We start from the raw sequence: 71,447 nt of genomic DNA, 5'->3' as shown, positions 1-71,447 counted from the left end.
TGGCTTTCACTGGGGTTTGGGTTCTTCACTCATGGAAAATTCCGTGCTACAAGGGTAATGTTTGCACCATCTGGGCCATCAGATTGCAAGCACCACAAGGGAGAGACCTGTCTTCCGAGGAGTTTGGGTCCTATATACAACAACGAATAACGATGCTGATCATAAGAATGTGCAGGACTCATTGGTTACAGATTAAACGTTCCAAGAAGTTGAGACTGCCTATTCCTGCCCGTGAAATAACTCCAGTGTGATCAGCACACTTACCAAAGCCACGAAAGTAGCAGCTGGAGAGTGTTCATCCTTGACTCCTGAGGAAGCAGAGCCTGAACAGCCTGGGCAGCAGCATTCCCTCTCTCTGTCAGGCACGCAGTGCAGCAATGTTTATAGTGCAGTGGGTAAAAGCTCTGGAGAACAGATAATCAATTGGGAATCACCGTTGATCACATTGTTACACGTTTTAGCTCGACCAGCACAAATGGAAAAGACTTAAAAGGTGAATGATTTGAAGTATTTCTGCACCGACTGGTGCAGTGTCCGGATTTAGTGGTAACCCAATTCACAAGATGTTTCGCAACATTCAGCAATCGCCCATCTCAGAGCTGGGGTAAATGGTGTAACTGCATGAGTCAGGGGACTGGCTCTGACTTGCTTTCGGTCAGGATTTGACCCTGATATTTTTTTCTCAAAGAGACTTTAGTTCTTGTGAAAGGTGCCAGCTTGACAGACCTGGAGATGCCTGTGCTTTAAGGAGCCAAAATTCCACACGTACTATTGTGGATGGACAGCACCAAGGGTGTACTGTTCGGCACGTGGGCGAGTGAACTTGTAGTCTTTCCATTACCTGGATTTGAAACAATTTATTTTATTGTGCAACTTAAACAAAGCAGCCAGATCTCCCCACAGTTCCAGGGAATCTCCCACAGCCCCCAGGTATATTCTGCAGCCACAACATACATCCTCCGAGGAACAGCCAAAGCCAACACCACGTTCATCCATTCTCCTCCCTACTCCATCTAGCCCCATTCCAACCATGAACTCATTATGCAGCCCCTTCTCCAACCCAGTCATCCTCGCTCCCCGATCCTCGATCCCCTCCTCACCCTGTCACCCATTTCCCCACTCCAGGATAACAGTGCAAGTCCCCCACTCTCCTCTCACACACCATCAGCTCCTCCATATTCGCTGCCCTGAGAGGACAAGGGGGCTTCCATTTGCCCTGCCCCTCACAGGCCACCGCTCCTCCATTTCACTCTTTTGGGCAGTTGTTCAGGGAGAAATTCTGCCTTCCCTCAGCTCATCTCCCTTGGAGCTCCTGGTTGCTCTCCTTCCTGGTCTGCCACAAAATCAGCTGCTCCCCTGTCTTTCTGCCTTTCTCAAGCACTTTCCTCAGACTTGATTTCTCTGACCCATTGTCCTGATCATTTACTTGCTGAATGTTTGGCTGCTTTGAACTCAATTGGAAATGTAGCTACAAGATCAGTGGCTTTGGGAAGTAATCCTGCTGCTTTGGATATGTCTGTGTCTTTGGATTGTAGCAGTTTTGAAAAAGCATTTACCATTTCCAGAATCTTTCCAGTTCTTTGGAGCACAATGAGAAAAACAAAACTAAAAATTTCCATTCAATTCTTTAATGCTGAAGGCTTGGAAACTTCAATGGCACTTTTGCTCAGGAGAATTATTTCCCCATGGGTGCCTTCATTGTCTCTAAACACTGAAGGTGAGAGGAAGGAGTGATTCACACTGGTTGTTGATCAATTGTGTAGTCAATTGTTTGACCAAGCTTTCATTTGCAATCATTTGTATGATAGGATACCAGTTTTTTGGAAGCAGTGATGTTGCATGCACCTTAAGCAGAACGTCTGCTCCGCAAAGTTACACATTTCAGCTTTTATCACGTATTTGAAGATTTCACAAGTTACACATCTCTTGAAATGTCACTGAAATCCCACCCATCAGTTTGTCCCAGTCCCGTAATTAAGTGGGGAGCTCTAGCTTGCTACAATGTGTTTTTTTTCATTAATTTGATTGAGTCTGTTATTTGGGAGGGGTTGTTTATGCTGAATTCCAGTACATGTTATTCATAATTGTTGTTCATAATAGTTGGCTGGAACGCAATGAACCTACAGGCCTCTATCCTGCATGATTATCTAGAGCAAGTTAGTATAAGGGTTTGTAACCTTTGGCATAGATAAATGGCCTACCAGTTACCCCGCTTGACTTTGGGGAACTCAATAGGGAACTGAACAACGAATTGAATATGTTTACCATTGGTCTGGAACAGACCGGTAACTGCAGGGTACACTGCAGGACATGGAAGTCATAAGTTAGGCCAAGGGTAACGGTTTCAGGGAATAGATAATCGATATTACTATGTATGAATATATGTCATAATGTGTTAATCTATAGAGTAAGTGTACCCAAAGATGTCTCTGGGTAAGGAAATAGGAAATTGGGCATGATAGGCTGTGTCCTGATTGTGTGTTAAGGAAAAGTTAGCACATGTGACTCCATTTTGGTTTGGGGCCCTCCATTGTTTAAATTCCAGCACATCATACACCAGGAGGAGTGATCCTTAGATACTGAATCCCTGTGAAAATCCTCCTCCTTGTCTCCAGCCTGCCTTGACTCCCAGTATCAGGTATAATTTGCAGCATTTGTGTGCGTGTCCTATCAGGTGTAATTTGTAACATTGTGGCAGGGCCAGCATCCTATAAGAGGGCAAACAACCATGCAGGAGGGGGGCTCTCTCCCCACTCTGTGGTACTCTCTTCACACCAGACACTTCCCTGACCCACTGATCACTACATTAAGTTCAAACCAAATATAGGTTATTCAACAGCAACTGTAAGAAAAAATTGGTTCAAGGAAACAAGGAACATCGCTCAGTGGGCACAGGGACATCACAGACAGCTGTCTCTGGGACATAAGGAAAGATCGCAGGCTGTTCCTCACATGTCCCAGGCCTCCTGCCCAGGCACTGGCTGCTCTGTTTTGATACTGCATGAAAGGCACCTTCTCTGAAAGTGGCCACACACGCTCAGGATCTAGGTGGCAGGACCCTTCTCCCCAGCATCGGCCCTTTCATCAGCTGGCAAGAGCAAGGTGGGTAAGAGAATGGCTCATTACAGATAGTTGACAAGAAGACATGAGTAACAGTAGGGAGAAATTTGTATTGGGGAAATTAAATTTAGGTTTTGTAATGACCCAACCACTCCCAGCCTCTGTTCAGGCCTACAGAAAAAGGCAAATCACCGAAATTCCACTCTGCAGAGAGACGATATCTCCCTACTGCACCAGGAAGGCAGAGTCCTGAGAATCAGTGTATGAATCTCACGTCTGACACTCGCCGTGCTGAACAGCCACCTTTATGATTCCTCTGAACAGTCCCTGAGGACTTTCAGGTTGGCCAGGACTCCCAGACAATTCCCACAGCTCCGTGAGCAGCAGGAGGAGCAGAAAATAGACACTGGAGAACTTCAGCTGGAGAGCCACACACACCCCCCCCCAGGAGTGAAGAAATGATTCTCTGATCCCAGGGGCTCAGATTGTCAGGACAAACTGAGTCTTCCAAATTGTTCAACCTGCTGACAGAAGTTTGGCTGTTTGCCTTCGTTCCTTCTGCCTGCTGTACTGACTCTGGCCAGATAGCCCACGCAGCAGGCTCCAGTTGAACTGCCCAATAAATTCTCAGAGTCGGTTCTCAGTGAAGCAACTTGGTCAGTTTTATTTCGAACGAGGCACTATGCTAATGCCCCAGATCAGTGGTTACAGGTACACGAATACATGTATGCCAAAACAATGGACTGGCTACATGAATGTCGGGACTTTCTATTCCCTCCTCATTCAGAAAAAGACGTTGCCTCTGAGATACATCTTTATACACAGATGCAAACAAGTTAAGTATTACTCCTGATGTATCATGGTGCCACCCTCTCATGTATTGAGGTACCACCAATTGACGTTTCCAGGTGCCATCCATTACCTTGTACACATTGGTTTCCTCAAATATCTCTACCCATTATGCCATTATCCTGACCTTATCCTTCAGATGGGTCAGCGTCTTCCTGTTATCTTTGGGGAATGGGTTTGGCATCCAGGTGTTCTGGTATCAGCTTCTGGAAACTGTTTGCATCTTTATTCTTGTGCCGAGCACTACTTAGGAAAGTGTGTTTCTGCAATATCAGTCCTGTTTCTGCCAGATTCTGTAAGCTGGGCCTGTCCCTTACTCAAAACTTAACTTTGCTTTATAGCTGCAAAGTTTTGACTCCTTTAACCCAGGTCTCAGGCCTCACACCAGGCCTCGACTACAAGGGATTATGTTTCAGGCCCTCTTCCTCCTAAACAGCCTAGCAACTGATGATGGCCTTCTTTTGTATGTAATATACTGCCATCTGCACGACGTGTGGGAAATGATTCCATAAGCTATGGGACCAAGAAGCATTTTCAATGGATCGTAGCAGCATAGCGCTGCATACCACCCATGCAGTAGCAATATTTAGTCGATTAGCTGTGAGAAGTAACTGCCACCCTGCGGAGGCCAAATGACGTGATCTGAAATTAATACAGGCCAAAGGGCACGGAAAAGGATTTCTTCTCCCAGGATACTGCCATCCACAGTATTTGTCAGTGTCTCGTTGTGAGGTCTAAAGTGGATATGTATCTGGCAACTCCCAATTTGTTCTCGTAATTCATCTTCTCTTTTGATTGGCTAAGCATCAAATTTCAATAGTGTGTAGGAAGAGGTTGTGCTATCCTGTGTCAGAACTAGTCCCATGGGGACTTCTCCACTCACTGTGTGATTCCTTCACCACTCCCAGTGGCCAAAATCACCACAATCATGGTATCCCACATTGTATAAGGGAACAGCCATGGAATTTCCCCAACCTTTACCCTGCAGCCATTTCAGTATGGTGGTATTTTAGGTAGGTGTGCCATGCCAGGGTGAGAACACAGGGGAAAGGAATCCAACATCTTTTACATCTGGATCTTTTGTTCAGGCTGCCCTGGTGAGCCATAGCAGCGATTAGCCATAGGCAGTTTGAAGTGTTTTCAGGAAGGCTCACCAGATGGGGGATAAGGCCAGTTCATTACCCTGAATAGGTCCTTCACAATCCATTGTCAAGACTGGAAGCATTTTGCCTCGTGGGCATCACCCAGGTGTAACTACATTTGAAATACAGATATAGTCAATATTCATAACTTCACATACAAAAATGATACATGCACACAAAGAGGATAATCCTTTTCAGCAAATCATAACTTCTCCAATGACACCTGACAAGATATATCTTGTACAAAATGTATGATAATTATGTCAGAATTATATCAGAATCATTCAACTATGAAGAATATGGGGCACGGTGTCACAACGAGGTCATGAGGAGAATTCCTTCCATGGCTTTTAAGAGATTCAAATGATAGCAGTAAAGCACATCAGAAAACAGAATCTCAACTACACATAGAAAATGATGGGGTCTAAATTAGCTGTTACCAATCAAGAAAGAGATCTTGCGGACATGGTAGAGAGTTGTCTGAAAACATCTGCTCCATGTGCCACAATAGTCCAAAAAGTTAACAGAATGTTGTGAATCACTAGGAAAGTGATTGATAAGAAGACAGAAAACATAATAATGCCACTCTATAATATAATATTATAATATATAATGCCACTCTATAATATAGTATAAAATGCCACACAACAGACAGTCAAACTGCGGAACGCCTTGCCAGACGATGTTGTGAAGGCCAAGACCATAACAGAGTTCAAAAAAGAACTAGATAAATTCATGGAGGATAGGTCCATCAATGGCTATTAGCCAGGATGGGCAGGGAAGGTGTCCCTAGCCTCTGTTTGCCAGAAGCTGGGAATGAGTGACAGGGGATGGATCACTGGATGATTTCCTGTTCTGTTCATCCACTTTAGGGCACCTGGCACTGGCCACTGTCGGAAGACAGGACACTGGGCTCGATGGACGTTTGGTCTGACCCAGTAGGGCCATTCTTATGTACTTATGTTCCTAACAAAAGAACATAACACACGAAACTAATATGCAGCAGGTTTAAAACAAACAAAAGGATTTATGTCGTCATACAACACACTGTGAGCCTGTGATACCCTTTGCCAGAGGATCTTGTGAAGGCCAAGACTTTAACAGGGTTTTAAAAAGAACTTGATATGTTCCTGGAGGTTGGGTCCGTCAAGGGCTATTAGCCAGGATGGGCAGGGATGATGTCCCTAGCCTCTGTTTGCCAGAAACTGGGAATGGGTGACAGGGGATGGATCACTTGATGCTTTCTTGTTCTGTTGTTTCCCTCTGGAGCACCTGATATTGTCCACTGTCGGAAGACAGGGAATTCAGCTAAAGGGCCTTTGGTTTGACTCAGTATGGCCGTTCTTATGTTCTTATAATCCTCTGAAAAAACTCAATGGGTTTAGATCCTAAGATAGGGTGTCTTGTTTCGAGAGGCTGGTGTAGCGTGCAGGGCCGCATCTTGTTCTTTGCCAGTACTTTGCCACATACAACTCATGGAGGTCTCGGTGCATGGCTGGACCCGCTCCATGTTAAGCCTAGTTTGAAATAAGCTTCATCATATTTTCAGATTCTGTGTTTTGCTGGAACCTCCACTGCTGCCCTCACTTTGGCTTGTGTTGTACACTTTTCTCCCATGGTCACAAAATGATCCATTTCTTAGGTAGGTGTTTCTCCCTGTAAGCGCGCTGCTGATACTGGTTTTAAGTTTGTTTTTAAGTACTTGGGGGAACCACACAACGGACATCTGAGGTGTCACAGTTGCTAAGAGAGCCCTTCACGGGACTAGTGTAGATTCCTACAGCACCTGGTGTGTCATCCCAGGCTTCTGCTGCCACCCTCTATTGGACGAGGCTCCGGCTGTCCCTTTATGCCCTCTTCTGGGTGTACACAGCCCTTCTGCCTGAGTTACAGCTGCCTGGGTCTGAGAGCCGGAGCTCTTACAAAAAGAACCACATAGCTTGTGCTTCCCTTTACACATTCCCGTGCCTCCCATAGTTTGAGAACTGGTGCTCTAAAGGGATCGGACTGAAAGCAACTGTCCAGGAAAAGCCCAAGAAATGTCTGTTGGAACCATTGAACTCCCATGACAGCGGCGTCATCATAACACTGGGTTATGACTGGCAAGTTTGCAGTCGTCGATGTTTGTAAGAACTGCTGAACGTTCTGATAGATGACGCCAGCATCCCCTTGCTCAGAGCAATCAATGAGTCCTACAAATCGTCCCTTTATTCCCAGATTTTCTGTGTCTCTCACGCAGACTGCATTTCTTCTGGTTTAAAACTGTGTGCTTTATCCACAAGAACTGTGCAAAACCCATTCTCCTGGACTTTCTGAATGATTGCGCTTTTCACAATGTCAGCAGCAGCAACTTGGAAGAGCTCTTTCTGAGTTGAGTGGCTTCGGAGAAGGAAAGGACCCTTCGTTTTCTTTGTGAGTGTTTCATCATACTGTGAAAACAAATTGCATAGTTTCAGAAAGTTTCCACAGTTTGCTGATTCTTCTCTCTCCTCCTGCCCCCGCAGTGGAATTCCTTGGTTAGACAGGGAAAGAAATATATCGGTGGTTTTCGCAGCATACTCTCTGGTTTCATGTAACACCATCTTGTGAGAATGTGACAACTGTGCCACTCGAGAGCCCACATCTTTTGACTGTTTGAAAAAATGCCACCTTTCCAATCACTGCTTGTGTATTGCAGATTGTCTTTTTTTCCAGCCTCTTATTCCACTTTCAGTGAACGCAGGGGTCTCTCAACTGGAAAACTGTCTGCAAGGAAAGGAGAAAACTGCATCTTCCTTCTCACTGTACTCTAAAAATGTTTTGTCATATTCCAATGTAAATGAGAAAGACTGAGACACAACTTTGCTTAACCTAGTGTCCGAAGTTCACTTTCTCTCCTTCTTTGGACTTTCCGCCACTTGATAGTCTCTGGCATTTGCATGCCTCTGCTCTTTATTTGATGTCTTGCTCCTATTACCTGGCCCAGCTGTGGGACTCTTGCTGGTGTTTTTCACTGGCCAGTGGTGGGGGCCTCGGTGGAGCAGGTGTTGGGGGTAGACGAGAGGAGAGGAGGCACTCGGGGAGCAGCAGGTGGGGGAGCCATGGAGGAGGGGTCATGGAGGACAGGAGAGAGTCAGCGAGTGGTGATTGGTGGGCCATGGAGGTGGGCGGAGGAGGAGAGGAGGGACTCAGTCAGTGGTGAGTGGCAGAGTCAAGGGGGATAGGGGTGGAGAAGAGGATGGACGCAGCAAGCGGCAAGTGTGGGTCTGTGGAGGAGGAGAGTCAGTGAGTGGTGGGTGCGGGGTCACAAGGGTTGGAGGAGGAGAGAGACTCAGTGGGTGGCAGGGTCTCTCGGAGGAGAAGAGGAGGCACTCAGTGAGAAGCGGCAGGTGATAGGGTCCTCAGTGGAGGGTGGAGCAGGGACAGGAAGAGGTGGAGCCTGAGCAGAGACAGGGGAGAAAAGCAGAAGGGTCCTTGGGGCAGAGCACAGGTGAGGTCACCATGGCCCAGGTGTCCGCACTCTCAAAGGCGGCGGGTCAGGGGCTGCATGGCTGGGGAGGTTTAGCCTCCATTGGCCTATTCTACCCACCACCTATGTAAGGTGGCCCTCCCTGGGCCACTTCCTACCACCGCCCTGCGAATGTCCCAAGGTCTCCATCTGGGGTAAGGCAGCATGAAGGGTGTCTGCTCACCCCAAGGCACTTTCTGGTGGTTGTGTGTAGCAAGATCATTCTCCTACTCTCTTGGGAAGCAACTGTCTCTTTCTTTGGTATGGCCAAACCACCTGGGGCCAGCTCACTCCAAGGGCTCTCCCCTGCTGGGATAGTCCAAACAACAAATAAAGGGGATCAATCATGTCCAGCTTTCATATGAGAGATGAATGATTTCCTCTAAGGCTGGGATGTAAGAAATGTTCCCAATTTGCTCTTCACATGTCCCCAGACTAGTGCCCAGGCCCTGGCTGCTCTGTGGTGATACTGCAGGGAAGGAACCTGCTCTGGCGGTGGCCACACTCCCTCAGGCTCTGGGTGGCAGGACCTTTCTCCCCAGCATCTGTCCTCCCAGCAGATTCACATCCCACCTTCTGAGTGCAGCCTTCAACGCTCTCTTCTCTCGTGACGTCTCCCTGTGCTGGGCCGCTTGCAGATGTCCCTACCTTGCTCTCCCCAGCTGCTCATTTTGCTTGGCTGCCATGTTACTTGTGACACGGCCGTGTTACTTGTGACACACACTCTCCTGGCTCTGGCCCCACAGATCATCTGTCCTGAGTTGATCATCTGTGCTTGAGTTGGAGCCCTCTCTGTTTAAAAGTTGAAGGGTTTCCAACTCGACTTTGGAACAAAAATGCCCCCTCGCTTGCAAAGGAGCTGGAACAGGTACATCAACAGTGAAGCCACAGTTAAAGTTGAGTCAAGTTTTGCTCTTAGAGCAGAGATTCAACTTCTGTATCTATGAAACATGGTGTAGCCTTAGCCAATATGGCAACACTTACTCTCTGAGTGCAGAATGAGTTTTCAGAGAATTTACAAGTCAACCTGCTAAGTAGTTTGGGAATGCATACACGTAGTCTTCCTCCCTTAAAACTCCTTCTTCCTTATATGTATTCCACTGAACACCCTAATTCCCTGGACAAAAGAGGACACTTTATTCAAGAAGGAGAAGCTTGAAGGGTACAGGACTGCAGTTTTGCTAAGTGGGATTTTTGGGGGCAAATAATAGAAGCTTTCCTTTTGGGAGGCTGTGACCATGGTCACTGGAGGGGTTATACTGAGAATGCTCAATCAGGGCAAACTGCAAGGAATAGGGCAGACAATCCCCAAAACTGGTGGCTTATTCTTATAATTGATTCACCAAAACGGTAACCAAACAGCTTCTATAATACCTTCCTGGTTCCCAAGAAGCCAAAATACAGTTCCTTTAAGCACTCTAGCCTTTGGCTCCCACCCACACAGTCAAATCCATCTATTAAGGGTTATATAAAATCTTATTCACCATCTGTAAAGTTCTCCTACTCTCAAGAGATCGGACACATTTCACACCAGGTCAAATACACACTTACAGACAATTCTTATTCACAAATCTAAGATTTATTTAAAAGGAAAAGAAAGAGAGTTATTGTCGTAAAAGATTGTTTTACATACAGATATGACTCCAGTTCACAGGTCAGTTTCAAAGCAGAAATGGTGAGTCTGCCGATTTGTAGAAATCCTTCTGGAATTAATGGAAAAAGTCATAGTCCAATATGCAGTCCATATACAGAGTGTTTTCAAATTCTTCCATGAGAAATGCAGGGCTAATCCACAAATCCTCCATCTTGTTACTTGAACATCCCCTGACAAAGCTTAAGCAGATCTGTGATAGTAAGGATCAGGCCCAGAAGGCCCTTTATAGCTGAAGTTCAGCTGATTCGCCTCTTCTCTGGAAATGATCACAGCAGGCCTTCCTTGGGTGAAGAATATGAAATGTGCATTTTTCCTTTGAAATAAATCTCTATTTCCTATGTATGCACTGATAACTAGCAGCATTGATTAGCATAAGGCCATTAACCATTGAAATGGTTCACAGGTACTTTACTATAAACCTCAAAGAGAAATAAAAACAATGATATTATTACAACAAAAGTTTCATCAAAATGGTAATATCCCCTTTTGACCTCTGAATCAAGAGAATAGGTCATGAAACATCACTTACAGGAACTGAAATTTATCATCTACAAGCTAATTTGGTCACATTGTTGACACCTAATAAGATATAGGTAACCCCAGACAAACACAATTAGTATCTACTTCTGATTCTCTAACAGTCGAGGTCTATATTTCAAGAACTCTAGTTTATTTACCTTTGCTTTGCTAGCTATCTACGAGGAACGGCCCTGTTTACCATTTCAATACTTTTCTAATATGTCCTTAAGTGTTGCTTTTAGTTCAATCGGCCTGCTCGTTGCTTAATCCTTGCTGGCTCAGCGTGACAGAGGCACTTGGACACCATGGGGCATATTGGTTCCTAGAGAGACAGATTAGACAGAGAAAATCAGTGCCCCCATTGGAGTCAGTTCGTGGAATATTTTAGAAAGATCTTTGTCATAAATACAAAGGGAAGGGTAAACACCTTTAAAATCCCTCCTGACCAGAGCAAAACTCCTTTCACCTGTAACGAGGCACTGACAAATACTGTTGATGGCAGTATCCTGGGAGAAGTAACACATCTCAGGAGCTTCTAACAAAGTGGCTGATGCACTCTCCCGTGAAAGTCTTCCAGAATCAACTGGTTAAAATTGTCCTTGAGATGTGGAAAATATTGTTAGTCTTTATGTACTTCATAGTATATTTGGAGGTGCATGTGTCTTATTAACTCTGTTTTTTCCTAGATCTCCAGGAAGAAATCCCAGCCAGCGTTTCACCCTAGCTTTGATTTGGGGGGCGTGTCATAAATATAATGGGAAGGGTAAACACCTCTAAAATCCCTCCTGGCCAGAGGAAAAATCCTCTCACCTGTAAAGGGTTAAGAAGCTAAAGCTAACCTCGCTGGCACCTGACCAAAATGACCAATGAGAAGACAAGATACTTTCAAAAGCTGGGAGGAGGGAGAAAACAAAGGGTCTGTGGCTGTTTCTGTGATGCATTTGCCGGAGACAGAACAGGAATGGAGTCTTAGAACTTTTAGTAAGTAATCTAGCTAGGTACGTGTTAGATTATGATTTCTTTAAATGGCTGAGAAAAGAATTGTGCTGAATAGAATGACTATTTCTGTCTGTGTGTCTTTTTGTAACTTAAGATTTTGCCTAGAGGGATTCTCTCTGTTTTGAATCTAATTACCCTGTAAGGTATTTACCATACTGATTTTACAGTGGTGATTCTTTTTTACTTCTATTAAAATCCTTCTTTTCAGAAACTGAATGTTTTTACATTGTTCTTAAGATCCAAGGGTTTGGGTCTGTGGTCACCTATGCAAATTGGTGAGGATTTTTACCAAATCTTCCCCATGAAGTGGGGTGCAAGGGTTGGGAGGATTTTGGGGGGAAAGACGTGTCCAAACAATGCTTTCCTAATAAAAAATAAACCCAGATAAACGGTTGGTGGTGGCAGTGGAAGTCCAAGGGCAAAGGGTAAAATAGTTTGTACCTTGGGGAAGTTTTAACTTAAACTGGTAAAAGTAAGCTTAGGAGGTTTTCATGCAGGTCCTCACATCTGTACCCTAGAGTTCAGAGTAGGGAAGGAACTTTGACATGGTGGCAGAGTGGTGGGATTAACTTGAAATCATTTTGAGATCAATTTGAGATTTTTTGAATCAGTAAAACAGATTTTAAAAGAAAATTTTTAAAATCCTTTGGGCTTCTAGAAAGCAGGTCTCAAACTGGAAATAGTTGGAAGTTGGGGTTTTTGGCTTTGCTTTGGGGCCAGAACAGAGACAAAAGGGAATTGTTTTTGTGAGCTGCAGTTTTCTTCCTAAAGGCAGAGTAGTTAACCTCCTGCAGGGAAATTCACAAGTCTTCACAGACCTGAAGTTTTTTTTCCTCCTAAGAGCAACTAGAGGGCTTTTCTACATATTTGCCTTGAGACAAAGGTGTTAGGGTTTTTTGGGTTTTTGTTTTGTTTTGTTTTGAATTTTTTTATTGTTGTTGGGTTCTTTTGTTTGTTTGTTTGTTTTTTGATTTTTCTCTAGGCTAACAATCACTATCAGAGAATAGGTATCCTATTACAGCACAGCAAAATTTTACAAGCCAAGTCTTTCACTTTTTTTTTTGGTTTTCTGTCTAACTCTCGGCTGTAAAGTTAATTAAAAACAGAGCGGTTAGAATGGCAGACTCCACGGCTCGACAAAAGCTGGAATTAGCCAGATTTGAGGCTGAGGAAAAACAAAAGGAACATGAAAGACAGATAAAACTCATGCGGATGGAAATGGAGGCAAAGGACAAAGAAAGGGAGGCAAAGGACAAAGAAAGGGAGGCAGCAAAAAAGGCAGAACAACAGCAAGCAGCTGCTCACAGGAGAGCTATGGAGGCACAGGAAAAAGAACTGGAAGCAAAGGTAAAAGAGAGAAAGCATGAACTGGAGATGCAGAAGGCAAGGGCTCTGCAGAATATACCAACAAACCCCAGCAATCCTTCTCCAGGTACCACTTCCCATCCCAGAAAGTTCCCCACCTACAAGGCAGGAGATGATACTGAGGCCTTCTTAGAAAACTTCTAAAGGGCCTGCCTTGGGTACAGCATCTCTACAGACCAATACAGTCCCGTAGGTGATTCAGAGCCCTAAGGTGGAAAACAGATGTGTCATTTACCTGACATGCCTACCACATTGTGAAACATTGGGATGCCTTGATATCTGGAGCAAGTGTTGAATCTCCAGTAGATTTGCCCTTCCTAATGCAAATGGAGCAGTTCTTAGAGGGTGTTCCTGAGGAAATAGAAAGATACATCCTAGATGGGAAACCCAAAACTGTAATCGAGGTGGGGGGAGATTGGAGCCAAATGGGTGGAGGTGGCAGAGAAGAAAAAAACTGGTCGCAGTTGGAGCAGATACCAGAAAGGACAACCTCAGACCACACCCTATTACTGGGGGCGCCTAAGGCCCCACCTACCCCCCAAGGAACCCTCCAGCCACCTTATCGTCCCACCACCCCGTTCTCCAGCAACCCACTTCGCCCCAGTGACCCTTCAGCTGGACGATGTTTTAAATGTAACGAGCCAGGGCATGTAAAGGCCAACTGCCCCAAGAACCCAAACAGATTACAGTTCATTGCACCGGAATCACACCAGAGGTCCTCAGGCCCAGATACCTCCCAGATACCCTTGGAGCAGAGGGAAACTGTGAGTGTGGGCGGGAAGAAGGTCATCACATGGAGGGACACCAGAGCACAAGTGTCAGCTATCCATGCTTCCTTAGTGGACCCCAATTTAATCAACCCAGGGATCCAAGTGAGGATTCAACCCTTCATAGAATCATAGAATCATAGAATATCAGGGTTGGAAGGGACCCCAGAAGGTCATCTAGTCCAACACCCTGCTCAAAGCAGGACCAATTCCCAGTTAAATCATCCCAGCCAGGGCTTTGTCAAGCCTGACCTTAAAAACCTCTAAGGAAGGAGATTCTACCACCTCCCTAGGTAACGCATTCCAGTGTTTCACTACCCTCTTAGTGAAAAAGTTTTTCCTAATATCCAATCTAAACCTCCCCCACTGCAACTTGAGACCATGACTCCTCGTTCTGTCATCTGCTACCATTGAGAACAGTCTAGAGCCATCCTCTTTGGAACCCCCTTTCAGGTAGTTGAAAGCAGCTATCAAATCCCCCCTCATTCTTCTCTTCTGCAGGCTAAACAATCCCAGCTCCCTCAGCCTCTCCTCATAACTCATGTGTTCCAGTCCCCTAATCATTTTTGTTGCCCTTCGCTGGACTCTCTCCAATTTATCCACATCCTTCTTGAAGTGTGGGGCCCAAAACTGGACACAGTACTCCAGATGAGGCCTCACCAATGTCGAATAGAGGGGAACGATCATGTCCCTCGATCTGCTCGCTATGCCCCTACTTATACATCCCAAAATGCCATTGGCCTTCTTGGCAACAAGGGCACACTGCTGACTCATATCCAGCTTCTCGTCCACTGTCACCCCTAGGTCCTTTTCCGCAGAACTGCTGCCTAGCCATTCGGTCCCTAGTCTGTAGCTGTGCATTGGGTTCTTCCGTCCTAAGTGCAGGACCCTGCACTTATCCTTATTGAACCTCATCAGATTTCTTTTGGCCCAATCCTCCAATTTGACTAGGTCTTTCTGTATCCTATCCCTCCCCTCCAGCGTATCTACCACTCCTCCCAGTTTAGTATCATCCGCAAATTTGCTGAGAGTGCAATCCACACCATCCTCCAGATCATTTATGAAGATATTGAACAAAACCGGCCCCAGGACCGACCCTTGGGGTACTCCACTTGATACCGGCTGCCAACTAGATATGGAGCCATTGATCACTACCCGTTGAGCCTGACAATCTAGCCAGCTTTCTACCCACCTTGTAGTGCATTCATCCAGCCCATACTTCCTTAACTTGCTGACAAGAATACTGTGGGAGACCGTGTCAAAAGCTTTGCTAAAGTCAAGAAACAATACATCCACTGCTTTCCCTTCATCCACAGAACCAGTAATCTCATCATAAAAGGCGATTAGATTAGTCAGGCATGACCTTCCCTTGGTGAATCCATGCTGGCTGTTCCTGATCACTTTCCTCTCATGCAAGTGCTTCAGGATTGATTCTTTGAGGACCTGCTCCATGATTTTTCCAGGGACTGAAGTGAGGCTGACTGGCCTGTAGTTCCCAGGATCCTCCTTCTTCCCTTTTTTAAAGATTGGCACTACATTAGCCTTTTTCCAGTCATCCGGGACTTCCCCGGTTCGCCACGAGTTTTCAAAGATAATGGCCAATGGCTCTGCAATCACAGCCGCCAATTCCTTCAGCACTCTCGGATGCAACTCGTCCGGCCCCATGGACTTGTGCACGTCCAGCTTTTCTAAACAGTCCCTAACCACCTCTATCTCCACAGAGGGCTGGCCATCTCTTCCCCATTTTGTGATGCCCAGCGTAGCAGTCTGGGAGCTGACCTTGTTCGTGAAAACAGAGGCAAAAAAAGCATTGAGTACATTAGCTTTTTCCACATCCTCTGTCACTAGTTTGCCTCCCTCATTCAGTAAGGGGCCCACACATTCCTTGGCTTTCTTCTTGTTGCCAACATACCTGAAGAAACCCTTCTTGTTACTCTTGACATCTCTCGCTAGCTGCAGCTCCAGGTGCGATTTGGCCCTCCTGATAACATTCCTACATGCCCGAGCAATATTTTTATACTCTTCCCTGGTCATATGTCCAACCTTCCACTTCTTGTAAGCTTCTTTTTTATGTTTAAGATCCGCTAGGATTTCACCATTAAGCCAAGCTGGTCGCCTGCCATATCTACTATTCTTTCGACTCATCGGGATGGTTTGTCCCTGTAACCTCAACAGGGATTCTTTGAAATACAGCCAGCTCTCCTGGACTCCTTTCCCCTTCAAGTTAGTCCCCCAGGGGATCCTGGCCATCTGTTCCCTGAGGGAGTCAAAGTCTGCTTTCCTGAAGTCCAGGGTCCGTATCCTGCTGCTTACCTTTCTTCCTTGCATCAGGATCCTGAACTCAACCAACTCATGGTCACTGCCTCCCAGATTCCCATCCACTTTTGCTTCCCCCACTAATTCTACCCGGTCCAAGTTCAAGTCCAACTCTTTCAGTTTGCCTACAGCCAAGTTGCCTGTCCAGTACCAGGGCTGGTCAGGAACGTGGACTTTTGCAGTCTATGATGATTATCCCATCCCCACGCTGTTGGGGGAAGACTTGACCAATCATTTGAAGTCAGATAAGGGGGTGGGAATGGTCACCCACAGCCAGACTAAACCAGCCATCACGCCTAGTGCTGTTCCCGAAACTCCTATCAGGACCCGGTCAGAGGTGATGGACCTGGACCCAGAGCCAATCTCTGCAACAGCAGTAGAAGATCCAGTCCCAGAGACCCAGACAGAGCCAGTCACAGAACCAGAACCGGTGGAACGACCAGTACCAGACCCATTGCCAGCCCTGAATCCAGTACTTGCAACCTCAACACCAGAGGGCCCCACCGAACCTGAACCAACTGCAGCCCATAACCCTACACAAGAGGCTCAGCTGGAGCCTGAACCCCAACATAATGCCCCAGCGGAGAGCGGTTCACAGTCAATGGAGACAGACCCATCCCCAACATCACTTCCAGAGGGCCCAAGCATAGGTACACAATCCAATGAGGAACTGATGTCTCCAACATCAAGGGAACAATTTCAGACCGAACAGGAAGCAGATGAAAGCCTCCAGAGAGCTTGGACGGCAGCATGGAGCAACCCACCGCCTCTCAGCTCTTCTAATCGATCCAGGTTTGTTGTAGAAAGAGGACTTTTATACAAGGAAACGCTTTCTGGTGGACACCAGGAAGACTGGCATCCTCAGAGACAGTTGGTAATTCCAACTAAGTACCAGGTCAAGCTCTTCAGCTTAGCCCACGATCATCCTAGTGGCCATGCTGGGGTGAACAGGACCAAAGACTGTTGAGGGGGGGGTCATTCCACTGGGAGGGAATGGGCAAGGATGTTTCTACCTATGTCCGGTCTTGTGAAGTATGCCAAAGAGTGGGAAAACCCCAAGACCAGGTCAAAGCCCCTCTCCAGCCACCCCCATCATTGAAGTTCCATTTCAGCGAGTAGCTGTGGATATTCGGGGTCCTTTTCCAAAAAAGACACTCAGAGGAAAGCAGTCCATACTGACTTTCATGGATTTTGCCACCCGATGGCCGGAAGCAGTAGCTCTAAGCAACACCAGGGCTAAAAGTGTGTGCCAGGCACTAGCAGACATTTTTGCCAGGGTAGGTTGGCCCTCCGACATCCTCACAGATGCAGGGACTAATTTCCTGGAAGGAACTATGGAAAACCTTTGGGAAGCTCATGGGGTAAATCACTTGGTCACCACTCCTTACCACCATCAAACAAATGGCATGGTGGAGAAGTTTAATGGGACTTTGGGGGCCATGATACCTAAATTAGTAAATGAGCACTCCTATGATTGGGACCTAGTGTTGCAGCAGTTGCTCTTTGCGTACAGAGCTGTACCACATCCCAGTTCAGGGTTTTCACCATTTGAACTTGCATGTGGCTGTGAGGTTAAGGGGCCATTACAGTTGGTGAAGCAGCAATGGGAGGGATTTACACCTTCTCCAGGAACTAACATTCTGGACTTTGTAACCAACCTACAAAACACCCTCCGAACCTCTTTAGCCCTTGCTAAAGAAAACCTAAAGGATGCTCAAAAAGAGCAAAAAGCCTGGTATGATAAACATGCCAGAGAGTGTTCCTTCAATGTAGGAGACCAGGTCATGGTCTTAAAGGCACTCCAGGCCCATAAAATGGAAGTATCATGGGAAGAGCCATTCACGGTCCAGGAGCACTTGGGAGCTCTTAATTATCTCATAGCATTCCCCACCTCCAACCAAAAGCCTAAGGTGTACCATATTAATTCTCTAAAGCCCTTTTATTCCAGAGAATTACAGTTTGTCAGCCCAGGGAGGAGATGACGCTGAGTGGCCTGAAGGTGTCTACTATGAAGGGAAAAGTGCGGGTGGCATGGAAGAAGTGAATCTCTCCATGACCTTTGAGCGTATGCAGCGACAGCAGATCAAGGAGCTGTGCACTAGCTACACGCCGACGTTCTCAGCCACCCCAGGACTGACTGAACGGGCATACCACTCCATTGAGACAGGTAATGCTCACCCAATTAGAGCCCAACTTTACCGGGTGTCTCCTCAAGCTAAAACTGCTATAGAACGGGAGATCCAGGATATGTTACAGATGGGTGTAATCCGCCCCTCTGGAACTGCATGGGCATCTCCAGTGATTCTAGTTCCCAAACCAGATGGGGAGATACATTTTTGCGTGGACTACCGTAAGCTAAATGCTGTAACTTACCCAGACAACGATCCAATGCCACGCACAGATGAACTATTAGAGAAACTGGGACAGGCCCAGTTCATCTCTACTTTGGACTTAACCAAGAGGTACTGGCAGGTACCGCTAGATGAATCCGCCAAGGAAAGGTCAGCCTTCACCACACATCTTGGGCTGCATGAATTTAATGTCCTCCCTTTTGGGTTGCGAAATGCACCCATCACCTTCCAAAGACTTGGAGTACTTGTGGCACCTTAGAGACTAACCAATTTATTTGAGCATAAGTTTTCGTGAGCTACAGCTCACTTCATCGGATACATACTGTGGAAAGTATAGAAGATCTTAGGCTTGAATAGAGACTGGGAGTGGTTAAGTCATTATGCAAGGTAACCTATTTCCCCTTGTTTTTTCCTACCCCCCCGTCCCTCCTCAGACGTTCTTGTTAAACCCTGGATTTGTGGTGGAAATGGCCCACCTTGATTATCATACACATTGTAAGGAGAGTGATCACTTTAGATAAGCTATTACCAACAGGAGAGTGGGGTGAGGGGAGAGAAAACCTTTTGTAGTGGTAAACACCCATTTGTTCATGCTTTGTGTGTATAAAAAGATCTTCTGTACTTTCCACAATATGCATCCAATGAAGTGAGCTGTAGCTCATGAAAGCTTATGCTCAAATAAATTGGTTAGTCTCTAAGGTGCCACAAGTACTCCTTTTCTTTTTTGCGAATACAGACTAACACGGCTGTTACTCTGAAACCTTCCAAAGACTTGTAGATGATCCCCTAGTGGGATTAGGAGAATATGCAGTCGCTTACCTTGATGATGTGGCCATATTTTCGGATTCCTGGGCAGGACACCTGGAACATCTACAAAAAGTCTTTGAATGCATAAGGGAGGCAGGACGAACTGTTAAGGCTAAGAAGTGTCAAATAGGCCTTAACAGAGTGACTTACCTTGGAAACCTGGTGGGTCAAGAAACTATCAACCCCCTACAGGCCAAAGTGGATGCTATCCAAAAGTGGCCTGTCCCAAAGTCAAAGAAACAGGTTCAATCCTTCTTAGGCTTGGCCGGTTATTACAGGTGATTTGTACCGCAATACAGCCAAATCGCTGCCCTACTGGCAGACCTAACCAAAAAGAAAGAGCCAAATGCCGTTCAGTGAACCGAAGAGTGTCAGAAGGCCTTTAACCAGCTTAAAGCGACACTCATATCTGACCCTGTACTAAGGGTCCCAGACTTTGATAAACCGTTCCTAGTAACCACAGATGCATCCGAGTGTGGTGTGGGAGCAGTTTTAATGCAGGAAGGACCGGATCAAGAATTCCACCCTATAGAATGAACAAAAAACTTATTTGGTGGAGTTTAGCTCTCCAAGATTTTGATTTTGACATCCAACACTTCTCAGGAGCTTCTAACAAAGTGGCTGATGCACCCTCCCATGAAAGTTTCCCAGAATCAGCTGGTTAAAATCATCCTTGAGATGTGGAAAATATTGTTAGTCTTTATGTACTTGGTAGCATATTTAGAGATGCATGTGTCTTATCAACTCTGTTTTTTCCTAGAGCTCCAGGAAGAAATCCCAGCCAGCATTTCACCCTAGCTGTGATTTGGGGGGCGTGTCATAAATATAATGGGAAGGGTAAACACCTTTAAAATCCATCCTGGACACAGGAAAAAAATTTTCACCCGTAAAAGGTTAAGAAGCTAGGATAACCTCGCTGGCACCTGACCAAAATGACCAATGAGAAGACAAGATACTTTCAAAAGCTGGGAGGAGGGAAAAAACAAAGGGTCTGTGGCTGTCTCTGTGATGCGTTTGCTGGGGACAGAACAGGAATGCAGCCTTAGAATTTAGTAAGTAATATAGCTAGATATGCGTTAGATTATGATTTCTTTAAATGGCTGAGAAATTAAGCTGTGATGAATAGAATGAATATTCCTGTTTGTGTGTCTTTTTGTAACTTAAGGTTTTGCCTAGAGGGATTCTCTCTGTTTTGGATCTAATTACCCTGTAAGATATTTACCATACTGATTTTACAGAGGTGATTCTTTTTTACTTCTATTAAAATCCTTCTTTTCAGAAACTGAATGCTTTTTCATTGTCCTTAAGATCCAAAGGCTTGGGTCTGTGGACACCTATGTAAATTGGTGAGGATTTTTACCAAACCTTCCCCAGGAAGTGGGTGAAAGGGTTGGGAGGATTTTCGGGGGAAAGACGTTTCCAAACTACGCTTTCCTAATAAAAATAAACATAGATAAAAGGTTGGTGGTGGCAGTGGAAGTCCAAGCGCAAAGGCTAAAATAGTTTGTATCTTCGGGAAGTTTAAACCTAAGCTGGTAAAAGTAAGCTTAGGAGGTTTTCATGCAGGTCCCCACATCTGTACCCTAGAGTTCAGAGTGGGGAAGGAACCTTGAAAATCTTCATGATCCGTTTACGAATCTCTTTGGTTTTCATGTTGTGTACAATTGGATTGAGCACCAGGGGGAGGAGGAGGTGGAGATAAGACAGAAGAATTTGACTCTGAGGGAGAGCCTGTTTCTTGAACCTGTGAATCATAGATAAACTGATCTGCAGGATGTAGAAAAGCAGGGTGACACAGATGTGGGAGACACAGGTGTTTAGAGCCTTGAGACGCTCTTGCCAGGATGTGATACTCAATACAGTCTGAAGGATCATGATGTAAGACAAGACAATGAGCACTGAGTCTAATCCCAGAGAAGAAAGGATAACAAACAAACCATAGAAGCTGCTGGATGCAGTGTCTGCGCAGGCCATCTTCATCACATCTGGATGCAAAGAATATGAATAAGAGAGAGGTTGGATCTTGCTATCGGGCCACCTCTGGAGAAGAATGACAGCTGGGATATGCAGACCAATACCCCTGATTATTATCGCCAGCCCTATGTTTCCTATCCTTGCACTGGTTAAAGTCGAAGCGTATCTCAACGGGTGGCGTATTGCAACGAAGCGGTCAAATGCCATGGCTACGAGTACAGACGATTCCATGATGGAGAAAGTGTGAATAAAGAAAAGTTGGGTCAGACAGACATCAATGCCAATTTCTCTGGTGTTAAACAGGAAGACGCTGAGCATTGTTGGCAAGGTGGAAGCAGACAAGCCAAGGTCAGTGACAGACAACATAGAAAGGAACAAGTACATGGGCTGATGGAGATTCTGTTGTGTCTTGATCACAAACAGAATCAGACTGTTTCCTAAAATTGCAATGAGGTACATTGAACAGAAAGGGATGGAGAACCAGGGGCCATGAGCTTCCAGCCCTGGGATGCCTGCCAGGAGGAATCTTGCAGGACTGATGTTGGTTTCTTGTACTGGGGAGGTTCTGGTCAGTTTCTTAAACCACATACCCTACAATTAAAAGCAACATCATTAAAAATACATGACACCATAACAGAAAACCTGGCCCATCCTGCCCCGCTCTTCAGACAGGTTGGAGTCAGTACCTTGATTAAAAACCCTGGTGGTACTCACACATCCCCAGATCAGTTAGAACATTCCATTACTAAAAATATCCTGTACTTATATAGAGCTTTGCATTTATAAATCTCCAAGTGATTTACCAAAGAGCACAATTATCAATGGGTCGGATTCAAAGCCCACTGACACTCATGAGGAGGAGGATGTAGATCCTCATTTAACTGAGAGAGAAACTGAAACACAAAACAGGTAAGCAACTTGTGCAAGGTCACGCAGGAGATCAGTGACAGAAGTCAGGTCTCCAGGCTCTCAGATGAGTGCCCCTTCACTAGACTAGACCACACCCTCTCCCCTACATGGAGCTTGGCATATGAAGACTTCTATGAACTCATTATTAAAGGGAACACAAGAAAAGCAGAGTGGACCTGAACCAAAACACTGGATCAGAATGCTCGAACATTCTGGAACAAGATTTCAGTCTGGATCCAGATCTCAACTCTTTAGTTTGGGTCCATGATAAAAAAGTAAACCGTTTAGCTATTTAAAAATCCTGTGAGAGAACAATAATATGTATTGTGAATGGTCAATGGGCTGAGAAGCGTTCATAGAAATTGCTCAGTGATGACTGACAGTGACTTGTCCAAAGCCACACAAGGAGGCTGTAGAAGAACAGGAAACAAAATCCAGCTCTACAGTGTTTTTGCTGTAAATAAGGTTGTTGTACGTGATGTTATTATTGGAGGGGGAGGGGACGAAAAGAAAAGGAGCCTCTGAAGACTATGAATGTTAGCTGTGTACTATCTTCATTCACCACCCCTGTGAACAGAGCCAGAAATTCCTCAACATGGAGTTTTGCCTTGTGCAAAGTTTACTGTGAAAAACCCTATCCTCAGTTCTACGCATGACTCCGAGGGACATTAATGGGCCCAACAAACCCTTAGCTAGCAAAACCCTCATTGATATTAAATTTTGTTGGAGCAAAGACAAAGAGTTCCATTTTCCCACTTATGGTATCCGAGCAGACACTCCAGGGGGTGTTATATGCCAAGCAAGCACCATGCCTCCAGAAGCTGCAGGAAATGCAGGGAGTGCAAGTCACCCTTTCAGAGGTTACTCACACTCTCCCATTGACTAGAAACCGTGGTCAGATCATTCAGTATTTGCTACTCCAGGGTTAATTGCCCCTTTCCTGTTTAGAGTCTGGTGCTAGTGACTGTCAGTCAGGTTATGGGTCTAGCTAGACCACAGCTGGGACGCGATATGGCTATGCTGAGGCTCCTTCTTACCATACACAGCCCCAGGCAAGTCAATGGTACTTACAAAAAAGTTCCACAGGGAGTTAAAAACAAAAGCTGACTTTCACTGGGATTTGGGTTCTTCACTCATGGGAAATTCTGCGCTACATGGGTAATGTTTGCACTATCTGGGACCTCACATTGCAAGCACCACAAGGGAGGGACCTGTCTTCCGAGGAGTTTGGGTCCTGTATACAACAACGAATAACGATGCTGATCTTAAGAATGTGCAGGTCTCATTGGTTACAGATTAAACGTTCCAAGCAGTTGAGACTGCCTGTCCCTGTCCGTGAAATAACTCCAGTGTGATCAGCACACTTACCAAAGCCATGAAAGTAGCAGCTGGAGAGTGTTCATCCTTGACTCCTGAGGAAGCAGAGCCTGAACAGCCTGGGCAGCAGCATTCCCTCTCTCTGTCAGGCACACAGTGCAGCAATGTTTCTAGTGCAGTGGGTAAAAGCTCTGGAGGACAGATAATCAATTGGGAATCACCGTTGATCACATTGTTACACATTTTAGCTCGACCAGCACAAACGGAAAAGACTTAAAAGATGAATGATTTGAAGTCTTTCTGAACCGACTGGTGCAGTGTCCCGGATTTAGGGGTAACCCAATTCACAAGATGTTTTGCAAAATTCAGCAATCGCCCATCTCAGAGCTGGGGTAACTGCATGAGTCAGGGGAATGGCACTGACTTGCTTTCAGTCAGGATTTGACCCTGATATTTTTTTCCTCAAAGAGACGTTAGTTCTTGTGAAAGGTGCCCGCTTGACAGACCTGGAGATGCCTGTGCTATAAGGAGCCAAAATTCCACATGTACTATTGTGGATGGACACCACCAAGGGTGTACTGTTCGGCACGTGGGCGAGTGAATTTGTAGTCTTTCCATTACCTGGATTTGAAACAATTTATTTTATTGTGCAACTTAAACAAAGCAGCCAGATCTCCCCACAGTTCCAGGGAATCTCCCACAGTCCCCAGGTATATTCTGCAGCCACAACATACATCCTCCTAGGAACAGCCAAAGCCAACCCCACATCCATCCATTCTCGTCCCTACTCCATCAAGCCCCGCTCCAACCATGAACTCATTATGCAGCCCCTTCTCCAGCCCAGTAATCCTCTCTCCCCGATCGCCTCCTCACCCTGTCACCTGTTTCCCCACTCCAGGCCCCAGAGCCTTCATCCTGCCCTCTCAGTCCCTCCGCTCTGCCCTGCAGCCCCTCATCCTCCTTTGTCTGTGTTTTCACCTTCCTGCATGGTTCCATTCTGGACACGAGTTCTCCTACTCCTGGCCTCTTCCACCTCCTCCCTGTCCCGTCTCCAACTGCTCCCCGCCATTGGATCTTTCCCCCAAAGCCCCATGAGCAGATCCCCTCAACTTCTCATCAGCCCCATTCCCCAGCCCCTCACACACCATGAGCCCTGCCATATCCCCTGCCCTGAGGGCATAAGGGGGCCTGTCCCCCACTCTGCCCTCACACACCATCAGCCCCTCCATATTCCCTGCCCTGAGAGGACAAGGGGGGCTGCCATTTGCCCTGCCCCTCACAGGCCATCCGCCCCTCCATTTCACTCTTTTGGGCAGTTGTTCAGGGAAAAATTCTGCCTTCCCTCAGCTCATCTCCCTTGGAGCTCCTGGTTGCTCTCCTCCCTGGTATGCCACTAAATCAGCTGCTCCCCTGTCTTTCTGCCTTTCTCAAGCACTTTCCTCACACTTGATTTCTCTGCCCCATTGTCCTCATCATTTATTTGCTGAATGTTTGGCTTCTTTGAACTCAATTTGAAATGTAGCTACAAGATCAGTGGATTTGGGAAGTAATCCTGCTGCTTTGGATAGGTCTGTGTCACTGGGTTGTAGCAGTTCAGGCCTAATCCGATGGTATCCAGTTTGCAAATTAATTCCAATTCAGCAGTCTCTCCTTGGAGTCTGTTTTTGAAGGTTTTTTTTGAAGAATTGCCACTTTTAGGTCTGTTATTGGGTGACCAGAGATACTGAAGTGTTCTCCGACTTGTTTTTGAATGTTATGATTCCTGATGACAGATTTGTGTCCATTTATTCTTTTGTGTAGAGACTGTCCAGTTTGGCCAATGTACATGGCATTCTTATTTTTGCCGATACAGACTTTCACAGCTACCACTCTGAAACCTGACAATCCTGAAGAGTTCAAGTCAACTTGCTGCTGAATTCCTGCCCAGATGGTTCGTGACATGAACCTGGAACCCTTCCTGAGCCCTCAGCACTAACTTAAATACAGAAATAGGCAACTCACCGAAATTCCACTCTGCAGAGAGAGGATATCTCCCTACTGCACCAGGAAGGCAGAGCCCTGAGAATCAGTGTATGAATCTCACGTCTGATACTCGCCGTGCTCAACAGCAACTTTATGATTCTCCTGAACAGTCCCTAAGGACTTTCAGGTTGGCCAGGACTCCCAGACAATTCCCTCAGCTGTGTGAGCAGCAGGAGGAGCAGAAAATAGACACTGGAGAACTTCAGCTGGAGAGCCACCCCCCTCCCCCAGGAGTGAAGAAATGATTCTCTGATCCCAGGGGCTCAGATTGTGAGGACAAACTGAGTCTTCCAAATTGTTCAGCCTGCTGACAGATGTTTGGCTGTGTGCCTTCGTTCTTCTGCCTGCTGTGCTGACTCTGGCCAGATAGCCCATACAGCAGGCTCCAATTGAACTGCCCAATAAATCCACAGAGTCGGTTGTCAGTGAAGGAACTCGGTCAGTTTTATTGTGAACGAGGCACTGTGCTAATGCCCCAGATCAGGGTTACAGGTACACGAACACATGTATGCCAAAACAATGGACTGACTACAGGAATGGCGGGACTTTCTATTCCCTCCTCATTCTCTCTGAGATACATCTCATCCTCATTCTCTCTGAGATACATCTTTATGTACAGATGCAAACAAGTTAAGTATTACTCCTGATGTATCAGGGTACCACCCTCTAATGTATTGAGGTAGCACCCATTGACGTGTTCAGGTGCCATCCATTACCTTGTACATATTGGTTTCATCAAACATCTCTATCCATTATGCCGTTATCCTGACCTTATCCTTAAGATGGGTCAGCATCTTCCTGTTATCTTTGGGGAAATAGTTTGGCATCCAGGTGTTCTGGTATCAGCTTTCTGGAAACTGTTTGCATGTTTATTCTTGTGCCGAGCACTGCTTAGGAATGTGTGTTTCTGCAATATCAGTCCTGTTTCTGCCAGATTCTGTAAGCCGGGCCTGTCCCTTGCTCACAACTTAACTTTGCTTTATAGCTGCAAAGTTTTGACTCCTTTAACCCAGGTCTCATGGCCTCACACCAGGCCTTGACTACAAGGGATTATGTTTCAGGCCCTCTTCCTCCTACACAGCCTAGCAACTGATGATGGCCTTCTTTTGTGTGTGTAATATACTGCCATCTGCACGATGTGTGGGAAATGATTCCATAACCTATGGGACCAAGAAGCATTTTCAATGGCTTGTAGCAGCATAGCGCTGCATACCACCCATGCAGTAGCAATATTTCATCGATTAGCTATGAGAAGTAACTGCCACCCTGTGGAGGCCAAATGACATGATCCGAAATGAATACAGGCCAAAGGGCACGGAAAAGGATTTCTTCTCCCAGGATACTGCCATCCACAGTATTTGTCAGTGTCTCGTTGTGCCAAAATCACATGGCGTTCCTCTCACACGGTATCCCACATTTTACAAGAGAACAGCCATGGAATTTCCCCAATCTTTGCCCTGCAGCCATTTCAGTATGGTGGTATTTTAGGTAGGTGTGCCCTGCCAGGGTGAGAACACAGGGGAAAGGAATCAAACCACTTCTACATCTGGATCTTTTCTTCTGGCTGCCGTCCCTCCCCCATACTTGCAGGCTTCAGAGTAGCAGCCGTGTTAGTCTGTATTCGCAAAAAGAAAAGGAGTACAAGTGGCACCTTGGAGACTAACCAATTTATTTGAGCATAAGCTTTCGTGACCTACAGCTCACTTCATCGGATGCATTCAGTGGAAAATACAGTGAGGAGATTGATATACACACAGAACACGAAAAAAAGGGTATACACACTGTAAGGAGAGTGATCACTTAAGATGAGCTATTCCCAGCAGGAGAGTGAGGGGCGGGGGGGAAGAAAAAGTTTTGTAGTGATAATCAAGGTGGGCCATTTCCATCAGTTAACAGGAACGTCCGAGGAGCAGTGGGGGGCGGGAGGAATAAACATGGGGAAACAGTTTTACTCTGTGTAATGACACATCCACTCCCAATATCTATTCAAACCTAAGTTAATTGTATCCAGTTTGCAAATTAATTCCAATTCAGCAGTCTCTCGTTGGAGTCTGTTTCTGAAGTCTTTTTGTTGTAATATTGCGACCTTTTGGTCTGTAATAGAGTGACCAGAGAGATTGAAGCGTTCTCCAACTGGTTTTTGAATGTTATAATTCTTGACATCTGATTTGTGTCCATTTATTTTTTTAAGTAGAGACTGTCCAGTTTGTCCAATGTACATGGCAGAGGGGCATTGCTGGCACATGATGGCATATATCACATTGGTGGATGTGCAGGTGAACGAGCTTCTGATAGTGTGGCTGATGTGATTAGGCCCTATGATGGTGTCCCCTGAATAGATATCTGGACACAGTTGGCAACAGGCTTTGTTGCAAGGATTGGTTCCTGTGTTAGTGGTTCTGTTGTGAGGTGTGTGGTTGCTGGAGAGTGTTTGCTTCAGGTTCAGGGTCTGTCTGTAGGCAAGGACTGGCCTGTCTCCCAAGATTTGTGAAAGTCATGGGTCTTCCTTCAGGATAGGTTGTAGATCCTTGATGATGCGTTGGAGAGGTTTTAGTTGGGGGCTGAAGGCGGTAGCTAATGGCGTTCTGTTATTTTCTTTGTTGGGCCTGTCCTGTAGTAGGTGACTTCTGGGTACTCTTCTGGCTCTGTCAATTTGTTTCTTTTCTTCTGCAGGTGGGTATTGCAGTTCTAAGAATGCTTGATAGAGATCTTGTAGGTGTTTGTTTCTGTCTGAGGGGTTGGAGCAAATGCGGTTGTATCGTAGAGCTTGACTGTAGACGATGGATAGTGTGGTGTGGTCTGGGTGAGAGCCGGAGACATATAGGTAGGAATAGTGGTCAGTAGGTTTCCGGTATAGGGTGGTGTTTATTTGACTTATTAGCACCGTAGTGTCCAGGAAGTGGATCTCTTGTGTGGACTGTTCCAGGCTGAGGTTGATGGTGAGATGGAAATTGTTGCAATCATGGTGGAATTCCAATCCTTGCAGGTGTTTCCAGGAGTTCTCTTGTGTGGGGAGGGAGGCCACTAGATGATGTTACATCCCACCTTATATAGAATTAACATTGAGTGGGAATCCTTTGTTCCAAAAACAGTTCCCAGTCCAGTTTGTGGAAAAATACAGATACCCAAAATGGAGTTCAGTGTCATGTGGTCTGTTCACATTCCTTTGCATGCCCTGCTGAGTCATAGCAGCGATTAGCCATAGGCAGTCTGGAGGGTTTTCAGGAAGGCTCACCAGATGGGGGATAAAGCCAGTTCATTACCCTGAATAGGTCCTTAACAATCCATTGTCAAGACTGGAAGCATTTTGCATTGTGGGCGTCACCCAGTTGTAACTACATTTGAAATACAGATACATAGTCAATATTCATAACTCCACATACAAAAATGGTACATGCACACAAAGAGGATCATCCTTTTCAGCAAATCATAACTTTTCCAATGACACCTGACAAGACATATCTTGTACAAAATGTATGATAATTATGTCAGAATTATATCAGAATCATTCAGCTATGAAGAATATGGGGCACAGTGTCACAACGAGGTCATGAGGAGAATCATAGAGTCATAGAATCATAGAATATCAGGGTTGGAAGAGACCTCAGGAGGTCATCTAGTCCAACCCCCTGCTCAGAAGCAGGACCAATCCCCAATTAAAAATCCCCTCTGTGGCTTTTAAAAGATTCAAATGACAGCAGTAAAGCACATTAGAAAAGAGAATCTCAACTACACATACAAAATGTTGGGGTCTAAATTAGCTGTTACCAATCAAGAAAGAGATTTTGAGGTCATGGTAGAGAGTTGTCTAAAAACGTCTGCTCAATGTGCCACAATAGTCCAAAAAGTTAACAGAATGTTGTGAACCACTAGGAAAGTGATTGATAAGAAGACAGAAAATATAATAATGCCACTCTATAATATACTATTATAATATATAATGCCACTCTATAATATAGTATAAAATGCCACACAACAGATAGTCAACCCGCGGAACGCCTTGCAAGAGGATGTTGTGAAGGCCAAGACCATAATAGAGTTCAAAAAAGAACTAGATAAATTCATGCAGGATAGGTCCATCAATGGCTGTTAGCCAGGATGGGCAGGGAAGGTGTCCCTAGCCTCTGTTTGCCAGAAGCTGGGAATGAGTGACAGGGGATGGATCACTGGATGATTTCCTATTCTGTTCATTCCCTCTGGGGCATCTGGCACTGGCCACTGTCGGAAGACAGGACACTGGGCTCGATGGACGTTTGGTCTGACCCAGTAGGGCCATTCTTATGTACTTATGTTCCTAACACAAGAACATAGCACATGAAACTAATATGCAGCAGGTTTAAAACAAACAAAAGGATGTATGTCCTCACACAACGCACTGTGAGCCTGTGAAACTCTTTGCCAGAGGATCTTGTGAAGGCCAAGACTCTAACAGGGTTTTAAAAAGAACTCGATACGTTCCTGGAGGTAGGGTCCTTCAAGGGCTATTAGCCAGGATGGGCAGGGATGATGTCCCTAGCCTCTGTTTCCCAGAAGCTGGGAATGGGTGACAGGGGATGGATCACTTGATGATTCCCTGTTCTGTTGTTTCCCTCTGGAGGAACTGATATTGTCCACTGGCAGAAGACAGGGAACTCAGCTAAATGGGCCTTTGGTTTGACTCAGTATGGCCATTCTTATGTTCTTATAATCCTCTGAAAAAACTCAATGGGTTTAGATACTAAGATAGGGTTTCTTGTTTCGAGAGGCTGGTGTAGTGTGCAGGGCCGCATCTTGTTCTTTGCCAGTACTTTGCCACATGCAACTCATGGAGGTCTCGGTGCATGGCTGGACCCGCTCCATGTTAAGCCTAGTTTGAAATAAGCTTCATCATATTTTTGGATTCTGTGTTTTGCCGGAACCTCCACTGCTGCCTTCACTTTGCTTGTGTTGTACACTTTTCTCCCATGGTCACAAAATGATCCATTTCTCAGGTAAGTTGTTTCTCCCTGTAAGCGCGCTGCTGATACTGGTTTTAAGTTTGTTTTTAAGTACTTGGGGGAACCACACAACGGACATCTGAAGTGTCACAGTTGACAAGAGAGCCCTTCATGGGACTAGTGTAGATTCCAACAGCACCTGGTGTGTCAGCCCAGGCTTCCGCTGCCACTCTGTGTTGACCGAGACTCCGGCTGTCCCTTTATGCCCTCCTCTGGGTGTTCACGGCCCTTCTGTCTGAGTTACAGCTGCCTGGGTTTGAGAGCCGGAGCTCTTACAAAGAGAACCACATAGCTTGTGCCTCCCTTTACACATTCCCGTGCCTCCCATAGTTTGAGAACTGGTGCTCTAAAGGGATCGGACTGAAAGCAACTGTCCAGGAAAAGCCCAAGAAATGTCTGTTGGAACCATTAAACTGCCATGACAGTGGCGTCATCATAATACTGGGCTCTGACCAGCAAGTGAGCAATCCCTGATCTTTGTAAGAACTGCTCAACGTTGTGATAGATGGTACCAGCATCCCCTCGCTCAGAGCAATCAATGAATCCTAGAAATCGTCCCTTTATTTCCAGATTTTCTGTGTCTCTCACGCAGACTGCATTTCTTCTGGTTTAAAACTGTGGGCTTCATCCACAAAAACTGTACAAACCCATTCTCCTGGACTTTCTGAATGATTGCGCTTTTCACAATGTCAGCAGCAGCAACTTGGAAGAGCTCTTTCTGAGTTGAGCGGCTTCGGAGATGGAAAGGACCCTTCGTTTTCTTTGTGAGTGCTTCATCATACTGTGAAAACATATTCCATAGTTCCAGAAAGTTTCCACAGTTTGCTGATTCTTCTCTCTCCTCCTGCCCCCACAGTGGAATTCTTTGGTTAGCCAGGGAAAGAAATATATTGGTGGTTTTTGCAGCATACTCTCTGGTTTCATGTAACACCGTCTTGTGAGAATGTGACAACTGTGCCACTCTAGAGCCCACGTCTTTTGAAAAAATGCTTTGAAAAAATGCCTCCTTTCAGATTTGTTCAGGATCCAGACACAGGGAAGAAAGGAGAGCAGCAGAATATGGACCCTGGACTTCAGAAAAGCAGATTTTGACTCCCTCAGGGAACTGATGGGCAGGATCCCCTGGGAGAATAACATGAGGGTGAAAGGAGTCCTTATTGAGGTTACAGGGACAAACCATTCCAATGTGTAGAAAGAATAGTAAATATGGCAGGCGACCAGCTAGGCTTAACAGTGAAATCCTTGCTGATCTTGAACACAAAAAAAGAAGCTTACAAGAAGTGGAAGATTGGACAAACGACCAGGGAAGAGTATAAAAATATTGCTCAGGGATGCAGGAGTGAAATCAGGAAGGCCAAATCACACCTGGAGTTGCAGCTAGCAAGCGATGTTAAGAGTAACAAGAAGGGTTTCTTCAGGTATGTTAGCAACAAGAAGAAAGTCAAGGAAAGTGTGGGCCCCTTACTGAATGAGGGAGGCAACCTAGTGACAGAGGATGTGGAAAAAAGCTTATATACTCAATGCTTTTTTTGCCTCTGTCTTCAAGAACAAGGTCAGCTCCCAGACTACTGCACTGGGCAGCACAGCATGGGGAGGTGGTGACCAGTCCTCTGTGGAGAAAGAAGTGGTTCGGGACTATTTAGAAAAGCTGGATGAGCAAAAGTCCATGGGGCCGGATGCACTGCATCCGAGAGTGCTAAAGGAGTTGGCGGATGTGATTGCAGAGCCATTGGCCATTATCTTTGAAAACTCATGGGGATCGGGGGAGGTCTGGATGACTGGAATAAGGCTAATGTAGTGCCCATCTTTAAAAAAGGGAAGAAGGAGGATACTAGGAACTACAGGCCAGTCAGCCTCACCTCTGTCCCTGGAAAAATCATGGAGCAGGTCCTCAAGGAATCAATTCTGAAGCACTTAGAGGAGAGGAAAGTGATCAGGAACAGTCAGTATGGATTCACCAAGGGCAAGTCATGCCTGACTAATCTAATTGCCTTCTATGATGAGATAACTGGCTCTGTGGATGAGGGGAAAGTGGTGTACGTGTTGTTCCTTGACTTTAGCAAAGCTTATGACACGGTCTCCCACAGTATTCTTGCCAGCAACTTAAAGAAGTATGGGATGGATGAATGTTGATGAGGTTCACCAAGGACAAGTGCATAGTCCTGCACTTAGGATGGAAGAACCCAATGCACCGCTACAGACTAGGGACCGAATGGCTCGGCAGCAGTTCTCCAGAAAAGAAGCTAGGGGTTACAGTGGACGAGAAGCTGGATATGAGTCAACAGTGTGCCCTTGTTGCCAAGAAGGCCAATGGAATTTTGGGAGGTATATGTAGGAGCATTGCCAGCAGATCGAGGGACGTGATCGTTCCCCTCTATTCGACACCGGTGAGGCCTCATTTGGAGTACTATGTCCAGTTTTGGGCCCCACACTACAAGAAGGATGTGGAAAAATTGGAAAGCGTCCAGCGGAGGGCAACAAAAATGATTAGGGGACTGGAACACATGGACTTATGAGGAGAGGCTGAGGGAACTGGAATTGTTTAGTCTGCGGAAGAGAAGAATGAGAGGGGATTTGATAGCTGCTTTCAACTACCTGAAAGGGGGTTCCAAAGAGGATGGATCCAGACTGTTCTCAGTGGTAGCTGATGACAGAACAATCCATGATGACTCCAAGATCTCTTTCCTAGGGAGGTGATGGAATCACCTTCCTTTGAGGTTTTTAAGGTCAGGCTTTACAAAGCCCTGGCTGGGATGATTTAGTTGGGGATTGGTCCTGCTTTGAGCAGGAGGTTGGACTAGATGACCTCCTGAGGTCCCTTCCAACCCTGATATTCTATGATTCTATGATTCTATGATCACTGCTTGTGTATGGAGGATTGTCTATTTTTCCAGCCTCTTATTCCACTTTCAGTGAATGCAGGGGTATCTCAACTGGAAAACTGGAAATCTGTCTGCAAGGAAAGGAAAAAACTGCAGCTACCTTCTCAATGTACTCTAAAAATGTTTTGTCATATTCCAATGTAAATGAGAAAGACTGCGACACAACTTTGCTTAACCTAGTGTCCGTAGTTCTCTTTCTCTCCTTCTTTGGACTTTGTGCCACTTAATAGTTTCTGGCATTTGCATGCCTCTGCTCTTTATTTGATGTCTTGCTCCTATTACCTGACCCAGCTGTGGGATTCTTGCTGGTGTTTTTCACTGGCCAGCGGTGGGGTCCTCGGTTGAGCGGGTGTTGGGGGTAGACGAGAGGAGAGGAGGCACTTGGCGAGCAGCAGGTGGGGGAGCCATGGAAGAGGGGTCATGGAGGACAGGAGGGAATCAGTGAGTGGTGGTTGGTGGGCCATGGAGGAGGGAGGTGGAGGAGAAGAGGGACTCAGTCAGTGTTGAGTGGGAGAGTCAAGGGGGATGGGGTAGAGGAGAGCATGGACGCAGCAAGTGGCAAGCGTGGATCCATGGAAGAGGAGAGTCAGTGAGTGGTGGGTGATGGGCCTCAAGGTTTGGAGGAGGGAGAGACTCATTGGGTGGCAGGGTCTCTCGGAGGAGAAGAGGAGGCACTCAGTGAGAAGCGGCAGGTGGCAGGGACCTCAGTGGAGGGTGGAGCAGGGACAGGAAGAGTTGGAGCATGGGCAGAGCCATGGGAGAAAAGCAGAAGGGACCTTTGGGAGAACACAGGTGGGTCACCATGGCCCAGGTGTCCGCACTCTCAAAGGCGGCAGGTCAGGGGCTGCATGGCTGGGGAGGTTTAGCCTCCACTGGCCTATTCTACCCACCACCTATGTAAGGTGGCCCTCCTTGGGCCACTTCCTACCACCGCCCTGCAAATGTCCCAAGGTCTCCATCTGGGGTACGGCAGAATGAAGGATGTCTGTGTGTATTTATAAAATCTCCTCACTGTACTTTCCACTTTATGCATCCGATGAAGTGAGCTGTAGCTCAAGAAAGCTTATGCTCAAATAAATTGGTAAGTCTCTAAGGTGCCGCAAGTACTCCTTTTCTTTTTGCGAATACAGAGTCCTATGAAACCTGCTCACCACAAGGCACTTTCTGGTGGTTGATGTAGCAAGATCATTCTCCTACTCTCTTGGGAAGCAACTGCCTCTTTCTGTGCTTTGGCCGAACCACCCAGGGACAGCTCAGTCCAAGGGCTCTCCCTTGCTGGGATAGTCCAAACAACAAATAAAGGGGATCAATCAAGTCCAGCTTTCATATGAGAGATGAATGATTTCCTCTCAGGCTATCCCTGCAGCTTCTCCCTTCCCTCAAGCGGGACCTTTGGGCAGTTGTTCATGGGGAGACTCTACCTTCTCTCAGCTCATCTCCTCTGGAGCTGCCGGTAGCAGGTCTGCTCTGCTCCCTGGTCTGCCACAAAATGAGCTGCTCCCCTGCCTTTCTGCCTTAATCAAGCACTTCTTTTCGGATTTGATTTGTCCGCCCCATTTTCCTGATAATTTACTTGCTGAATGTTTGCTTCTTTCAACTCATTTTGAAGTGGCGTTGGGAGGTAATCCTGCTGCTTTGTATAGATCTGAATCTTTCGATTGTAGCCGTTTTGAAACAGCATTTACCATTTCCAGAACCTTTTTTTGGAGCAGTATGAAAAACACAAAACTAAAATTTTCCATTAATTTCTTTAATGCTGAAGGTTTGTAAAATTCAATGGCATTTTTGCTCAGAAGAATTATTTCCGTGTGTGCCTTCATTGTGTGTAAACACTGAATGTGAGAGGAAGGAGTGTTTCATACTGGTTGTTGATCCATTGTGTAGTGTGACTTGGCAAGGCCAGATGGCTATAGAAAAGTAGTGGGAGATAGATAGATTAACTCCAGGCTAAACAAATCCCTGGTACCAGGTTAAGTGAAATGGAAGCTGCTCCAGGTCAGTTAAGACACCTGGGGCCAATTAAGAACTTTCCAGAAGGCAGAGAGAATGCTAGGTTGATTGGGACACCTGAAGCCAATCATGGGCTGCCTGAAACTAGTTAAAAGACTCCCAGTTATTCAGCTGGGTGTGCATGTCAGGAGCTGTGGGAGGAAGTTGCGCTGTTGGAGAGGCTGAGTAGTGCACACCATATCAGGCACAAGGAAGGAGGCCCTGAAGTAAGGGTGAAGTGGAGCTTGAGGAAGTGAGGGCTGCTGTGGGGCAAGTGGCCCAGGGAATTGTACATGTCATGTTTCTAAAAGGTCAGCTACCATAGCTGATACTATTAGGGTCCCTGGGCTGGAACCTGGAGTAGAGGGTGGGCCTGCTCCCCCCCCCCAGCCACCTTTGCTCCCTGATTAATTACTGAGACTGGAAGACAACAGAGACTGTGCAAGGAAGGATAACTTCTCCTCACCTCTGTTGCTGGCTTATGATGAAAATGACTCAGTAGACTGTGACCCTTGTCTCTAGAGAGAGAAGGGTTATGTGGAGGGTCACAGTGAGCCTCTGAGGCTTGCGAAATCTGCCAGGAAACACGGGACCCACAGAGGCAAGGACAGAGCTTTGTCACAGTAGTCAATTGCTTGACCAAGCTTTTATTTCTTATGAAATATTTTTCAAGAGGCCAAATAAGCAATATCCAATTTACTGCTCTAACCTCATAAGAAAATAGTGCAGAAACAAGGATTTATCTGATTCCAGTCTCTGGGAAGCCGTCTCGTGCAGTGATGTTACATTCACCTTACACAGAAAGTTTCAACTTTCACCATTTATATGAAGATTTCACAAGTTACACATCTCTTTACACATCACTAAAATCCAACCCATCAGTTTGTCCCAGTTCCCCAATGTAAGCGGGGGAATGGTGCTGCTATTGTGGGGAACTTTCCTGGCTTCTGCACTACCTTGGTGGAATTGGCGAGCCAAGTAGTCACTTCCACTCTTTTTACCAAGAGGCCTGCCTGACCTCAAGGACTCCCCTTTGATTCTCCAGTGTGGCAGAGTCCATGTAATGGTGACACAGCTGGGCCCAGGATTCCTGGGAGGCTGAACCCCCATTCTCATTGTGGGGGCTAGGGTGTTCCCTAGGACAGGGGTTAGGGTGTCCCCACTCCTGGGTACTCTCTTCACACCAGACCCTTCTCGAACCCACTGATCACTACATTAAGTTCAAAGCCAATATAATATATTAAACAGCAGCTGTAAAAAAAGGAAAAATGGGAAATGTTTGAGGAAATAAGGAACCCCGCTTTGTGAGCATGGGAAACACCAGCAACAGCCATCTCTGGGATGTAAGAAATGTTCCCAGTTTGCTCCTCACATGTACCCAGCCTAGTTCCCAGGCCCTGGCTGCTCTGTGGTGATACTGCAGGTAAGGAACCTGCTCTGGCAGTGGCCGCACGCCCTCAGGCTCTAGGTGGCAGGACCTTTCTCACCAGCATCTGTCCTCCTAGCAGATTCACATTCCACCTTCTGAGTGCAGCCTTCAATGCCCTCTTCTCCAGTGACGTCTCCCTGTGCTGGGCCATTTGCAGATGTCCCCACCTTACTCTCCCCAGCTGCTCATTGTGCTTGGCTGCTGGGTTACTTGTGACATGGCCGGCACCCACTATCTTGGCTCTGGACCCACAGATCATCTGCCTTTCTTTCTCTCCCCATGAGATACTCTCCTTGTGATCAGAAGAAGTGCTTGAGTTGGAGTCCTCTCTGTTTAAAAGTTGTAGGGTTTCCAATTCGACTTTGGAACAAAAATGCCCCCTCGCTTGCAAAGGAGCTGGAACAGGCCTGGCTACCTGGATCACTGCCTCCAGAACTTGGAGATAGGTCTAGTTCTGAGACAGGCACCCAAACTGCAAAAGACTTGGGCACTAATCAGCACTCTCAGGAGAGGGAGAGAGTGAGCAAGAGAGGGCCTTTGAATCTATGAAGATGAACATGGCAGACTGTGCAGAACAGAGTAACAGAAGGCTTCATGGTATGCAGATTTCATTAATGAAGGGCATATTAAGGAAGGATTTCAACAAATAAGTAAATATTAATCACAATGATTTACTATGAAGAGCAAGGTAAAAATACTGAAAAATTATATTTTATTATGGTGACATCAATAGTGAAGCCACAGTTAAAGTTGAGTCAAGTTTTGCTCTTAGAGCAGGGATTCAACTTCTGTGTCTATGAAATATGGTGTAGCTTTAGCCAACACGGCAACAGTTACTCTCTGAGTGCAGAATGAGTTTTCAGAGAATTTACAAGTCAACCTGCTAAGTAGTTTAGGAATGCATAAACGTAGTCTTCCTCCCTTGAAACTCCTTCTTCCTTAAATGTATTCCACTGAACAACCTAATTCCCTGGACAAAACAGAATACTTTATTCCAGAAGGGGAAGCTTTAAGGGTACAGGACTGCAGTTTTGCTAACTGTGGGGCGAACAATACAATCTTTCCTTTTGGGAGGCTGTGACCGTAGTCGCTGGAGGGGCTGTACAGAGAATGCTCAATCAGGACAAACTGCAAGGAATAGGGCAGACAATCCCCCAAACTGGTGGCTTATTCTTATAATTGATTCACCAAAACAGTAACCAAACAGCTTCTATAATACCTTCCTGGTTCCCAAGAAGCCAAAATACCGTTCTCTTTAAGCAATCTAGCCTTTGGCTCCCACCCACACAGCAAAGTCCATCTATTAAGGGTTATATAAAATCTTATTCACCATCTGTGAAGTTCTACTACTCTCAAGAGATCGGACACATTTCACACCAGGTAAAATACACACTGACAGACAATTCTTATTCACAAATCTAAGATATTTTTAAAAGGAAAAGAAAGAGAGTTATTGTGGTAAAAGATTGTTATACATACAGATATGAACCCAGTTCACAGGCCAGTTTCTAAGCAGAAATGGTGAGTCTGCTGATCTGTAGAAATCTTTCTGGAATTAATGGAAAAGGTCATAGTCCAATAGACAGTCCATATACAGAGTGTTTTCAAATTTTTCCATGAAAATTGCAGGGCTAATCCACAAGTCCTCCATCTTGTTACTTGAACATCCCCTGACAAAGCTTAAGCAGATCTGAGATAGTAAGGATCAGGCCCAAAAGTCCCTTTATAGCTGAAATTCAGCTGATTAGCCTCTTGTCCCCAAATGACCACAGCAGGTTGAAGAATGGATGAAGAATAAGTAATGTGCATTTTTGCCTTGAAATAAATCTCTATTTCCTACGTCTACACTGATAACTAGCAGCATTGATTACCATAAGGTCATTAACCATTGAAATGGTTCACAGATAGGTTACTACAAACTTCAAAGAGAAATAAAGACAATGATATTATACCACAAGTTTCATCGAAATGGTAATATCCCCTTTTGACCTCTGAATCAAGAGAATAGGTCATGAAACAAGACTTACAGGAACTGAAATTTATCATCTACAAGCTAATTTGGTCACACTATTGAACTTGTAGTAAGATATAGGTAAACCCAGACAAATATAATTAGTATATACTTTTGATTCTGTAACAATATATGCCTATATTTCAAGAACTCTAGTTTATTTACCGTGGCTTTGCTAGCTATCCATGAGGAACGGCCCTGTTTACCATTTCAATACTTTTCTAATATGTCCTTAAGGGTTGCTTTTAGTCACAGAGACACTTGGACACCGTGGGCCATATTGGCTCTGAGAGAGACAGATTAGACAGACCAAATCAGTGCCCCTGTCAAGGTTCCTCCCACACTCTGAACTCTAGGGTACAGATGTGGGGACCTGCATGAAAACCTCCTAAGCTTACTTTTACCAGATTAGGTTAAGACTTCTCCAAGGTACAAATTAATTTATCTTTTGTCCTTGGAATAACCACTGCCACCACCAAACTCTAACTGGGTTTACTGGGAAACGTAGTTTGGACACGTCTTTCCCCCCAAAATCCTCCCAACCCTTGCACCCCACTTCCTGGGAAAGGTTTGGTAAAAATCCTCACCAATTTGCATAGGTGACCACAGACCCAAACACTTGGATCTGAGAACAAGGAAAAAGCATTCAGTTTTCTTACAAGAAGACTTTTAATAGAAATAGAAGTAAATAGGAGTAAAGGAATCACCCCTGTAAAATTAGGATGGTAGGTACCTTACAGGGTAATTAGATTCAAAACATAGAGAATCCCTCTAGGCAAAACCTTAAGTTACAAAAAAGGCACACAGACAGAAATAGTCATTCTATTCAGCACAGTTCTTTTCTCAGCCATTTAAAGAAATCATAATCTAACACATACCTAGCTAGATTACTTACTAAAAGTTCTAAGACTCCATTCATGGTCTATCCCCAGCAAAGCAGTATACCGACAGACACACAGACCCTTTGTTTCTCTCCCTCCTCCCAGCTTTTGAAAGTATCTTGTCTCCTCATTGGTCATTTTGGTCAGGTGCCAGTGAGGTTACCTTTAGCTTCTTAACCCTTTATAGGTGAGAGGATTTTTCCCTGGCCAGGAGGGATTTTAAAGGGATTTACCCTTCCCTTTATATTTATGACAGCCCGCATTGGAGTCTGTTAGTGGAATAGTTTTGAAAGATCTTCATGATCCGTTTACGAATCTCTTTGGTTTTCATGCTGTATACAATGGGATTGAGCACCGGGGGGAAGAGGAGGTGGAGATAAGACAGAAGAATCTGACTCTGAGGGAGAGACTGTTTCTTGAACCTTTGAATCATCGACAAACTGATCAGCGGGGTGTAGAAAAGCAGGGTGACGCAGATGTGGGAGACACAGGTGTTTAGAGCCTTGAGACGCTCTTGCCAGGACGTAATACTCAATAGAGTCTGAAGGATCATGATGTAAGACAAGACAATGAGCACTGAGTCTAATCCCAGAGAAGAAAAGAGAATAAACAAACCATAGAAGCTGCTGGGCGTAGTGTCTGTGCAGGCCATCTTCATCACATCTTGATGCAAACAATATGAATAAGAGAGAGGTTGAATCTTGCTGTATGGCCACCTCTTGAGAAGAATGACAGCTGGGATATTCAGACCACTAGCCCTGATTATTATCGCCAGCCCTATGTTTCCTATCCTTGCACTGGTTAAAGTCGAAGCGTATCTCAGCGGGTGGCGTATTGCAACAAAGCGGTCAAATGCCATGGCTAATAGTACAGACGATTCCATCATGGAGAAAGTTTGAATAAAGAAAAGTTGGGTCAGACAGACATCAATGACAATTTCTCTGGCGTTAAACAGGAAGACGCTGAGCATAGTTGGCAAGGTGGAAACAGATAAGCCAAGGTCAGTGACAGACAACAGAGAAAGGAACATGTACATGGGCTGATGGAGACTGTGCTCTGTCTTGATCACAAACAGAATCAGACTGTTTCCTAGAATTGCAATGAGGTATATGGAACAGAAAGGGATGGAGATCCAGGGGCCATCAGCTTCCAGCCCTGGGATGCCTGCCAGGAGGAATCTTGCAGGACTGATGTTGCTTTCATTGCAGGTTGGCATGATGCACTGGGGAGGTTCTGATCAGTTTCTTAAACCACATCCCCTACAATTAAAAGCAACATGATTGAAAATATGTGACAGCATGACAGAAAATATGGCCCATTATGCCCCCGCTCTTCAGACAGGTTGGAGTCAGTACCTTGATTAAAAACCCTGGTGGTAGTCACACATCCCCAGATCAGTTATAAAATCCCATTACTAATAATATCCTGTTCTTATATAGAGCTTTGCATTTATAAATCTCAAAGTGATTTACAAAAGAGCACAAGTATCAGTGGGTCTGATTCAAAGCCCATTGACACTCATCAGAAGGAGGATGTAGATCCTCATTTAACTGAGGGGGAAACTGAAACACAAAACAGGTAAGCAACTTGTTCAGGGTAACGCAGGAGATCAGTGACAGAACTCAGGTCTCCAGGCTCTCAGCAGAGTGCCCCTTCACTAGACTAGACCACACCCTCTCCCCTAGATGGAGCTTGTCATATGAAGACTTCTATGAACTCATTATTAAAGGGAACATAAGAAAAGCAGAGTGGACCTGAACCAAAACACTGGATCAGAACACTCGTACATTCTGGAACAAGATTTCAGTCTGGATCCAAGTCTCAACACTTTAGCTTGGATCCATGATAAAAAAGTAAATGGTTTAGCTATTTAAAAATCCTGTGAGAGGAGAACAATGATGTGTATTGTGAACGGTCCCCGGGCTGAGAAGCGTTCATAGAAACTACTCAGTGATGACTGACAGGGACTTCTCCAAAGCCACACAAGGAGGCTGTGGTCGAACAGGGAACACAATCCAGCTCTGCTGTGCTTTAGCTGTAAATAAGGCTTCCCTCGCTATTGTACATGATTATGTATGTTATTATTGGAGGGGGAGGGGACGAAAAGAAAAGGAGTCTCTGAACTCTGTGAATGTTAGCTCTGTCCTATCTTCATTCTAGATGCCTCCTTTGCTCACACTGGGTGAGATCCACCCCTGTGGAGAGAGCCAAAATTTCCTCAACCGGAGTTTTGCCATGTGCAAAGTTTACTGTTTAAACACCTATCCTCAGTTCTATGCAAGACACCTAGGGACATCAACGGGCCCAACAGGCACTAAGCCAGCAAAACACTCATTGAAAGTAAATTTTGTTGGAGCAAAGACAAAAAGCTCCATTTTCCCACTTATGGTATCCGAGCAGACACTCCAGGGGGTGTTATATGCCAAGCAAGCGCCATGCCTCCAGAAGCTGCAGGAAATGCAGGGAGTGCAAATCACCCTTTCAGAGGTTACACACTCTCTCCGATTGGCTAGAAACTATGGTCAGATTATTCAGTATTTGCCAATGCAGGGTTAACTGCACCCCTTCCTGTTAAGTGTCTGGTGCTAGTGACTGTCAGTCAGGTTATGGGTCTAGATAGACCACAGCTGGGACGCGATATGGCCATGCTGAGGCTCCTTCTTACCATACACAGCCCCAGGCAAGTCAATGGTACTTACGACAAAGTACCACAGGGAGCTAAAAACACAAGCTGGCTTTCACTGGGGTTTGGGTTCTTCACTCATGGAAAATTCCGTGCTACAAGGGTAATGTTTGCACCATCTGGGCCCTCAGATTGCAAGCACCACAAGGGAGGGACCTGTCTTCCGAGGAGTTTGGGTCCTATATACAACAACGAATAACGATGCTGATCATAAGAATGTGCAGGTCTCATTGGTTACAGAGTAAACGTTCCAAGCAGTTGAGACTGCCTGTCCCTGTCCGTGAAATAACTCCAGTGTGCTCAGCGCACTTACCAAAGCCACGAAAGTAGCAGCTGGAGAGTGTTCATCCTTGACTCCTGAGGAAGCAGAGCCTGAACAGCCTGGGCAGCAGCATTCCCTCTCTCTGTCAGGCACGCAGTGCAGCAATGTTTATAGCCCAGTGGGTAAAAGCTCTGGAGGACAGATAATCAATTGGGAATCACCGTTGATCACATTGTTACCCGTTTTAGCTCGACCAGCACAAATGGAAAAGACTTAAAGGATGAATGATTTGAAGTATTTCTGCAGCGACTGGTGCAGTGTCCTGGATTTAGGGGTAACCCAATTCACAAGTTTGGGAGGAGGTATTGTTTCATATTCTCTGTGTGTATATAAAGTCTGCTGCAGTTTCCACGGTATACATCTGATGAAGTGAGCTGTAGCTCACGAAAGCTCATGCTCAAATAAATTGGTTAGTCTCTAAGGTGCCACAAGTACTCCTTTTCTTTTTGCCAATTCACAAGATGTTTCGCAACATTCAGCAATCGCCCATCTCAGAGCTGGGGTAAATGGTGTAATGCATGAGTCAGGAGACTGGCACTGACTTGCTTTCGGTCAGGATTTGACCCTGATATTTTTTTCTCAAAGAGACGTTAGTTCTTGTGAAAGGTGCCAGCTTGACAGACCTGGAGATGCCTGTGCTATAAGGAGCCAAAATTCCACACGTACTATTGTGGATGGACAGCACCAAGGGTGTACTGTTCAGCACGTGGGCGAGTGAACTTGTAGTCTTTCCATTACCTGGATTTGAAACAATTTATTTTATTGTGCAACTTAAACAAAGCAGCCAGATCTCCCCACAGTTCTAGGGAATCTCCGACAGCCCCCATGTATATTCTGCAGCCATAACATACATCCTCCTAGGAATAGCCAAAGCCACCCCCACACCATCGATTCTCCTCCTACTCTATCAAGCCCCATTCCAACCATGAACTCATTATGCAGCCCCTTCTCCAGCCCAGTAATCCTCTCTCCCCAATCCCCAATCCCCTCCTCGCCCTGTCACCCATTTCCCCACTCCAGGATAAGGGGGCCTTTCCCCCACTCTCCTCTCACACGCCATCAGCCCCTCCATATTCCCTGCCCTGAGAGGACAAGGGGGGCTGCCATTTGCCCTGCCCCTCACAGGCCATCCGCCCCTCCATTTCACTCTTTTGGGCAGTCGTTCAGGGAAAAATTCTGCCTTCCCTCAGCTCATCTCCCTTGGAGCTCCTGGTTGCTCTCCTCCCTGGTATGCCACTAAATCAGCTGCTCCCCTGTCTTTCTGCCTTTCTCAAGCACTTTCCTCACACTTGATTTCTCTGCCCCATTGTCCTGATCATTTACTTGTTAAATGTTTGGCTTCCTTGAATTCAATTGGAAATGTAGCTACAAGATCAGTGGATTTGGGAAGTAATCCTGCTGCTTTGGATAGGTCTGTGTCTTTGGATTGTAGCAGTTTTGAAACAGCATTTACCATTTCCCTGAATCCTTCTTTGGAGCACAATGAGAAAAACAAAACTAAAAATTTCCATTCATTTCTTTAATGCTGAAGGCTTGGAAACTTCAACGGCACTTTTCTCAGGAGAATTATTTCCATGGGTGCCTTCATTGTCTCTAAACACTGAAGGTGAGAGGAAGGAGTGATTCACACTGGTTGTTGATCAATTGTGTAGTCAATTGTTTGACCAAGCTTTCATTTGCAATCATTTGTATGATAGGATACCAGTTTTTTGGAAGCAGTGATGTTGCATGCACCTTATGCAGAACGTCTGCTCCGCAAAGTTACACATTTCAGCTTTTATCACGTATTTGAAGATTTCACAAGTTACACATCTCTTGAAATGTCACTGAAATCCCACCCATCAGTTTGTCCCAGTTCCCGCAATTAAGTGGGGAGCTCTAGCCCATAAGGCCAGTTTGCTAGCTTGCTACAGTGTGTTTTTTTCATTAATTTGATTGAGTCTATTATTTGGGGGGGGTTGTTTGTGCTGAATTCCAGTACATGTTATTCATAATTGTTGTTCATAATAGTTGCCTGGAACGCAATGAACCTACAGGCCTCTATCCTCTATGATTATCTAGAGCAAGTTAGTATAAGGGTTTGTAACCTTTGGCATAGATAAATGGCCTACCAGTTACCCCGCTTGACTTTGGGGAACTCAATAGGGAACAGAATTAAATATGTTTACCATCGGTCTGGAACAGACCGGTAACTGCAGGGTACACTGCAGGACATGGAAGTCATAAGTTAGGCCAAGGGTAACGGTTTTAGGGAATAGATAATCGATATTACTATGTATGAATATATGTCATAATATGTTAATCTATATAGTAAGTGTACCCGAAGATGTCTCTGGGTAAGGAAATAAGATTTGGGCATGATAGGCTGTGTCCTGATTGTGTGTTAAGGAAAAGTTAGCACATGTGACTCCATTTTGGTTTGGGGCCCACCATTGTTTAAATGCCAGCACATCATACACCAGGAGGAGTGATCCTTAGATACTGAATCCCTGTGAAAATCCTCCTCCTTGTCTCCAGCCTGCCTTGACTCCCAGTATCTGGTTTTTGTCAGTCTCTAACTCCCTGTCTCTTGGCCTTGATGTGAGGCCTCCCATCCTGATAATAAAGGTTACTGATGCATAGCTTTAGGACCATGCTGTGTAATTAACATACTGGTATAGCACGAGGAATGCACCAAGCAGGGATAGGTGGTAGATAAGCCAAGGGTTTGTTTATTGGCTAAGGTTTCCGATGCACGAGGGCAACATGCTTTGCTAAAAGGTATATAACCTTTGTATAATCTGCATTCAGGGTCCCCTCCTGGCTAGCAGGGGGGCACCACGCTCAAGCGTAATAAACTTAGTGTCTTTTGGGAACTCTGCAGTTGTGGACTTTGTTTCTGTGCCTCAGCCTAGATTCGAACTGTGCGTGTCCTATCAGGTATAATTCGCAGCACTGTTGTGCGTGTCCTACCAGGTATAATTCGCAGCATTTGTGTGCGTGTCCTACCAGGTATAATTCGCAGCAGTTTTGGCGACCACGAAGGGACTCTAGGCTCGCCGCAACAAGCAAGGCTACACTCCTCCTCTGGGACAGCTCCAGCCGGCACAGGGTGAGTTCACCTTTGAGAACTCCAAGGAACGGGGGTGTGAGCCGTCGCTTAGGTGATAAGGTGGCACATTTGGTGTCCTTTTGGTAGCCCATTATGGGTTCTGGGCAGAGTGTAAGTAAGGGGACCCCTTTGGCTGAAATTCTCGAGAATTGGGGGACTATTTCTGGTACCCATAGGTTAGGTAAAAAAAAAAAAAAAAAAAAAGCTGTAATCTTGTGCAAGGTTGAGTGGCCAGCACTAACAACTCAAACACCTTTTGACTGGCCACCGGATGGTTCCTTTGCTGGGGAAAAATTAACAACGCTTAGGAAAAGGCTGGAAAACAAAGCTCCAGCCCAGATGGATTATTGGTATGTATGGAACAACTGGGCTTATGCGAGTGCGAAAGGACGTCCTCTTTCCTCCTCCTTTTCTTATTCATCTCAGGGGTCTCCAGCCCCGTTCTGTGCTATGCCTGCTTCTGCCCCTCCTCCGGCTTACCCTCCGCTTTCTGACTTATGCCTGTCACCTCCTTGCTTGCCAATTAGCCGTGCTTTCTGTCCAGGTTACAAGCCTCATGGGGGGAGGACTCGGGTAGCCCTTGTAAGTAAAAATATTTAAGAAAAGAGACCAGGAGGGCTGGGGGCTAGTTAAGAAGCCCACCCTCCTTGTTAATTTGGTAGTGAAACAAAGCTGGTGCTCATGGAAGGGACAGTTCAGAGAAAAAAAAACAGGATCGGGCCCAAGCAGGCAGGCAACAGATAGAGAGATTGGAAAACAGGTTGGAAACTTGAAGGTCATAGTGAAAAAAGAGGAGTAAATAATTACAGGAATGGAAAACGTAAATCCCGGAATAATATTTGGAATAGTAAAATCTAAGTTAATTGGGTGTCGTTTTGGGAAATAAGCAAGTGATTCAAGAAAGTAAAGTAAGAAGTTAACTCTTTAGTTGCTGGAAAGAATTAAGCAGTTGAACTTTGTGAAATACTGGAAAGAAAAAAAATTCTTGGTTTCTTTGCAGCCATTTTGGAAAAAAATGGGCCCTTTTCCAAAGAAATGCAATTATACAGTGCTACTTAATTAATATCTTATTAGGCTCCAAGGGGCTACAATAGGTGGTGTCTTCCTTTTCAGGTCGCTGTGTGTTTGACAGCAGGAGTTAAAAGTAAAAGGCAATCAAAAGTCTTGTAAAGTTTATTGTGCCCTTTTTAAAGTAAAAATCTTTAACCTGCGGATCCAAAAGCAAGCCGGAAAGGATTTGTTTAAATGTAAATTACCTAACTGATAAGGTAGAGGCCATTGAAACCTGGGCTGCCTATAAAACAAATACAAGAAAATATGGGTAATTCCTCTGTTTTGCCAAGGGTATTTGTATAAAAAGTAAATATTTTAAGCAATGACTGACTGCCCAAAAGGGGTAGATCTGTGTTTTATTTTTGTCTTTCAGAAAAACAGAGAAAACTGATGCCAGCTGAAAAGCAATTCAACATCTCATGAATTTACTGGCACAATAGGAATTCTGTTCTGTGTTCTATGTCCTGTCTTGTGGTGTTTGTCTTGTGGCCAGAATTGCTGTGTTTAATTTTTCATAGGACAGTTTAGTTTAAAACTAAATAGAAGGGTTAAATCAAAATGCAGATACTTGTTTTATTCAACTTGGAATACAAAGTGTTTGGATAATATCAAAAAATGTAATATACTAAAGTTTAATACATTTGCTTAAGTAAAAAAAAAAAAAAAATTCATTGGCCAGATCGTTTAATTGAAAAAAAATATTGTTAAAATTTGCACACCGACAGTCTTTGGAAGCAAGGACATGAAAGGTTAACCCACTCCCCATATTATACATGGGATCCTTCTGGCTACCTCACATTTCTAGCCAGAGGGCTGGGGAGGGAGGAAAGCTATTGGACACCAGAGGTTGTACCAAGTGGACTCCTCAAAAGTGGGTGTGCTTGTCCTGGCTTGTTGCTCCAAAGCTCTGTAATAAAGTCATTTTTCTAGAAGGGTGTATGTGGCATACATTAAACAATAAGAACTAAAGTGCTGTATGATGGGCAATGTACATGTGTTCCTTTTTAAACAAAGGTGTATAAGTAAAAAGTGAAAGTTTCCTTTGCAGGTTAATAAAAGCCAAGAAGGGGAAAAGAAATAAAATGGAGGACGAGCTAATTCAACGCTGCAGCTGGCAGGCTCGGTCCAAAGATAAGACACTGGCCTGCCCAAGGACACTACTCACAGCTAGGATTTGGCTAACAGCCAAGAAAGAGGGGGGCTTGAATGTGCCCAAGCAGCTGTGAGATCTGCAACACACTGCCAGACATTAATGAAATGTGTTAGGTCTCTGTATTTACAGGTAAAAGAAGTCCTGCTTCAAGAATCCTGAGCAAACCTGCCATTTGTTAAAACCAGGTGACTGGGTCTAAATAAAGGTCCATCAACAAAAGACTACTCTGGCCCCATGCTGGAAAGGCCCTTATTAAGTCCTGCTAACTACCAACACCGCTGTGAAGTGCCAAGGACTGACTGCCTGGACCCATGCTTCTTACTGCAAAAAGACCCCTCCAACTCGAGATGACTTCACTTAGACTACTGATCAGCCTGTCCCTCCTTCTGGGTTTTTTTTTTCTTTCCTCCTTTTAAACAGCAGGGAAAAAAAAAAAAACAAGGTGAAGTGCTAGTAACCTCTCCCTTGTCCAATGACAGAGCTAACCTGCATTCAGTATTTGCTAAAGAAACCAAAGCACTACAGGGTGACGTGCTAGTAACCTCTCCCCTGTATAATGCAAAACCATGACTGTTTCAAGAAAGTTAAGTTGGCGCTGGGACCCCCACCTGACCCTGACAAGCCATTGGACGAGCCACTTCACGAATGAACACCACGACCAACCCATGGACTGAGCTTTCCAGCTACTGGGACCTTCACAGCCCACCAGGACTTTTTGTGTTCCTGTTTATTGGACTTACATTGGGGGTAGTGTTTTTTGTATGGTACAGGGGAGGATGTCGACATTGGTATGGTTTGCCTGGGGGGGTCCTCTCCCTATTCCCAAGTCCAGTACAAGGATGGGAGGGCAATAGCTTCTTGAATTTAACCCGTGCTATCAAACAGGGTGTAAATCAAACGCAGTGTTGGATTTGTATTCATACCCCCACATATTTATGTCAGGGGGTCCCGTTGGTAGGGGTACCTATCCCCCTTAATCGAACACTCCAAGCTAAGCTATGGGAAAACACTACATTTAACTGGAATATTACAATCCAAATATGGTCTATTGATATGGTGGCCCAGAGTAATTATGCTTTATGTGTGTCACGACGTAAGGGCATAGAAAATACAGATTTTGTAGGGAATTTTGTGGGGTGCAAGGACACCACCCAAATCAGCTCTGGTGCAGGAGGTCCCTTTACCTACTCCAGAACCCCATGGCCGGTCCCCAAGGGGTCTGGCTGGTATTGTTTATGCAAACTCACAGCCTATAAGGTTCTCCCAGCAGGATGGTGTGGTACATGTACCTTAGGGGATATAGTACCCGCCGTGACAGTACACCAGAACCTGACCCGGGGAGAGATCCGCAATCTAGTATGGAGGGACACACGAAGTATTCCTTTAAACCCCCTTTCTCAATGGCCCAAAGGCTTTCACTCCTTTGTGCGTTGGTTTCTGCCATGGTTGGGAGTAAGCAAGCTGGAAAAAGCTATAGTTAACATTTCAGCTGCTTTGGAACTAATGGCAAATACTACTGCAGATGCTCTATCTGCCCTTCAAATTGAAGTCACCCAGCCATCCCAAACTACATTGCAAAACCGCCTAGCCCTGGATTATCTCCTTGCAAATCAGGGCGGGGTTTGTGCTCTGGTCAACTCAAGCTGTTGTGTATGTGTAAATCAGCACCATAGGGTGGAAACTGACATCCACATCCTCAAGCAACAGGCAGCCCTATTCCACCACATCAGCCTCGACACTACCAGCGCCGGATTCCAGGAGGTCTGGGACTGGCTCACCTCATGGCTACCGGATGTGGGGACTTGGGGACGGCATATTTTGTATTTACTTTTTTTGACTGTTATTGTTTTTGCGTTATTTTTTGTATGCCTACAACGCTGCAGTATGTGCTGTCGGCAGTTGCTAACCCTGCAGCGCGGTTACTCAGCCCCAATATAGCTTACCGACGTACAAAAAGAAAGGGAGGACTGTTAAGGAAAAGTTAGCACATGTGACTCCATTTTGGTTTGGGGCCCACCATTGTTTAAATGCCAGCACATCATACACCAGGAAGAATAATCCTTAGATACTGAATCCCTGTGAAAATCCTCCTCCTTGTCTCCAGCCTGCCTTGACTCCCAGTATCTGGTTTTTGTTAGACTCTAACTCCCTGTCTCTTAGCCTTGATGTGAGGCCTCCCATCCTGATAATAAAAGTTACTGATGCATGGCTTTAGGACCATGCTGTGTAATTAACATACTGGTATAGCACGAGGAATGCACCAAGCAGGGATAGGTGGTAGATAAGACAAGGGTTTGTTTATTGGCTAAGGTTTCCGATGCACAAGGGCAACATGCTTTGCTAAAAAGTATATAACCTTTGTATAATCTGCATTCAGGGTCCCCTCCTGGCTAGCAGGGGAGCACCACGCTCGAGCGTAATAAACTTAGTGTCTTTTGGGAACTCTGCAGTTGTGGACTTTGTTTCTGTGCCTCAGCCTAGATTAGAACTGTGCGTGACCTATCAGGTATAATTCGCAGCATTTGTGTGCGTGTCCTATCAGGTGTAATTTGTAACATTGAGGCAGGGCCAGCATCCTATAAGAGGGCAAACAACCATGCAGGAGGGTGGCTCTCTCCCCACTCTGTGGTACTCTCTTCACACCAGACACTTCCCTGACCCACTGATCACTACATTAAGTTCAAACCAAATATAGGTTATTAAACAGCAACTGTAAGAAAAATTTGCAAAAAATGGGAAAGGTTCAAGGAAACAAGGAACATCGCTCAGTGGGCACAGGGACATCACAGACAGCTGTCTCTGGGACATAAGGAAAGATCGCAGGCTGTTCCTCACATGTCCCAGGCCTCCTGCCCAGGCACTGGCTGCTCTGTTGTGATACTGCAGGAAAGGCACCTTCTCTGAAAGTGGCCACACACGCTCAGGGTCTAGGTGGCAGGACCCTTCTCCCCAGCATCGGCCCTTTCATCAGCTGGCGAGAGCAAGGTGGGTAACAGAATGGCTCATTACAGATAGTTGACAAGAAGGCATGAGTAACAGTAGGGAGAAATTTGTATTGGGGAAATATAATTTAGGTTTTGTAATGACCCAACCACTCCAAACCTCTGTTCAGGCCTACAGAAAAAGGCAACTCATCGAAATTCCACTCTGCAGAGAGAGGATATCTCCTTAGTGCACCACGAAGGCAGAGCCCGGAGAATCAGTGTATGAATCTCACGTCTGACACTCGCCGTGCTGAACAGCCACCTTTATGATTCCCCTGAACAGTCCCTGAGGACTTTCAGGTTGGCCAGGACTCCCAGACAATTCCCTCAGCTCCGTGAGCAGCAGGAGGAGCAGAAAATAGACACTAGAGAACTTCAGCTGGAGAGCCTCCCTCGGGAGTAAAGAAATGATTCTCTGATCCCAGAGGCTCAGGTTGTCAGGACAAACTGAGTCTTCCAAATTGTTCAGCCTGTTGACAAATGTTTGGCTGTGTGTGTCTGTTCTTTCTGCCTGCTGTGCTGACTCTGGCCAGATAGCCCATACAGCAGGCTCCAATTGAACTACCCAATAAATCCACAGAGTCGGTTGTCAGTGAAGGAACTTGGTCACTTTTATAGCTAACGAGGCACTGTGCTAATTCCCCAGATCAGTGGTTACAGGTACACGAGCACATGTATGCCAAAACAATGGACTGGCTACATGAATGGCGGGACTTTCTATTCTCTCATTCATTCAGAGAAAGACATTGCTCTGAGATACATCTTTATGCATAGATGCAAACAAGTTAAGCATTTCTCCTGATGTATCAGGGTACCACCCTCTAATGTATTGAGGTGCCACCCATTGACGTGTCCAGGTGCCATCCATTACCTTGTACATATTGGTTTCCTCAAATATCTCTATCCATTATGCCGTTATCCTGACATTATCGTTAAGATGGGTCAGCGCCTTCCTGTTATCTTTAGGGAATGGGTTTGGCATCCAGGTGTTCTGGTATCAGCTTCTGGAAACTGTTTGCATATTTATTCTTGTGCTGACCACTACTTAGGAACGTGTGTTTCTGCAATATCAGTCCTGTTCCTGCCACATTCTGTAAGCCGGGCCTGTCCCTTGCTCACAACTTAACTTTGCTTTATAGCTGCAAAGTTTTGACTCCTTTAACCCAGGTCTCAGGCCTCACACCAGGCCTCGACTACAAGGGATTATATTTCAGGCCCTCTTCCTCCTACACAGCTTAACAACTGATGACGTCCTTCTTTTGTGTGTGTAATATACTGCCATCTGCACTGTGTGTGGGAAATGATTCCATAAGCTATGGGAGCAAAAAGCATTTTCAATGGATCATTGCAGCATAGCGCTGCATACCACCCTTGCAGTAGCAATGTTTCGTCGATTAGCTTTGAAAAGTAACTGCCACCCTGTGGAGGCCAATTGACGTGATCCGAAAATAATACAGGCCAAAGAGCATGGAAAAGGATTTCTTCTTCCCAGGACACTGCCATCAACAATATTTGTCAGTGTCTTCTTTTGAGGTCTCAAGTGGATATATATCTGGCACCTCCCAATTGTTCCAGTAATTCATCGTCTCTTTCGATTGGGTAAGCATGAAATTTCAATAGTGTGTACATCTTTCAGAAATCGATGTAGGAAGAGGTTGTGCTATCCTGTGTCAGAACTAGTACCATGGGGACTTCTCCACACACTGTGTGATTTTTTCACCACTTCCAGGGCCAAAATCACCTGGCGTTCTTCTCACACAGTATCCCACATTGTACAAGGGAACAGCCATGGAATTTCCCCAATCTTTGCCCTGCAGCCATTTCAGTATGGTAGTATTTTAGGTAAGTGTGCCCTGCCAGGGTGAGAACACAGGGGAAAGGAATCAAACAACTTCTACATCTGGATCTTTGGTTCGGGCTGCCATCCCTCCCCCATATTTGCAGGTATTTCCAGGAGTTCTCTTGTGCGGGGATGGAGGCCACTAGATGATGTCTCACCCCACCTTATGTAGAATTAACATCAAGTGGGAATCCTTTGTTCCAAAAAGAGTTCCCAATCCAGTTTGTGGAAAAATACAGATACCCAAAATGGAGTTCAGTGTCATGTGGTCTGTTCACATGCTTTTGCATGCCCTGCTGAGTCATAGCAGCGATTAGCCATAAGCAGTCTGGAGGGTTTTCAGGAAGGCTCACCAGATGGGGGATAAGGCCAGGTCATTACCATGAATAGGTCCTTAACAATCCATTTTGCCTCGTGGGCGTCACCCAGGTGTAACTACATCTGAAATACAGATACATAGTCAATATTCATAACTCCACATACAAAAATGATACATGCACACAAAGAGGATCATCCTTTTCAGCAAATCATAACTTTTCCAATGACACCTGACAAGACATATCTTGTACAAAATGTATGATAATTATGTCAGAATTATATCAGAATCATTCAGCTATGAAGAATATGGGGCACAGTGTCATAACGAGGTCATGAGGAGAATCCGCTCTGTGGCTTTTCAAAGATTCAAATGACAGCAGTAAAGCACATTAGAAAAGAGAATCTCAACTACACATACAAAATGATGGGGTATAAATTAGCTGTTACCAATCAAGAAAGAGATCTTGCGGTCATGGTAGAGAGTTGTCTGAAAACATCTGCTCCATGTGCCACAATAGTCCAAAAAGTTAACAGAATGTTGTGAACCACTAGGGAAGTGATTGATAAGAAGACAGAAAATATAATAATTCCACTCTAGAATATAATATAGTATAATATAATTAATTAATATAAAATGCCACACAACAGACAGTCAACCTGTGGAACGCCTTGCCAGAGGATGTTGTAAAGGCCAAGACCATAATAGAGTTCAAAAAAGAACTAGATAAATTCATGCAGGATAGGTCCATCAATGGCTATTAGTCAGGATGGGCAGGGATGGTGTCCCTCGCCTGTGCTTGTCAGAAGCTGGGAATGAGTGACAGGGGATGGATCACTAGATGATTCCCTGTTCTGTTCATTCCCTCTGGGGCACCTGGCACTGGCCACTGTCAGAAGACAGGACACTGGGCTCGATGGACGTTTGGTCTGACCCAGTAGGGCCATTCTTATGTACTTATGTTTATTTTTGTGCTGAGCTGTCATAAAAATAGAGGGAAGGGTAAAACCCCTTTAAAATCCCTCCTGGCCAGTGGAAAAATCCTCTTACCTGTAAAGGGTTAAGAAGCTAAAGGTAACCTCGCTGGCTCCTGACCAAAATGACCAATTAGGAGACAAGATACTTTCGAAAGCTAGGAGGAGGGAGAAAAACAAAGGGCCTGTGTCTGTCTGTGTGATGCTTTTGCCAGATACAGAACAGGAATGGAGTCTTAGAACTTAATCAGTAATCTAGCTAGGTATGTGTTAGATTATGATTTCTTGAAATGCCTGAGAAAATAGCTGTACTGAATAGAATGACTATTCCTGTCTGTGTGTCTTCTTTGTAACTTAAGGTTTTGCCTAGAGGGATTCTCTATGTTTTGAATCTAATTACCCTGTAAGGTATTCACCATCCTGATTTTACAGAGGTGATTCTTTTTTTTACTTCTATTAAAACTCTTCTTGTAAGGAGACCTTGAGCAGATCACTGAGGACTATGTGGCTCTGGGAAGAAGGATAAAGGAGTTTGAGGCGCAAGTAGTGTTCTCGTCCATCCTCCCCGTGGAAGGAAAAGGCCGGGTAGGGACCATCAAATCATCGATGTCAACGAGTGGCTACGCAGGTGGTGTCGGAGAGAAGGCTTTGGTTTCTTTGACCATGGGATGGTGTTCCATGAAGGAGGAGTGCTGGGCAGAGACGGACTCCACCTAACGAAGAGAGGGAAGAGCATCTTTGCGAGCAGGCTGGCTAACCTAGTGAGGAGGGCTTTGAACTAGGTTCACCGGGGGAAAGAGACCTTTTAAAGCCCTGAGGTAAGTGGGCAAGCAGGATACCGGGAGGAAGCACAGGCAGCAACGTCTGTGAGGGGAGGGCTCCTACCTCATACTGAAAATGAGGGGCGATCAGCAGGTTATCTCAAGTACCTATATACAAATGCACAAAGCCTTGGAAACAAGCAGGGAGAACTGGAGGTGCTGGTGAAGGCAAGGAATTATGATGTGATTGGAAAAACAGAGACTTGGTGGAATAACTCACATGACTGGAGTCTTGTCATGGATGGTTATAAAGTGTTCAGGAAGGACAGGCAGGGCAGAAAAGGTGAGGGAGTAGCACTGTATGTAAGGGAGCAGTATGACTGCTCAGAGCTCCGGTATGAAACTGCAGAAAAACCTGAGTGTCTCTGGATTAAGTTTAGAAGTGTGAGCAACAAGAGGGATGTAGTGGTGGGAGTCTACTATAGACCACCGGACCCGGGGGATGAGGTGGATGAGGCTTTGTTCCAGCAACTCGCAGAAGCTACTAGATCACAGGCCCTGGTTCTCATGGGTGACTTTAATCATCCTGATATCTGCTGGGAGAGCAATACAGCGATGCATAGACAATCCAGGAAGTTTTTGGAAAATGTAGGGGACAATTTCCTGGTGCAAGTGCTGGAGGAGCCAACTAGGGGGAGAGCTTTTCTTGACCTGCTGCTCACAAACCGGGAAGAATTAGTAGGGGAAGCAAAAGTGGATGGGAATCTGGGAGGCAGTGACCATGAGTTGGTCGAGTTCAGGATCCTGACACAGGAAAGAAAGGTAAGCACCAGGATACGGACCCTGGACTTCAGGAAAGCAGACTTAGATTCCTTCAGGGAACTGATGGGTAGGATCCCCTGCGGGAATAACATGACGGGGAAAGGAGTCCAGGAGAGCTGGCTGTATTTCAAAGAATCCCTATTGAGGTTACAGGGACAAACCATCCTGATGTGTCGAAAGAATAGTAAATATGGCAGGCGTCCAGCTTGGCTTAACAGTGAAATCCTTGCTGATCTTAAACATAAAAAAGAAGCTTACAAGAAGTGTAAGATTGGACAAATGACCAGGGAAGAGTATAAAAATGTTGCTCAGGCATGTAGGAATGAAATCAGGAGGGCCAAATCGCACCTGGAGCTGCAGCTAGTAAGAGATGTTAAGAGAAACATGAAGGGTTTCTTCAGGTATGTTGGCAACAAGAAGAAAGCCAAGGACTGAATGAGGGAGGCAACCTAGTGACAGAGGATGTGGAAAAAGCTAATGTACTCAGTGCTTTTTTTGCCTCTGTCTTCACAAACAAGGTCAGCTCCCAGACCTCTGCACTGGGCAACACAGCATGGGGAGAAGGTGGCCAGCCCTCTGTGGAGAAAGAAGTGGTTCGGGACTATTTAGAAAAGCTGAACGTGCACAAGTCCATGGGGCCGGATGCGTTGCATCTTAGAGTGCTAAAGGAGTTGGCGGCTGTGATTGCAGAGCCATTGGCCATTATCTTTGTAAACTCATGGCGATCGGGGGAAGTCCCGGACAACTGGAGAAAGGCTAATGTAGTGCCCATCTTTAAAAAAGGGAAGAAGGAGGATCCTGGGAACTACAGGCCAGTCAGCCTCACCTCAGTCCCCAGAAAAATCATGGAGCGGGTCCTCAAGGAATCAATCCTGAAGCACTTAGAGAAAAGGAAAGTGATCAGGAACAGTCAGCATGGATTCACCAAGGGAAAGTCATGCCTGACTAATCTAATTGCCTTCTATGATGAGATTACTGGTTCTGTGGATGAAGGGAAAGCAGTGGATGTATTGTATCTTGACTTTAGCAAAGCTTTTGACACGGTCTCCCACAGTATTCTTGTCAGCAAGTTAAAGAAGTATGGGCTGGATGAATGCACTACAAGGTGGATAGAAAGTTGGCTAGATTGTCGGGCTCAACAGGTAGTGATCAATGGCTCCATGTCTAGATGGCAGCCGGTATCAAGTGGAGTACCCCAAGGGTCGGTCCTGGGGTCGGTTTTGTTCAGTATCTTCATAAATGATCTGAAGGATGGTGTGGATTGCACTCTCCTCAAATTTGCGGATGATACTAAACTGGGAGGAGTGGTAGATACGGTGGCAGGTAGGGATAGGATACAGAGGGACCTAGACAAATTGGAGGATTGGGCCAAAAGAAATCTGATGAGGTTCAACAAGGATAAGTGCAGGGTCCTGCACTTAGGACGGAAGAATCCAATGCACCGCTACAGCCTAGGGACCGAATGGCTAGGCAGCAGTTCTGCAGAAGAGGACCTAGGGGTGACAGTGGACGAGAAGCTGGATATGAGTCAACAGTGTGCCCTTGTTGCCAAGAAGACCATTAGCATTTTGGGATGTATAAGTAGGGGCATAGCGAGCAGATCGAGGGACGTGATCGTTCCCCTCTATTCGACATTGGTGAGGCCTCATCTGGAGTACTCAGTCCAGTTTTGGGCCCCACACTACAAGAAGGATGAGGATAAATTGGAGAGAGCCCAGCGAAGGGCAACAAAAATGATTAGGGGTCTGGAACATATGACTTCTGAGGAGAGGCTGAGGGAACTGGGATTCTTTAGTCCGCAGAAGAGAAGAATGAGGGGGGATTTGATAGCTGCTTTCAACTACCTGAGAGGTGGTTCAAGAGAGGATGGTTCTAGACTATTCTCAGTGGTAGAAGAGGACAGAACAAGGAGTAATGGTCTCAAGTTGCAGTGGGGGAGGTTTAGGTTGGATATTAGGAAAAACTTTTTCACGAGGAGGGTGGTGAAACACTGGAATGTGTTACCTAGGGAGGTGGTAGAATCTCCTTCCTTAGAAGTTTTTAAGGTCAGGCTTGAGAAAGCCCTGGCTGGGATGATTTAATTGGGGATTGGTCCTGCTTTGAGCAGGGGGTTGGACTAGATGACCTCCTGAGGTCCCTTCCAACCCTGATATTCTATGATTCTATGAAACTGAATGCTTTTTCATTGTTCTAAGATCCAAGGGTTTGGGTCTGTGGTCACCTATGCAAATTGGTGAGGATTTTTACCAAACCTTCCCCAGGAAGTGGGGCACAAGCGGTGGGAGGAACCCAGATAAAGTTTGGTGGTGGCAGTGTAAATCCGAGGGCAAAGGGTAAAATAATTTGTACCTTGGGGAAGTTTTAACCTAAGCTGGTAAAAGTAAGCTTAGGAGGTTTTCATGCAGGTCCCCACATCTGTACCCTAGAGTTCAGAGTTGGGAAGGAACCTTGACACGAGCACTACTTAGGAATGTGTGTTTCTGCAATATCAGTCCTGTTCCTGCCACATTGTGTAAGCCGGGCCTGTCCCTTGCTCACAACTTGACTTTGCTTTATAGCTGCAAAGTTTTGACTACTTTAACCCAGATCTCATGGCCTCACACCAGGCCTCGACTACAAGGGATTATGTTTCAGGCCCTCTTCCTGCTACACAGCCTAGCAACTGATGACGAGCCTCTTTTGTGTGTGTGATATACTGCCATCTGCACTATATGTGGGAAATGATTCCATAAGCTATGGGACCAAGAAGCATTTTCAATGGATCGTAGCAGCATAGCGCTGCAGACCACCCATGCAGTAGCAATATTTAGTCGATTAGCTGTGAGAAGTAACTGCCACCCTGTGGAGGCCAAATGACGTGATCCGAAATTAATACAGGCCAAAGGGCACGGAAAAGGATTTCTTCTCCCAGGATACTACCATCAACTGTTTTTGTCAGTGTCTTGTTTTGAGGTCTAAAGTGGATATATATCTGGCAACTCCCAATTCTTCTAGTAATTCATCTTCTCTTTTGATTGGGTAAGCATGAAATTTCAATAGTGTGTACATCTTTCAGAAATCGATGTAGGAAGAGGTTATGCTATCCTGTGTCAGAACTAGTACCATGGGGACTTCTCCACTCACTGTGTGATTCCTTCACCACTCCCAGGGCCAAAATCACCTGGCGTTCCTCTCACATGGTATCCCACATTGTATAAGGGAACAGCCATGGAATTTCCCCAATCTTCACCTTGCAGCCATTTCAGTATGGTTGTATTTTAGGTAGGTTTTCCCTGCCAAGGTGAGAACACAGGGGAAAGGAATCAAACAACTTCTACGTCTGGATCTTTGGTTCGGGCTGCCGTCCATACTTGCAGGTTTCAGAGTAGCAGCCATGTTCGTCTGTATTCACAAAAAGAAAAGGAGAACCAGTGGCACCTTAGAGACTAACCAATTTATTTGAGCATAAGCTTTTGTGAGCTACAGCTCACTTCATCGGATGCATTCAGTGGAAAATACAGTGAGGAGATTTATATATATACACAGAACATGAAAAAATAGGTATACACACTGTAAGGAGAGTGATCACTTACAATGAGCTAGGGGGGAAGAAAATCTTTTGTAGTGATAATCAAGGTGTGCCATTCCCAGCAGTTAACAGGAATGTCTGAGGAACGGTGGGGGGCGGGGAATAAATGTGGAGAAATAGTTTTACTTTGTGTAATGACATATCCACTCCCAGTCTCTATTCAAACCTAAGTTAATTGTATCCAGTTTGCAAATTATTTCCAATTCAGCAATCTCCCATTGAAGTCTGTTTTTAAAGTCTTTTTGTTGTAATATTGTAACTTTTAGGTCTGTAATCGAGTGACCAGAGAGATTGAAGTGTTCTCCAACTGGTTTTTGAATGTTATAATTCTTGACATATGATTTGTGTCCATTTATTCTTTTACGTAGAGACTGTCCAATTTGACCAATGGACATGGCAGAGGGGCATTGCTGGCACATGATGGCATATATCACATTGGTAGATGCGCAGGTGAACGAGCCTCTGATAGTGTGGCTGATGTGATTAGGCCCTATGATGGTGTCCCCTGAATAGATATCTGGACACAGTTGGCAACAGGCTTTGTTGCAATGATAGGTTCCTGGGTTAGTGGTTCTGTTGTGTGGTGTGTGGTTGCTGGTGAGTATTTGCTTCAGGCTGGGGAGCTGTCTGCAGGCAAGGACTGGCCTGTCTCCCAAGATTTGTGAGAGTGATGGGTCGTCCTTCAGGATAGGTTGTAGATCCTTGATGCTGCGCTGGAGAGGTTTTAGTTGGGGGCTGAAGGTGATGGCTAGTGGCGTTCTGTTATTATCTTTGTTGGGCCTGTCCTGCACTAGGTGACTTCTGGGTACCCTTCTGGCTCTGTCAATTTGTTTCTTCACTTCAGCAGGTGGGTACTGTAGTTGTAAGAATGCTTGATAGAGATCTTGTAGGTGTTTGTCTCTGTCTGAGGGGTTGGAGCAAATGTGGTTGTATCGTAGAGCTTGGCTGTAGACGATGGATCGTGTTGTGTGGTCTGGGTGAAAGCTGGAGACATATAGGTAGGAATAGCGGTCAGTAGGTTTCCGGTATAGGGTTGTTTTTATGTGACTGTTGCTTATTAGCACCGTAGTGTCCAGGAAGTGGATCTCTTGTGTGGACTGATCCAGGCTGAGGTTGATGGTAGGATGGAAATTGTTGAAATCATGGTGGAATTCCAATACTTGCAGGTATTTCCAGGAGTTCTCTTATGTGGGGAGGGAGGCCACTAGATGATGTCTCACCCCACCTCATGTAGAATTAACATCGAGTGGGAATCCTTTGTTCCAAAAACAGATCCGAATCCAGATTGTGGAAAAATACAGGTACCCAAAATGGAGTTCAGTGTCATGTGGTCTGTTCACATTCCTTTGCATGCCCAGCTGAGTCATAGCAGCGATTAGTCATAGGCAGTCTGGAGGGTTTTCAGGAAGGCTCACCAGATGGGGGATAAGGCCAGTTCATTACCCTGAATAGGTCCTTAACAATCCATTGTCAAGACTGGAAGCATTTTGCATCGTGGGCGTCACCCAGGTGTAACTACATTTGAAAAACAGATACATAGTCAATATTCATAAATTAGCTGTTAGCAATCAAGAAAGAGATCTTGTGGTCATGGTAGCGAGTTGTCTGAAAACATCTGCTCAATATGCCACAATAGTACAAAAATTTAATATTGTGAACCACTAGGAAAGTGATTGATAAGAAGACAGAAAATAAATTAATTACACTCTATAATATAATATTATATAATATTATAATCCAGAGGGAATGAACAGAACAGGGAATCATTCAGTGATCCATCCCCTGTCGCTCATTCCCAGCTCATAGCAAACAGAGGCTAGGGACACTTTCCTTGCCCATCCTGGCTAATAGCCATTGATGGACCCAACCTCCATGAATTTATCCAGTTCTTTTTTGAACTCTGTTAATGTCTTGGCCTTTGCAGCATCCTCTGGCAAGGAGTTCCACAGGTTGACTGTGTATTGTGTGGCATTTTATAATTTATTATGTTATAATATATAATGCCACTCTATAATATAATATAATATTTCCCACTACTGCCCTGCAAATGTCCCAAGGTCTCCATCTGGTCTAAGGCAGCATGAAGGGTATCTGCTCACCCTAAGGCACTTTCTGGTGGTTGATGTAGAAAGATCATTCTCCTACTCTCTTGGGAAGCAACTGCCTCTTTCTGTGGTATGGCCGAACCACCCGGGGACAGCTCATACCAAGGGCTCTCCCCTGCTGGGATAGTCCAGACAACAAATAAAGGTGATCAATCAAGCCCAGCTTTCATGTGAGAGATGAATGATTTCCTCTCAGGCTGTCCCTGCAGTGCCTCCCTTCCCTTTGGGCAGTTGTTCATGGGGAGACTCTGCCTTCCCTCAGCTCATCTCCCGTGGAGCTGCCAGAAGCAGGTCTGCTCTGCTCCCTGGTCTGCCACAAAATGAGCTGCTCCCCTGCCTTTCTGCCTTATCAAGCACTCCTTTTAGGACTTGATTTGTCTGCCCCATTTTCCAGATAATTTACTTCCTAATGTTTGGCTTCTTTCAACTCATTTTGAAGTGTAGCTACACGTTCAGTGGCTTTGGGAAATAATCCTGCTGCTTCGTATCGATCTGAGTCTTTGGATTGTCACAGTTTTGAAACAGCATTTACCATTTCCAGAATCTTTCTTTGGAGCACAATGAAAAACACAAAACTAAAATTTTCCACTAATTTCTTTAATGCTGAAGGTTTGAAAATTCAACGGCATTTTTCCTCAGAAGAATGATTTCCGTGGGTGCCTTCATTGTGTGTAAACATTGAATGTGAGAGGAAGGAGTGATTCATACTGGTTGTTGTTCAATTGTGTAATCAATTGCTTGACCAAGTTTTCATTTCCTACGAAATATTTTTCAAATGGCCAAATAAACAATGTCCGGTTTACTGCTCTAACCTCATAAGAAAGTAATGCGGAAAAAAGGATTTATCTGATTCCATTCTCTGGGAAGCCGTCTCGTGCAGTGGCGTTACATCCACCTTACGCAGAAAGTGTGCTTCCCAAAGCTACACCTTTCAACTTTCACCATTTATATGAAGATTTAACTAAAGGTACACGTACCTTTACACGTCACTAAAATCCAACCCATCAGTTTGTCCCAGTTCCCCAATATAAGCGGGGGAATGGTCCTGCTATTGTGGGGAACTTTCCTGGCTTCTGCACTGCCCTGGAGGAATTGGATAGCCAAAGAATTTGAATCCTCACTTCTACTCCCTTTAGCCAGAGTCCTGCCTGACCTCAAGGACTCCCCTTCCACTCTCCTGTGTGGCAGAGTTCGTGTAATTGTGACACAGCTGGGCCCAGGATTCCTGGAAGGCTGAACCCCAGTCTCAACGTGGGGGCTAGGGTGTTCCCTCGGACAGGGGCTAGGGTGTCCCCATTCCTGGGTACTCTCTTCGCACCAGACCCTTCTCTAACCCACTGATCACTACATTAAGTTCAAACCAAATATAATTTATTCAACAGCAGCTGTAAAAAAAGGAAAAAATGGGAAATGTTAGAGGAAACAAGGAACCCCGCTTTTTGGGCATGGGAAACACCACCAACAGCCATTTCTGGGATGTAAGAAATGTTCCCAATTTGTTCCTCACACATCACCTATTGCCCAGGCCCTGGCTGCTCCGTGGTGATACTGCAGGTAAGGAGCCTGCTCTGGCACTGGGCACACTCCCTCATGCTCCAAGTTGCAGGACTTTCTCCCCAGCATCTGTCCTCCCAGCAGATTCACATCCCACCTTCTGAGTCCAGCCTTCAACGCCCTCTTCTCTAGTAACGACTCCCTGTGCCGGGCGGTATGCAGAAGTCCCCACCTGGCTCTCCCCAGCTGCTCCTTGTGCATGGCTGCCGGCTTACTTGTGACATGGCCGGCACCCACTCTTGGCTCTGGCCCCACAGATCATCTGTCTTTCTTTCTCTCCCCACGAGATACTCTCCTTGTGATCAGAAGAAGAGCTTGAGCTGGAGCCCTCTATATTTAAAAGTTGAAAGGTTTCCAATTCAACTTTGGAACAAAAATGCCCCCTCACTTGCAAAGGAGCTGGAACAGGGATGGGTATCTGGCCCAGGAAGGATTTCAACAAATAAGTAAATATTAATCACAATGATTTACTATGAAGAGCAAGGTAAACATGCTGAAAATTTATATTTTATTATGGTGGCATCAATAGTGAAGCCACAGTTAAAGTTGAGTCAAGTTTTACTCTTAGAGCATGGATTCAACTTCTGAATCTATGAAATGTGGTGTAGCCTTAGCCAACACGACAAGACTTACTCTCTGAGTGCAGAATGAGTTTTCAGAGAATTTACAAGTCAACCTGCTAAGTAGTTTCGGAATGCATACACGTAGTCTTCCTCCCTTAAAACTCCTTCTTCCTTATACGTATTCCACTGAACACCCTAATTCCCTGGACAAAACAGGATACTTTATTCCAGAAGGAGAAGCTTTAAGGGTACAGGACTGCAGGTTTGCTAACTGGGATTTTGGGGGGCGAACAATACAAGCTTTCCTTTTGGGATGCTGTGACCATGGTCACTGGAGGGGCTACACTGAGAATGCTCAATCAGGGCAAACTGCAAGGAATAGGGCAGACAATCCCCAAAACTGGTGGCTTATTCTTACAATTGATTCACCAAGACAGTAACCATACAGCTTCTATAATACCTTCCCGGTTACAAAGAAGCCAAAATACAGTACTCTTTAAGCAATCTAGCCTTTGGCTCCCACCCACACAGCCAAGTCCATCTATTAAGGGTTATATAAAATCTTATTCACCATCTGTAAAGTTCTCCTATTCTCAAGAGATCGGACACATTTCACATCATGTCAAATAAACACTTACAGTCAATTATTATTCACAAATCTAAGATTTATTTTAAACAAAAAGAAAGAGAGTTATTGTGGTAAAAGATCATTATACATAGACATATGAACCCAGTTCACAGGCCAGTTTCAAAGCAGAAATGGTGAGGCTGCCGACTTGTAGAAGTCTTTCTGGAATTAATGGAAAAAGTTATAGTCCAATAGACAGTCCATATACAGAGGGTTTTCAAATTCTTCCATGAGAATTGCAGGGCTAATCCACAAGTCCTCCATCTTGTTACTTGAACATCCCCGACAAAGCTTAAGCAGCTCTGAGATGGTAAGGATCAGGCCCAAAAGGCCCTTTATAGCTGAAGTTCAGCTGATTAACCTCTTGTCCCCAAATGATCACAGCAGGCCTTCCTTGGGTGCAGAATATGTAATGTGCATTTTTGCTTTGAAATAAATCTCTATTTCCTATGTCTACACTGATAACTAGCAGCATTGATTAGCATAAGGTCATTAAGCATTGAAATGGTTCCCAGGTAGTTTACTACAAACTTCAAAGAGAAATAAAGACAAAGATATCATTACAACACAAGTTTCATCTTAACGTTAGTTTCCCCTTTTGACCTCTGAATTAACAGAATAGGTAATGAAACATGACTTTCAGGAACTGAAATTTATCATCTACAAGCTAATTTGGTCACATTGTTGAACTTGTAATAAGATACAGGTAAACCCGGACAAATACAATTAGTATCTACTTTCGATTCTCTAACAATACAAGCCTATATTTCAAGAACTCTAGTTTATTTACCGTGGCTTTGCTAGCTATCCATGAGGAACGGCCCTGTTTACCATTTCAATACTTTTCTAATATGTACTTAAGGGTTGCTTTTAGTGACAGAGGCACTTGGACACCACGGGCCATATTCGCTCCGACAGAGACAGATTAGACAGACCAAATCAGTGCCCCCACTGGAGTTTGTTAGTGGAATAGTTTTGAAAGATCTTCATGATCTGTTTACGAATCTCTTTCGTTTTCATGCTGTATACAATGGGATTGAGCACCGGGGGGAAGAGGAGGTAGAGATAAGACAGAAGAATTTGATTCTGAGGGAGAGCCTGTTTCTTGAACCTGTGAATCAACGACAAACTGATCAGCGGGGTGTAGAAAAGCAGGATGACGCAGATGTGGGAGACACAGGTGTTCAGAGCCTTGAGACGCTCTTGCCGGGAAGTGATACTCAATAGAGTCTGAAGGATCATAATGTAAGACAAGACAATGAGCACTGAGTCTAATCCCAGAGTAGAAATGACAACAAACAAACCATAGAAGCTGCTGGGTGTAGAGTCTGCACAGGCCATCTTCATCACATCTGGATACAGACAATATGAATAAGAGAGAGGTTGGATCTTGCTGTACGGCCACCTCTTGAGAAGAATGACAGCTGGGATATGCAGACCAATACCCCTGATTATTATTGCCAGCCCTATATTTCCTATCCTTGCACTGGTTAAAGTTGAAGCGTATCTCAGCGGGTGGCGTATTGCTACAAAGCGGTCAAATGCCATGGCTAATATTACAGACGATTCCATCATGGAGAAAGTGTGAATAAAGAAAAGTTGGGTCAGACAGACATCAATGCTAATTTCTCTGGTGTTAAACAGGAAGACGCTGAGCATTGTTGGCAAGGTGGAAACACACAAGCCAAGGTCGGTGACAGACAACATAGAAAGGAACAAGTACATGGGCTGATGGAGATTCCGCTGTGTCTTGATCACAAACAGAATCAGACTGTTTCCTAGAATTGCAATGAGGTATATGGAACAGAAAGGGATGGAGATCCAGGGGCCATCAGCTTCCAGCCCTGGGATCCCTGCCAGGAGGAATCTTGCAGGACTGATGTTGGTTTCATTGCAGGTTGGCATGATGCACTGGGGAGGTTCTGGTCAGTTTATTAAACCACACTCCCTACAATTAAAAGCAACATGATTAAAAATATGTGACATCATGACAGAAAATATGGCCCATTATGCCCCCGCTCTTCAGACTGGTTGGAGTCAGTACTGTGATTAAAAACCCTGGTGGTCCTGTAACATCCCCAGATCAGTTATAAAATCCCATAAAGAATAATATCCCATTCTTATATAGAGCTTTGCATTTATAAATCTCAAAGTGATTTACAAAAGAGCATAAGTATCAGTGGATCTGATTCAAAGCCCATTGAGACTCGAAAGGAGGATGTAGATCCTCATTTAACTGAGCGGAAAACTAAAGCACAAAACAGGTAAGCAACTTGTTCAGGGTCACTCAGGAGATCAATGACAGAACTCAGGTCTCCATGCTCTTAGCTGAGTGCCCCTTCACTAGACTAGACCACACCCTCTCCCCTAGGTGGAGCTTAGCATATGAAGGCTTGTATGAACTCGTTATTAAAGGGAACATAAGAAAAGCAGAGTGGACCTGAAGCAAAACACTGGATAAGAACACTCGTACATTCTGGAACAAGATTTCAGTCTGGATCCAGATCTCAACACTTTAGCTTGGGTCCATGATAAAAAAGTAAATGGTTTAGTTATTTAAAAATCCTGTGAGAGGAGAACAATGATGTGAATTGTGAATGGTCCATGGGCTGAGAAGCGTTCATAGAAACTACTCAGTGATGACTCATAGTGACTTGTCCAAAGCCAAACAAGGAGGCTGTGGTAGAACAGGGAACACAATCCAGCTCTGCTGTGCTTTAGCTGTAAATAAGGCTTCCCTCGCTGTTGTACATGATGTTATTATTGGAGGGGGAGGGAAGAAAAGAAAAGGAGCCTCTGAAGACTGTGAATGTTAGCTGTGTCCTATCTTCATTCTAGATGCCTCCTTTGCTCACACTGGGTGAGATCCAGCCCTGTGGAGAAAGCCAGAAATTCCTTCACCGGGAGTTTTGACATGTGCAACATTTACTGTGAGAACCCCTATCCTCAATTCTATGCATAAATCTGAGGGACATCAAGGGGCCCAACAGGCCCTTACCCTCACTGCAATTAAATATTGTTGGAGCAAAGACAAAGAGCTCCATTTTCCCACTTATGGTATCCTAGCAGACACTCCAGGGGGGGTTATATGCCAAGCAAGCACCATGCCTCCAGAAGCAGGAGGAAATGCAGAGAGTACAAGTCACCCTTTCAGAGGCTACACACACTCTCCCATTGGCTAGAAACTATGCTCAGATTATTCAGTATTTACCATTCCAGGGTTAATTGCACCCCTTCCTGTTAAGTGTCTGGTGCTAGTGACTGTCAGTCAGGTTATGGGTCTAGATAGACCATAGCTGGGATGTGGTATGGCCATGCTGAGGCTCCTTCTTACCATACACAGCCCCAGGCAAGTCAATGGTACTTACAAAAAAGTGCCACAGGGAGTTAAAAAGAGAAGCTGGCTTTCACTGGGATTTGGGTTCTTTACTCATGGAAAATTCCACGCTACATGGGTAATGTTTGCACCATCTGGGCCATCAGATTGCAAGCACCACAAGGGAGGGACCTGTCTTCCGAGGAGTTTGGGTCCTATATACAACAACGAATAACGATGCTGATCTTAAGAATGTGCAGGTCTCATTGGTGACAGATTAAACATTTCAAGCAGTTGAGACTGCCTGTCCCTGTCCGTGAAATAACTCCAGTGTGATCAGTGCACTTACCAAAGCCACGAAAGTAGCAGCTGGAGAGTGTTCATCCTTGACTGAGGAAGCAGAGCCTGAAAAGCCTGGGCAGCAGCATTCCCTCTGTCTGTCAGGCACACAGTGCAGCAATGTTTATAACCCAGTGGGTAAAAGCTCTAGAGGACAGATAATCAATTGGGAATCACCGTTGATCACATTGTTACCCGTTTTAGCTCGACCAGCACAAATGGAAAAGACTTAAAAGGTGAATGATTTGAAGTATTTCTGAACCGACTGGTGCAGTGTCCCGGATTTAGGGGTAACCCAATTCACAAGATTTCGCAACATTCAGCAATCGCCCATCTCAGAGCTGGGGTAAATTGTGTAACAGCATGAGTCAGGGGAATGGCACTGACTTGCTTTCAGTCAGGATTTGACCCTGATGTTTTTTTCTCAAAGAGACGTTAGTTCTTGTGAAAGGTGCCAGCTTGACAGACCTGGAGATGCCTGTGCTATAAGGAGCCAAAATTCCCCACGTACCATTGTGGATGGACAGCACCAAGGGTGTACTGTTCGGCACGTGGGCGAGTGAATTTGTAGTCTTTCCATTACCTGGATTAGAAACAATTTATTTTATTGTGCAACTTAAACAAAGCAGCCAGATCTCCCCACAGTTCCAGGGAATCTCCCACAGCCCCCAGGTATATTCTGCAGCCACAACATACATCCTCCTAGGAACAGCCAAAGCCAACTGCACATCCATCCATTCTCGTCCCTACTCCATCAAGCCCGCTCCAACCATGAACTCATTATGCAGGCCCTTCTCCTGCCCAGTAATCCTCTCTCCCCAATCCCCTCCTCGCCCTGTCACCCGTTTCCCCACTCCAGGCCCCAGAGCCTTCATCCTGCCCTCTCAGTCCCTCCGTTCTGCCCTGCAGCCCCCCGTCCTCCTTTGTCTGTGTTTTCACCTACCTGCATGGTTCCATTCTGGACACCAGTTCTCCTACTCCTGGCCTCTTCCACCTCCTCCCTGTCCCGACTCCCCCCCATTGGATCTTTCCCCCAAATCCCCATGAGCAGCTCCCCTCAACTTCTCATCAGCCCTGTTCCCCAGCCCCTCACACACCATCAGCCCCGCCATATCCCCTGCCCTGAGGGCACAAGGGGGCCTGTCCCCTCTCCTGCCCCTCACACACCAACAGCCCCGCCATATCCCCTGCCCTGAGAGGACAAGGGGGGCTGCCATTTGCCCTGCCCTGAGAAAATCAATATTACTATGTATGAATATATCTCATAATGTGTTAACCTATAGAGTAAGTGTACCCGAAGATGTCTCTGGGTAAGGAAATAGGAAATTGAGCATGATAGGCTGTGTCCTGATTGTGGAAGGGCCAGCACCCTATAAGAGGGCAAACAACCATGCAGGAGGGTGGCTCTCTCCCCACTCTGTGGTACTCTCTTCACACCAGACACTTCCCTGACCCACTGATCACTACATTAAGTTCAAACTAAATATAAGCTATTAAAGAGCAACTGTAAGAAAAATAAGCAAAAAATGGGAAAGGTTCAAGAAAAGAAGGAACATTGCTCAGTAGGCACAGGGACATCACAGACAGCTGTCTCTGGGACATAAGGAAAGATCGCAGGCTGTTCCTCACATGTCCCAGGCCTCCTGCCCAGGCACTGGCTGCTCTGCTGCGATACTGCAGGAAAGGCACCTTTTCTGGCAGTGGCCACACATGCTCAGGGTCTAGGTGGCAGGAACCTTCTCCCCAGCATCGGCCCTTTCATCAGCTGGGGAGAGCAAGGTGGCTTAGAGAATGACCCATTACAGATAGTTGACAAGAAGACATGAGTAACAGGAGGGAGAAATTTGTATTGGGGAAATTAAATTTAGGTTTTGTAATGACCCAACCACTCCCAGCCTCTGTTCAGGCCTAATCGGATGGTATCCAGTTTGCAAATTAATTCCAATTCAGCAGTCTCTCGTTGGAGTCTGTTTTTGAAGTTTTGTTGTTGAAGAATTGCCACTTTTAGGTCTGTTATTGAGTCACCAGAGATATTGAAGTGTTCTCCAAGTGGTCTTTGAATGTTATGATTCCTGATGTCAGATTTGTGTCCATTTATTCTTTTGTGTAGAGACTGTCCGGTTTGGACAATGTACATGGCATCGTTATTTTTGCCGACACAGACTATCACAGCTACCACTCTGAAACCTGACAATCCTGAAGAGTTCAAGTCAACTTGCTGCTGAATTCCTGCCCAGATGGTTCTTGCCATGAACCTGGAACCCTTCCTGAGCCCTCATCACTAACTTAAATACAGAAATAGGCAACTCACCGAAATTCCACTCTGCAGAGAGAGGATATCTCCTTAGTGCACCACAAAGGCAGAGCCCTGAGAATCAGTGTATGAATCTCACGTCTGATACTCGCCGTCCTGAACAGCAACTTTATGATTCTCCTGAACAGTCCCTGAGGACTTTCAGGTTGGCCAGGACTCCCAGACAATTCCCTCAGCTGTGTGAGCAGCAGGAGGAGCAGAAAATAGACACTAGACAACTTCAGCTGGAGAGCCTCCCTCAGGAGTGAAGAAATGATTCTCTGATCCCAGGGGCTCAGGCTGTCAGGACAAACTGAGTCTTCCAAATTGTTCAGCCTGTTGACAGATATGGCCAGAGACAGGCTGTGTGCATTTGTTCTTTCTGCCTGCTGTGCTGACTCTGGCCAGATAGCCCATACAGCAGGCTCCAATAAAACTGTCCAGTAAATCCACAGAGTCGGGTGTCAGTGAAGGAACTTGGTCAGTTTATTGCCAAGGAGCCACTGTGCTAATGCCCCAAATTAGTGGTTACATGTACACTAACACATATATGCCAAAACAATGGACTGGCTACATGAATGGCAGGACTTTCTATTCTCTCCTCATTCAGAGAAAGACATTGCCTCTGAGATACATCTTTATGCACAGACGCAAACAAGTTAAGTATTAACCCCGATGTATCAGGGTACCACTCTCTAATGTATTGAGGTAGCACCCATTGATGTGTCCAGGTGCCATCCATTATCTTGTACGTATTGGTTTCCTCAAATATCTCTATCCATTATGCTGTTATCCTGACCTTATCCTTCAGATGGGTCAGCATCTTCCTGTTATCTTTGGGGAATGGGTTTGGCATCCACGTATTCTGGTATCAGCTTTCTGGAAACTGTTTGCATGTTTATTCTTCTGCCGAGAAAAAAAAATCCAGGTTTTGTGCAGGAAATAGCCCAACTTCATTATCATGCACATTGTGTAAAGAGTTGTCACTTTGGATGGGCTATCACCAGCAGGAGAGTGAATTTGTGTGGGGGGGTGGAGGGTGAGAAAACCTGGATTTGTGCTGGAAATGGCCCACCTGACGATCACTTTAGATAAGCTATTACCAGCAGGACAGTGGGGTGGGAGGAGGCATTTTTTCATATTCTCTGTATATAAATAAAGTCTGCTGCAGTTTCCACGGTATGCATCCGATGAAGTGAGCTGTGGCTCACGAAAGCTCATGCTCAAATAAATTGGTTAGTCTCTAAGGTGCCACAAGTACTCCTTTTCTTTTTGCAAAGTTTACTGTGAAAACCCCTATCCTCAGTTCTATGCATGACTCCGAGGGACATCAAGGGGCCAAACAGGCCCTTACCCAGCAAAACCATCATTGAAAT

At 45.4% G+C, this 71,447-nt stretch overlaps 3 protein-coding genes and 1 long non-coding RNA gene across 6 annotated transcripts; 1 reads left to right on the top strand and 3 right to left on the bottom strand.

The window, feature by feature from the left end:
* Positions 1–20,906: 20,906 nt before the first annotated feature.
* On the bottom strand, positions 20,907–21,878 carry LOC125644021 (olfactory receptor 51G2-like). The gene has a single exon (XM_048867411.2). The coding sequence runs from the start codon at positions 21,876–21,878 to the stop codon at positions 20,907–20,909; it is 972 nt and encodes a 323-aa protein (XP_048723368.2).
* Positions 21,879–39,057: 17,179 nt separating this feature from the next.
* Positions 39,058–40,922, bottom strand: LOC125643770 (olfactory receptor 51G2-like). The gene is made up of 3 exons (XM_048866925.2): positions 39,994–40,922; positions 39,485–39,512; positions 39,058–39,111 (listed from the first exon to the last, which is right to left on the bottom strand). The coding sequence occupies exons 1-3, from the start codon at positions 40,920–40,922 to the stop codon at positions 39,058–39,060; spliced, it is 1,011 nt and encodes a 336-aa protein (XP_048722882.2).
* A 4,175-nt stretch (positions 40,923–45,097) lies between these two features.
* On the top strand, positions 45,098–50,450 carry LOC125632996 (uncharacterized). Of its 3 annotated transcripts, none has more exons than XR_012667147.1 (2): positions 45,098–45,630; positions 47,904–50,450. It is a non-coding gene; the product is annotated as an uncharacterized LOC125632996 (long non-coding RNA). The 3 variants fall into 3 exon arrangements; XR_007355462.2 differs by lacking the exon at positions 45,098–45,630 and adding an exon at positions 45,637–45,802; XR_007355463.2 differs by lacking the exon at positions 45,098–45,630 and adding an exon at positions 45,637–45,802 and having other exon boundaries at positions 47,229–50,450.
* A 14,612-nt stretch (positions 50,451–65,062) lies between these two features.
* Positions 65,063–66,028, bottom strand: LOC142072463 (olfactory receptor 51G2-like). The gene has a single exon (XM_075129237.1). It carries the CDS (start codon positions 66,026–66,028, stop codon positions 65,063–65,065), a length of 966 nt encoding a protein of 321 aa, XP_074985338.1.
* Positions 66,029–71,447: the final 5,419 nt, after the last annotated feature.

The sequence above is a fragment of the Caretta caretta genome, chromosome 1 (assembly GCF_965140235.1).
Source record: "Caretta caretta isolate rCarCar2 chromosome 1, rCarCar1.hap1, whole genome shotgun sequence".
Classification (NCBI taxonomy): Eukaryota; Metazoa; Chordata; order Testudines; family Cheloniidae; genus Caretta; species Caretta caretta.
Note: the sequence above shows the minus strand (reverse complement) of the source record. Positions and strands in the feature narration are given on the sequence as shown.

Excerpts from the sequence above, each read along its gene's own strand:
- LOC125644021 (XM_048867411.2), bottom strand. The coding sequence starts at position 21,878 with ATGTGGTTTAAGAAACTGACCAGAACCTCCCCAGTACAAGAAACCAAC.
- LOC125643770 (XM_048866925.2), bottom strand. The coding sequence starts at position 40,922 with ATGCCAACCTGCAATGAAAGCAACATCAGTCCTGCAAGATTCCTCCTG. Across the intron at positions 39,513-39,993 it reads CGGATCATGAAGATCTTTCA|TACTTCTATTTCTATTAAAA; the intron begins AAACTATTCCAC and ends TTTACTCCTATT. Across the intron at positions 39,112-39,484 it reads TTTCTATTAAAAGTCTTCTT|AGCCAATATGGCCCACGGTG; the intron begins GTAAGAAAACTG and ends TGTCTCTCTCAG.
- LOC142072463 (XM_075129237.1), bottom strand. The coding sequence starts at position 66,028 with ATGCCAACCTGCAATGAAACCAACATCAGTCCTGCAAGATTCCTCCTG.